This window comes from Silene latifolia, chromosome 2, assembly GCF_048544455.1.
Source record: "Silene latifolia isolate original U9 population chromosome 2, ASM4854445v1, whole genome shotgun sequence".
In the NCBI taxonomy this organism is placed as follows: domain Eukaryota; kingdom Viridiplantae; phylum Streptophyta; class Magnoliopsida; order Caryophyllales; family Caryophyllaceae; genus Silene; species Silene latifolia.
In genome coordinates this window covers 189,737,503-189,809,591 of record NC_133527.1, presented here as the reverse complement: position 1 = coordinate 189,809,591, position 72,089 = coordinate 189,737,503, and the positions used below count along the sequence as shown (strand labels likewise).

General features: G+C 38.7%; 4 long non-coding RNA genes across 6 annotated transcripts; 1 reads left to right on the top strand and 3 right to left on the bottom strand.

Annotated features, from left to right (window-relative positions):
* Nucleotides 1-21,152: 21,152 nt before the first annotated feature.
* LOC141643984 (uncharacterized) lies at nucleotides 21,153-26,126 on the bottom strand. Of its 3 annotated transcripts, none has more exons than XR_012543818.1 (8): nucleotides 25,871-26,126; nucleotides 25,652-25,783; nucleotides 24,314-24,567; nucleotides 23,677-23,849; nucleotides 23,007-23,185; nucleotides 22,003-22,052; nucleotides 21,718-21,802; nucleotides 21,153-21,563 (listed from the first exon to the last, which is right to left on the bottom strand). It is a non-coding gene; the product is annotated as an uncharacterized LOC141643984 (long non-coding RNA). The 3 variants fall into 3 exon arrangements; XR_012543817.1 differs by having other exon boundaries at nucleotides 25,652-25,768; XR_012543816.1 differs by lacking the exon at nucleotides 24,314-24,567 and having other exon boundaries at nucleotides 25,652-25,768.
* Nucleotides 26,127-34,535: 8,409 nt separating this feature from the next.
* LOC141631887 (uncharacterized) lies at nucleotides 34,536-37,023 on the bottom strand. Its single transcript, XR_012537719.1, has 3 exons — nucleotides 36,678-37,023; nucleotides 36,473-36,580; nucleotides 34,536-34,692 (listed from the first exon to the last, which is right to left on the bottom strand). It is a non-coding gene; the product is annotated as an uncharacterized LOC141631887 (long non-coding RNA).
* Nucleotides 37,024-40,786: 3,763 nt separating this feature from the next.
* LOC141631883 (uncharacterized) lies at nucleotides 40,787-43,263 on the bottom strand. Its single transcript, XR_012537718.1, has 3 exons — nucleotides 42,909-43,263; nucleotides 42,704-42,811; nucleotides 40,787-40,922 (listed from the first exon to the last, which is right to left on the bottom strand). It is a non-coding gene; the product is annotated as an uncharacterized LOC141631883 (long non-coding RNA).
* A 23,531-nt stretch (nucleotides 43,264-66,794) lies between these two features.
* On the top strand, nucleotides 66,795-68,504 carry LOC141631879 (uncharacterized). The gene is made up of 3 exons (XR_012537717.1): nucleotides 66,795-67,141; nucleotides 67,250-67,329; nucleotides 68,427-68,504. It is a non-coding gene; the product is annotated as an uncharacterized LOC141631879 (long non-coding RNA).
* The last annotated feature ends 3,585 nt before the right edge of the window (nucleotides 68,505-72,089 follow it).

The window sequence follows — 72,089 nt, the reverse complement described above, 5'->3', positions numbered from 1 at the left end:
AAGGTGGGCATGCACGAACACCAGCGGTTGGGACGGGAGCATCCACCCCGTCCCTTATCTCCTACACATCAACCATCAATAATACTAGAATTAAAATTTAATTATTCACAATCATATTCACCTATTGTCCTATTGTCATAAATTATGGAAAACTCAAGGCAAATTCTTGTTTCAAACGCCCATTTTCCGTCTAAAATAAGACGGACAAATATACAAAATTTTACGATAAAATTTATATATTTTCCGTTACAATATTACCATAAGTTTTTTACGATAAAATTTAAATATTTTCCGTTATAAAATTAATATTTTCTCGTTTTATGTTGAAACCGTCTCAAGGGAGACATATGTACCTGACAAGGTGGGCATGCGCGAACACCAGCACTTGGGTTCAAACAGTGGAGTGTTGAAAAAGCTGCCATATTCACAAAGAGTATACTATTGTTTTGTAAAATGTTTTACTTTTGTAGTGTTTTTAATTAACTTTTTATATACCACATTTCACTAATATCACCCTATTTATAGAGGGTTCGAAAGCTTGTAGAATTCATAAACAAATCTTAATAGAATTCTTGTATTAAGACGTGTTTAATTACAAGAGCAAGCGTCAAGTGATAATCGCCTAGATGTTGGAAATGCATGCAAGTGTTTAGTTTTGAGGGCAAGTGTCGTTTGATCAATCTTAATGCAAGCAATCTACCATTTTTTTATATCCTACTTCGGATCATCCGGATTTGTGCAAACAAAAAAAAAAAAAAATTCTTATAGATTATTTTTATTGTGAAAAAATATTTAAAAATTTAAATGGGAAATCAATATGTTTAAAAAAATTAGTGTTAAGTAGTAAGGAACTACTTAACCTGTTTAATTCTTTTGTTTACGACCTTTAATTTGTTCGTAGTCTTCTTAACCCAAACAAAAGTAAATAATCGTTCGGAGAAATGAATTATCTTCTAAAAGAAAATTGTTCCATCTGTTTTGGTTACAAGTAATAATGAGATAAGATAGCTTGCGCCTTGCGAATACTTGAGCTCAACTCCGATCCATTAAAACACGTTTAAAGCTTCGCTAGTGCGAGCTCAACTTGGAAATAGCTAAACGAGAAGAGTTTAATTAACGTTGGGTCATCTCGAGAAGCTCGCGAGCGGCTTGAACTTACCTGAATAATAATATCATAGTATGAAGAAAAACATTTAAAGCGTCTCAATTACAGATTTACAATAGGTCTTGGTATAGACGGGTGGGGCGAACAGACGGGTAAAGACTTCTAATAAAATGGGTAGGGGGGACAAGGTGGGGCACCCATGTGCTTCCCACTTTATGGCAAATGGGTATTTTGTGAGAGGAAATGGTATCCGTCTATACGTATAGACGGATAGTGTCCGTCTATAATGAGAATTTGTGACAGATTTAATACCCATTCTAAGTTTCTAAACAAACTATTTGGTGAATGGGCCCAATTTATACTTCCTCCATTCAACTCCACTCTACCACTTTCCTTCTTCACGTTTGGCAACGCGTGTTTTCCGCGCTAAATATCGTTAGCTACGTATTTTCAAAAATTATAAAAGTTAGATATTTTTAATGTATTCGTAAAGACAAATAAAATAAGATCTCACATGAATATATTTCCACTTACGTATTAAGAGAAATTCGAAATTGAATACACAATTGTGAATAGTGTACAAAAATGAAATAGTTAGAGTGGAGTTGAATGGAGGAAGTACTTCTCAATCATAGTATGAAGAAAAACATTTCAACTTCATATACTCGGTATTAAATTTATTAACTCATAAAATTGCTCATACTAATTAACTATCAGCTTTTGTATATTTTATACACAAAATCTCATTTGTAACCAACAATATCCGTCACTCTGGAGTGACGGATATCATTTTACCTCACAAAGTACCCACTTTTTCTCTCTCTGCAACACTATTCATGTGGTCCCCTTTCTCCACTAACCCATTTTGTTACCATTTTAACTCACAAAATAACCGCCACAAATGGTGATCCGTCACAAGGGAGACCAATTGTATTTTATAATGCATCTGGAGTTAAATTTACTCGTAGGGATTTTCAAAGTTTTATTATTTAAATCAGCATCATTGACCTTTTTCCTTTGTAAAGCCAACTTTTTTAAAAGTCTATTATACATTTATACACTCTTATGACATATAAGCGTATCGTGTTCTTGTCTTCTTATGTGTCATGAAGCTGGTCACCTTTATGCACTGATCGACTTAGGAAGGACGTATCTATCAGTTGGTTACGACTTTGTTTATCCATCTCTTAACACTCACTAGATGCTAGCTCTTCTTTTCATAATAAGCCAATGTTATCACATTTAGTCGTGTCAAATTATCAAAATATTTAAATCAACACTGATTTTTTTTCTTGGGGTAGCCAACTAATATTTTTTTTTTTGTGTGTGTAAACTGTATAGAAAGTCACAATATATGACGCTGACAAATTTGAACCAAAATTATAAATATTACCCCTCATAACCCCTCATGATTTTAAAGAGCCGAAGTCTATAGTTTTCAACCACAACAGGGCCACTAAAACTCACTTATTTGACCTTATATGATTGTGGCTAAAATGTTTGGCCCCTGGTATTCTAAGAGCATCCGTAAAGGTGAGGCTTTCCATATTTTCTCTTTCATTTTCTTATTCGTCCACCTCATTTTCAATAACTTTTTCATTTACCCTTCCCATTTTATAATTACATCTATGCAACAATAGGGTTCCCCAATTCACACACAAAAATTTGGGAACCTCCCCAAAAATAACACAAATTGCCTTACTTTTTTTTTGGGGGGGCCTCCCCTAAAAACCGTGGAACCTCAAATGTTGGGGAGCTTGATGCAACAATGAGAGCCCCATATGAAAAAAGAGAGTGTATATGGGGAGCTCGATTTCCACCTTTGCGGATGCTCTTACCCCATATTTTATCTCTCATTTTTATCATTCGTCCACCTAATTTTCCACTAACTTTTTCATCTACCCTCCCAATTTCATAGTTACATCTTTGCAATAATGAGGTTCCCCAACAACATAAATTTACATACAATATTGTTGGGGAACCCCATTGTTGCATAGATGTAGATATAAATTGGGGAGGGTAAATGGAAAAGTTAGTGGAAAATGAGGTGGACGAACAAGAATAGGAAAGAGAAAATATGGGGAGTCTCACCTTTGCAGATGCTCTTACTTTTTTTTTTGGGAACCTCCTCTAAAAGTAGAGGAACCCCAACATTTGGGGAGCTTGGTGCAACAATGAGGAGGCCCATTTGAAGAGCGAGAAGGCAAATGAGGAGATAAAATCCCACTTTTGCGGATGCTCTAAGATCGTTTATTGAAGGATACAAGTCACGGCTAATTTTCTAATGTCACATAGGAAAAGGCCATAGATTTAATGGATCGGGTTCACGATATGCAATATGCAATAGTTGAAGTACTCGAGGTTAAATATGTGAATTTTTTTGGTCCACTCCACTAACGCACCAACATCTTTCCCATATATCGAAGGCGTTTTAGTCTAGTGGTTAAGACGGAAGTATCCTGAATGATAGGTCTGAGGTTCTCCCTTCCCCCCACTATTATAATGCAATTAAGTGTGCGAGTTGTTAGATAAAAAAACAAAACATAAAAAAACAAATCAACATCTCCCCAATAAATTACTAGCTGAACATGAGCATTGGAAAATGATTATTCTAATTACATATGTAAATTAATTTCACAATAGGATATCTCTCACTTAAATCGCATTCAATTAGGGTTGGTCAAACATTCGAGCTATGCGAGGTCGGGCTTGGCTAGGCGGATCCAAAACCAGGTCGCGAAAGGGGCGAGACGGTCTGGCCGGGCCGAGTGAAGATGGACATGGAATCGGCCCGAGGTAGGTTCAATGGTGGGCCAGGGTTGAAGGCGTATCAAGGGTAGGCCAGGACATAGGCCCGACCCTTAATTATGGTGGGTGAGGCCGGGATACACACGAACCAAATCCGCATTTGATAACCTCAAAAGTCACCTACTGCATTTGTTATATCAGCAAGAGTCCCTTGTGATGAATATATCCGTCATAAACTTCTGATGGGCCAAATACTATCCACATGGGTAGATAAGACAAAACAGAATGCTAGCTCCTAAACACTTTAATTTGCTTTCTTTTTCATATTTTCTCATGTTAATAATATTTAAACCGTCACAAGTTTGCGATTGATATGTCCGTCATAATTCAAAATTTTAGCGGTAATATTTGTAGTTACATGAAATGAGGCGGCCACATGTTTGATACCCATCTACAACATCTAATTTGTAAACAAGTGTCATAGACGGCAGCAATATACTTTGTACGTACTTACTAATTTTGCAGTAGTCATGCATGGAATTCAGAGAAATGAAAAAAAAGTGTAGTTTGGTGGATGAACTTACCTGAAATTTTGTGCACAGTGGAATCACACATGACATGAAGATGGTGCACCGTTAGAAAGAGGGTGCATTCAAACTAGAAATTGTGTTGCGGTGCGTGACATGCATACTGGAACTGCTAAACGGTGACTCAGATAGCCGCCATTACCACTCTCTCTTTAGATAATCTAAGACAGAACAATATGAATTTCAGGATCCCAAAAAAAATATGAAAAATGAGTTAGTGTTACCGGGTGACATCCAAGCTCAACGTCACCCTCTCTTATGCAAAAAATAAAAATCCCATTAATAATAAGACGTGCATTACATGCAATAAATGAAATCCCCAATAATTAGGGGTATTTGTGAGGAGGTGGCGCTAAAATTGAACGCTAACTTATCATTATCCCTAAAATATTCATTTTTTTTGTTTTTTTTATTAAATTGGTGCAACAAATAATTAAAAACAAAACTTCAACAAGTATATAAATCAATTGCAACACAAGAAAAAAAACGCAATCATATCTTCAAAAACCTATATTTCCCTCTTAAAATCAACATGAAACCCCAAGAAGAAAAGATGAATATATCTCCATTACGTGACGAAAGCGGGCACGACGACGTTGAAACTGGATCACACACTAGGATGAATCAAATATGGTCCTCCCCGACACACCGGCCCAAAAGGCCCTACTCATCTCCTAGTATATTAACTTTGCCGGAGATGACATCGCAGCCTAGCATCTCGGTCAAACTCGAGCTGCTAAGCGATGATCTGTCAGACGAAGACGATTGTTTAACGGAAACTTCTATTCATGATTTCGAGCAGGAACTCACCCAAGTATACTTCTTCTCTTTATCATCTTACTGGTGACTTGATCATTTGCTTACCTTTAAAATTCTTTTTTCTTTAATAAAAAAGTAAACAAACGAATGAGACGAATAATGCATAATTATAGCTTGCGAATTTTGAGCATATAACCTGTTGATTTGTTTTATGACATTAATCTATTCGTAGGGCTTACCGATAAAGCGTTCTGGTTCAGCTGAGCTTCATAGTATAATATCCAAGAGGGTAACCCTTCTTTCCATTTATCTACCTGCCTTTATTATATACTCGTATATCGCAATAACACGTATTTCCTCCATTCAAAAATAATCTTTCTAATCTCCTTTCTAACTAAAAAATATTGGTTTTTTGTGCAACCTTTACCACACTTCACTTTCCTTTTTATTATTTAATTATATAAATTTGTTCCTGTGCATTTTTACAAATATGCAGGTTGGAGTAAGTGAATATTTGTAAAAATGCGCAGAAACCAATTTATATTTATACACGAGTTTGCTTTATTGTATTGTTTTATCTGTCTAAAAAAATCATTTATTTACGTTTGATTAAAATACTCTCGTTGAAAAAGAATATACTCCCTCTCATACAAATTAAAGGTTATATTTGACTTTATGACGCTTGCGGAGTCGCGTTTTGCGACGTGAATCAAACAAGATCTCGCATGACTATGTTTTCTCTTATACATTACTAATAATATGAAAGATCATGAATAGTGCCAAAAAGTTAAACGTAACCTTTGTTTTGGATGAGAGGGAGTATATAAAAGGTAAATAAATGATGAGACAGATGAAGTATAATTTTTTGAAATAAAGTGGAGTGATTATTGTTGAATGAACTTGTTTTGTAACTACTAGAGACGACAAGACCGAATCAACAAGAAGCTTAAAGTCCTACAAGATCTTGTGCCCAATTGTGAAAAGGTTAATTAATCTCAGCTCTGTTTTCCTATTTTTTACCCTTATAATACTTCTGCAAATATTTTAGTATGCATGCAGCCGGTATTTTTTCAGGAAGCATTATGACGTATTGACGTTAATGATACCATTCAAAGTCCAAACTTAATATTTATTGTTGGGTTATTTAATGAAAATACTCCAAACTATTAGGGTGCTTCTATAAATACTCTAAACTCTATTTTAACTACCATTATACTCAACTATTACACCCTCTTTCTTTAAACACAATTGTCTCGTTAGTAACCTATAGCAGCAGGTAATAAAAGCGGGTCCCACATTTATGAACTGCACCCTTCATCTTCTTCCCCAAATTTACATTCACATTCACCATTAGAACACCACAACTCTTCTTTTCCAAATTAAGATCCCCAAACAAGATATACAGATCAAAACCCGGACCATATTCAATTACCTCTGCAAATAACTAAACAAACTTGAACAAACCAATAAAAAGTAAAGCCCTTGCTTTGTCAGCTGTAATAGTTGATTGTAATCCGTGGGAAACATGATTGTCTTCATTAGCATACCACACAATTTGTCCAGCTTGTGAAGAACTTGAATTGGCCACCAATTTGTGATTGTCCAACTTGAAATTCCCCACCAATTTGTGAAGAACTTTAGTGAATGTAAGAGAAAGTAGTGGGTATGATTTGTTTATATTTTTTCATTCCTACTTTTTTTTTTTCACTCAATTTCTTTCAAAGTCTTAATCTTTCTCAGAAAATTCCATATCCCTTAAAGTATTTATTAATGGTCTCACTTAGATCTACCAATTTTATTTTTTTTCTGGGTATGTTTCTAACTTGGGTTTGTGGAATTGTGGCTGTCAAATTGATTATATTTTGCTATTTTTATTTGTATTTTCATTTATTACCTTTTTTCTTTGTGGGTATGTTTTATTTCTCTTCATTGTATGTTCAACAATGGCGAAGCTTCCAACTTTGTAAAGATCCCTTAATGGTAACTTGAACCTCCAGTTTTAAGAGGAGCTTTAATGGCGTCAGAGTAATTTAGAAGAGGAGGGGTTTACATAGTCTCCAGTATGAAAAAAATAAGGGGGAAAAAAAGGCAACCGACTAAACAGGTTGCCCTTCCACCTGTTCTATTAAAAGATAAGAGGTATAATAGTTGGGTATATTGTTAGTTAAATTGAAGTTTAGAGTAATTTGGGAAGGACACTAATAATTTGGAGTATTCCTATTAAATAATCCTTTATTGTTTATGTAAACTATAAAGCGAGTTATACGGGATTTGAATTCAGATCATGACTGCAACTAGACCTGTACTCGGGCTGGTCGGGGACGGGCCGCGCTCTCTGCTCAGGCCCGGGCCAGGCCTGGGGACGGGACGGGCTTGATTGGGCTGGGCTGCGATATGCTTGACCCGGGCTAGGGCCTGAGACGAGGCTTACGTTTTTTTTTGTTAAAATGGCGGGCTGGGCTGGAATTTTAGGATCTGGCCCAGCACGTGCTTATGGCGAGCTCTAACTGCAACTTATTGGTACTACGCATTTTTGTTCTAACATTCAACTAATTTGTCCCGTGCAATCGATGGCTCGACAAGCAGGTTTACAGGCTTCAATTCGTATCGTTCATTGCTTACTATAGTTTTTGTTGTGTTTGCCAAATCTTGATAGAAAGACGAAGTTTCAATCATTGAAGGTGCGATAGACTACACGAAACAATTGGGATCTCAAGTTGAGGTAATTTCGACATGACCATCATTTATTTACTTAACTGCGTGTTCTTCCATTTGACATGGTTTGTTTAAATAGACAATGAATAAGCGCCTACAATGGCTACAAGAGGGTTTTGCACATCAACAAATGTCGTTCTCGACCATGACTCCGTTCTCGCATACAAGACCTTTCATAGGAATGGGAATGTGTTGCTGCTGTTGCGTTCAATACGCACCTTTCTTCCAAATTCAAATGGGTCGCCGTTCCTTTTCGGGCTCTAAGCTTGCTCATCGCAAACTGCCAACCTTTCTACGAGGTTTCAAATGAATTTTATCGGGTAATTAAATAGGCTATAGCGGTTTTGTGACGGATTAGCGAAATAAATTATGCAAACTTGTAATAGACTTAAATTTCGCACTTGTAATAGACTTGTCGAATGGAATATACTCCGTCTATAGTTTATATATAGAACGGAGTAAGTATTTCGCCTATTGTAAAATAAATAAATAAAAATTTGATAAAATCGACTACATAACATCTTTTTTTTTTTTTTGAAATAAACCTCTAAAAGAGGTTAAGAATTAACTATTAAATCGCCTGAAGCAGAAGTTACAATGTTTATAGAAAAACTACTTGACCACTCTCGTCTACCGACTTGCCAGGGTGCCAACCTAGCAAGTTCATGAGCTACCGTATTGGAGTCTCCTAGTAAAGGACCATAACATCTTGATCTTATATTAATGTTTGTTATGATTGGTTTGTTTAGACATATCAAATGCTCTCGTTGATTTGTCGAATATTTGCATAAATTACCTTCGATCCTCAAGTTGTTGAGAAATATCAGGTCGAATTTCAACCATAAATAGTGTGTTCCCGCTCAACCCAAGTTCTCGTGGTCTCGACTCTAAAGCATGATCAAGCACTAGTTGAATAACACCCTATACGACGATTGTAAGCTACCATTAAATTTAGCATCGGTTTTCATAGATGCGCATGGCACAGATGTATATATGATCAGGACTATTGACGCTTTCACGAGCGTAAGAATTTAGAGATTAAGCTAAGCAATTGACAAAACTGTTAAAATAAGCAACACAGAATGCTTCCACAAGCGTAAGAATTTAGAGATTGCCTAAACACATGCTAAACAACATTAAGCCCTATAATAAACTAAATAGGGAAAGATTTACAACATATTCTCATGATAAATGTAATTATAAACTTAGTTTATCAACTAGTGAGAATATCCTATGAATCTTTCCTTATTTGGTTTATTAATGTGTGCCCTAAGGGCACACGTTAGAAAAACCCATTCTATAATCATTAAAGAATCAATGATTTTTTTAAAATATTATAGGGCTTAATGTTGTTTAGCAGCAGGTAATTAGACAATCTCTAAATTCTTACGCTTTTGGAAACGTTGTGTGTTGCTTATTTTGACAATTTTGTCAATTGCTTAGCTTAATCTCTAAATTCTTACGCTTGTGCATGAAAGCGTCAATAGTCCTGATCATATACATTTGCGCCATGCGCATCTATGAAATGCTAAAAGGTAGTTTAGCATCAATGCTCTAGGGTGTTAATCTACTAGTGTTTTATACTTTTATCATGCTTTAGAGTCGAGACCACGAGAACTTGGGTTGAGTGGGAACACACTATTCAACAGAGCTTGCCATGGTAATATTGCTTTTTTATGTCCTAACCACTTATGAATCAAGAGTCTAAAGGACATGAATTGAACTCAATAAAATGCGATAAAACATACGAGGCTAGAAATATAGTTGAAAACATACACACAACTAACATAATCGCCTTTAGATTTTATTAAAGATCTTGAGAAGGTACATGGTTCAACTTAAACTTGAAACATTTACAGACACTAAACAACATAACTTATTGACACAAAGACGATAAAGTAGTGCAACCACCATGCCGTTCTACATAGTATCAAGATCACCTACTTGGCTACACCGGATATACCTAAAGGCGGAACATTTAACTAAGTAGTGTCCGAGTGCATATTACACTGGGACGGATGCATCCGCCCCGTCCTTTGTATCCTGCATGCACACCAACCACCAGTGATAATAGTATTAGAATTTTATTATTCACAATCATATTTACCAATTGTCATAAATTAAAGCTCAAAAAATCAAACATAGGATGATTTACATAAGATCGTTATAAAATAATTCTCTATTGTTTCAAGTCATTTCGATCTTTATGATTGTTCAATTATGTGACACGAAATTTTAAATAATCGTATGAAAATAACAATGATAGAACGGAAGAATTTTTAAACTCAAGAGTATTATAATGAAGCTTAAATAACAATGACAAGAACGGAATAATTTTTAAACTCAAAATATTATAATGAAGCTTAAAATAATAGAAATAAATTCAATTAGATTTTAATTTTAAAACCTAAGAAATTAAAATATAACTCAAAACTTCTAAAAGCTCGATAAAATTGCATATAAGCTCAATTTGATTTGTATTAGTTGTACCATACGCATATACATCTGGATGTATAATCTTATTTGTGTGGCAAGACTCACAACAATGTTAGACATAACCAATTGGATGACAAGAATTTGTGGCAAGACTCACAACAATGTTAGACATAACCAATTGGATGGCAAGTATTAGTCACTCCATCCCAAATCATTTATTTATATCATTAGTTTACTTTTGATTAAAATACTCGCAAATAATATAAACATAAACAAATAATTTCGTCTTAATTGTTTGTTTTAATCATAAAATATGTATCAAAAATAATATAATAGGCAAAAAAGTAAATAAATGAGTGTGAAGGAAAAAAAATTAAACAAATAATTGGAACACATGAAGTTTTAAATAATATTACATCCATCTCGCCATTTGTTTATATTTGCTTTTGATAAGACTAAAGAAAAAGAAGAACACCATTAAAATTAGGTTATGATTTTTTGTCAAAAACTACCTAACATTTACCTTATTTTTATAAATACTACCTAAAGTTTTTAATTTTGCGAAAAAATACCTAATAATTTTTTACTTTTGTCGAAAAGTACCAAATCGAAATTAATGAGCAAATTCGACAATTAAATAATATAAACATAAACAAATAATTTCGTCTTAATTGTTTGTTTTAATCATAAAATATGTATCAAAAATAATATAATAGGCAAAAAAGTAAATAAATGAGTGTGAAGGAAAAAAAATTAAACAAATAATTGGAACACATGAAGTTTTAAATAATATTACATCCATCTCGCCATTTGTTTATATTTGCTTTTGATAAGACTAAAGAAAAAGAAGAACACCATTAAAATTAGGTTATGATTTTTTGTCAAAAACTACCTAACATTTACCTTATTTTTATAAATACTACCTAAAGTTTTTAATTTTGCGAAAAAATACCTAATAATTTTTTACTTTTGTCGAAAAGTACCAAATCGAAATTAATGAGCAAATTCGACAATTAAATAATATAAACATAAACAAATAATTTCGTCTTAATTGTTTGTTTTAATCATAAAATATGTATCAAAAATAATATAATAGGCAAAAAAGTAAATAAATGAGTGTGAAGGAAAAAAAATTAAACAAATAATTGGAACACATGAAGTTTTAAATAATATTACATCCATCTCGCCATTTGTTTATATTTGCTTTTGATAAGACTAAAGAAAAAGAAGAACACCATTAAAATTAGGTTATGATTTTTTGTCAAAAACTACCTAACATTTACCTTATTTTTATAAATACTACCTAAAGTTTTTAATTTTGCGAAAAAATACCTAATAATTTTTTACTTTTGTCGAAAAGTACCAAATCGAAATTAATGAGCAAATTCGACAATTTTTTTTCCAAATTAACTAAAATTCCGACAAATAAGTCAAAATGCCAATCAAATTAATCATAATTTTGTCCAAATTAGCCACAATCTCGGCCAAACTAGTCAAAATTGTAGTAAAAAAATTGAAATAAATGTGTTAGTAGAGCTAATCAAAACAGTTGGCGGTGGTTAATTACAGTAAATAATGTATGTTCAATGCCAAAAATAATGTTTTCAAGTTAGAATTTTGTCTAATTTGATCGGATTTTCCAATCTGGTAGTGTCCGACAAAAGTCAAGAAAATTTAGGTAGTTTCTCGCAAAATTAAAAACTTTAGGTAGTATTTATGAAAATGAGGTAAATATTAGGTAGTTTTTGACCACTGGGTTGTATTTAAGCAACTAAAGGAGGAAATAAATAGTTAATATATGCATTAATTGCATTGATTTATGTGTAATTTAATCTCTAATTTTTAAATTAATGCCAAATATAGAAGGGTAATAAATGCTTAAATACAAGCCAGTGAGTTGTATTTATCATTTCCCTTAAAATTATTTATGATATAGAAAGGTACAAAAATGAATAAGGCACCTAAATATATAAAATAGGTAAATAAATGAACAAACAAAGGGATTATAATTAAAGTTAAAATATAAACAAATAATTGAGACAAAAAAATATTATTATTATTATATGTAGACGTACCTGACAAGGTGGGCATGCACGAACACCAGCAGCTGGGACGGGAGCGTCCACCCCGTCCCTTATCTCCTACACATCAACCACCAATAATACTAGAATTAGAATTTAACTATTCACAATCATAGTCACCTATTGTCATAAATTATGGAAAACTCAAAACATCAAACATAGGATGATATAAATAAAATCGTTATAAAATAATTCTCCATCTTTTCAAGTCATTTCGATCTTTATGAATATTCAATTATGTGAGATGAATTTTTAAATAAATTTATGAAAATAACATTGACTAGGAACAAAAGATTACATCGCAAGGATCACAAGGATGTTAGACAAAACCGATAGAATGACAAATATAAAGGCGAATTCTTGTTTCAGACGCACCTTTTCCGTTCGTCTAAAATTAGACGGACAAATATACGACCATTTTACGATAAAATGTAAATATTTTCTATTACAATATTACCACAAGTTTTTTTTAAAGGTGATAACTTTAATTATAAAATTATAAAATTGATATTTTATCGTTTTATGTTGAGAACGTCTTAAGAGAGACCTACGTACCTGACAAGGTGGGCATGCGCGAACACCAGCACTTGGGTTCAAATAGTGTCTCGAAAAAGCTGCCATTTTCACAAAGAGTATATTGTTTTGTAAGATGTTTTACTTTTCTTGTGTTTTTGCATATTACAATTCACTTATACCAACCTATTTATAGAGAGTTAGCAAACTTGTAGAATTCATAAACAAATCTTAATGAATTCTTGTATTAAGACGTGTTAAATTCCAAGAGCAAGCGTCAAGTTAGAATCGCCTAGATGTTGGAAAACCATGCAAGTATTTAGTTTAGAGGGCAAGTGTCATTTGATCAATCTTAAATGCATGCAATCTACATTTTAATTCCCAAAATATCCCGCATTTCGGCTCATCCGGATGGAGTCTGAATCCTCTGTCACACTTTCGCGTCGCGTTTAATAATCCACCGTTTTAATCTTCTAACATCTAATCATTTTATGATATCTAAATATATATATATTTCTATTTTTAATGCTTATGTGCCAACGGAAAGATGATGAAAGACAAGATAAAATACGAAAATGGGACAGAAAATTCAGACCCCCGAACATACAAGAATTCATATAGATTATTTTTATTTGGAGAAAATTTCTTAAATTATTTTAAATGAGAAATCAATAAAGTACTTAACCTGTTTAATTCTTTTGTTTAACTCTGTTCGTAGTTTTCTTCACCCAAACAAAGGTAACTAATTATTGGGAGTATTGAATTATCTTGTAAATAAATTGTTCCATTTGCTTTGGTTAATTACAAGTAATAATGAGACAAGATAGTTATGAATTCGAGATCAACTCGGTCGAAACTAGTTTAAAGAACTTGTTTGAAGCTTGGTTAGTGCGAGCTCGACTCCAGGACTCCAGTTCAAGCTCGACTCGGAAATAACTAAACGAGACAAGTTGAGTTAACGCTGGGTCGTCTCTAGATTTGGCGAAGCTGACCCGACCCGATAAGACTGACCCAGACCCGATGACCCGAACTTGCTTGACCCGAATATGACCCGAAACCCGAATTGACCCGAGCCGACCCATACCCAACCCGAATGTTGATTGACCCAATGTTGACCCGACCCGAGATTACCCGACCCGAAAAGACCCGACCCATGTAAGTGATCCGATTCAAAATTAATCGAAACGACAAGTAATAAGTCATGTTAATATTATATGCATCAATATAGAGTTTCATTGATTACAACCATTCCTAATAAATAGTTAAATTTGCAAAATAATATTTCTTAATCAATATAGTACTAATTAAAGTGTTTTATCACTAACCCGAAAACGACCCGACTCAAAATGACCCATACCCGAAAGTGACCCGACAACAGGTCACCTGAAATTGACCCGAAACCTGAAATGATCCGATCCAACCCGGCCCGAAATGTACGACATACCCGAAATGACCCGACCCAAACAGACCCGATCGATACCCGAGAAGATTGACCCATTTGCCACCTCTAGACTCGTCTCTAGAAGCTTGTGAGCGGCTTGAACTTGCCTGATTAAATAATCTCATGTATATTATACATATTTTTTTTGACTAGTTTGTTTCGACATATCGAATGTTCTCGTTGATTTGCCGAATATTTGTATATATTACCTTCGAATATCGAGTTATTGAAAAATATCAAAAGAAAAAACGAAAATTTTACAATCTATATATATACATAAAAGAGTGTTTTTTCGAGCGATTATAGAGCGTCCACATCATCAAAAATTAATTTAGGAAAGTTTTATAAATAATATTTTCACATAAAAAATAAAGTGGAGAATCTTTTAATTATTATAATATCTATATTTCCTATTTTATATTCATCAGAAGTTTCTAATTTTTATATAAGAACTTTGACATTGCATTTGGCAAAAAAATGTTGTTATAAAAATTATGAAGATAATATAATTAGATTCGTGGTAAAAAATGCTTTCATTAGAGTATAGATTTCATATGATTTGCACATACGAGTATTAAAGATGGTGTACTTCTTTTAATATGTTACTAGGTTTGGTGCCCGGCTTCGCCCGGGCTACCTCTATTTACCGTTAAATTTTATTTCAAGGAAATAAACTATATTGGAGTTGTCTAACTCACACATTTAATATCTGTAATATATTTTTCTACAGCATATCTTGTAATTATGATGAAATGTAAAATTTATTTACAAATTATGAGACACGTTCACTACCCCGCTATTAATATTATTACTTTCACGACATTCTTTCTTAATATCATTACGTCCACTACTCCCGTGGTTACTATTGTTTCTTTTACTAATTCCTCTATTTTTTTCTGTTAAATTCATTATTCCCGTTAATTTTATCCGGCCTATATTTAAATAAATAAAATATTTCCTTGAGTCGATTGGTTATTTAATTGTTCATACTTTTTCTCATTGTTACCACTGTTACTTTTACTACATTCGTAGTTACTTTCACTACTCCCACTGTCATTATTATAACTGTCACTACTCCCACATTAGTGTTAGTTTTATTAATCTCGTTGCTGCTACTATTAATTTTACTATATTTAATTTAATGTATAATTCTATGATGATACTAATTAATTCCATAAGTGGACATGTTAATTTTAAGGAAAATCACTATATTCTTGTGTTTTATAAATTTAATTACTTTAATTTAATGTAAATTCCATAAATATTCTTCATCAAGGCATTTTTATATTATACTTTTAACCAAAACTATATAATATTTACATTGAGGTCCCTTTATCAGGTCTATCACACGGTGCTATCGATTTAAAACTATATAGTATGATTAATTTGTATAGATTTATTTAATTACATTGAAGTCCCTTGGTTTCTGGAATTAATATATAGTATTGATATGTCCTACATTGAAAACAATGTTAGTGTGGTGATTATAATACGTATTAATTACATAATTGTCCCACATCGAAAGATTAACATAAGGTGGGTGATCCTATGATTATAAATAGGAGTCATCATTGGAACATATATACCAACCAAAAACTTGTTGAGTCTCTTAAGTATTGTTTTAAAGAGCTCTTAAGAGTTTATATCATTATCTTAGTATGATATATACATATTTTTTTATATATTATGTATTATATTCAAGTGATGTTTATAATCTTTATATATAAAAACTTTTACATCTCATTTGCCAAAAAAGTATTATAAAAATACGTACGAATATTAATAAATAATACTCCCTCCATTCAAGACCAAATACAACATTTTCATATACACATTTGCCAAGACACAAATTACAACGTAAATATCTTTAAGTTTACATTATAAAAAATTTAAAAAATTTAAAAATTTAAACATTTGATATCCTACATGACCATATTTTGTCTTACATATTGCAACAAATCGTAAAGATTCTATTTGTTCATGAATAGTGTAAAAAAGGAATGTTGTATTTGCGCTTGAATCGAGGGAGTATAGTATTTGCTCATTATTATTAACCCGGGGTAAATGTCGAATTATGTGCGAAAAAGATGGTGTATGTTATTTATCCCACATTGAAAAATATGTTGGTGTGATGCATATATATTACGTATAAATAATAGAATTGTCTCACATCAAAAGTTTAGCATAAGGTGGATGATCATATGATTATAAATAGAAGACATCCTTAGAACCTAAATATCAACCTAAAACCTTCCGAGTCTTAAGTATTGTCTTGGACAGCGCTTAAGAGTTTATATCATTACCTCCACGATATGATATATATTTTTTATATTATGTCCAAGTGATATTTATAATTTTTATATAAAAACTTATACATCTCATTTAGCAAAAAAGTAACATAATTGTTTTTGAAAAATTAAATAATTAGATTCGTGGTAAATAAATTCTAGCATTAGAATATAGTATCATATTATTTGCACATATTTTAATTACGATAAGAAGTTAAAAAAATGTACTATATGAACACTAATAAATAGTATAGTATTTGCTTAATATTATTAACCTGAGTTAGATGTCGAATTAGGTGCGAAAAAGATGGTGTATTTCTAAGTATATTGTTTGTCCCACATTGAAAAATAATGTAGGTGTGGTAAATATACTACATATAAATAGTTGAATTGTCCCACATTAGAATAGTATCATGAGTTGAGGTATCACATGATTATAAATACATATTTGAAACTTAGGGGTATCAACCTAAAATATTTTAAATCGCTTAAAAATTATCTTTGAGAGTTCTTATAAGAGTTTGTATTAATGGCAAATCTTAGTTACAACAATACCATACAAATATTAATCACGTAGATATTTATAAAAGCGATTATATATTACTATATTAGTGATATTATAATGTTTATTTTCAGACAATCGATGTATAATAACTTTATTTAAGACAAAATCATAATTAAAAAATAAAATGGGTATTAAAATACATAAATTGGTTATTAATGTGTCATATAATGATAATCTCTGCATTAAAATAGAAAATTTATGAATTATAATACAATCAAGTGTTGCATAAAAAGATCTTGAATCCACAGACAAATTAATAATAAGCTTTTTTACTTTGATAAATAGTAGAATTATTATGCCTCATTACATTTGATTAACTAAAACACATCATAATTTTTAACCATTAATCAAAATCGCACCAAAAAAGAAAATATTTTGCATTTGTTTATACATTTTATTGCTCCATCAATTACATCTTAAAAGTCGTGTTAGGAAAAAAATGTAATTTATTATTTATATCATATCATTTGTACATATTTTAATTATGACAAAAAATGGAAAAAAAAAAAAGAAAATGTACGAATATAAATAGATACTATAATATTTTCTCATTATTAAATCGTGTTGGATATCGAAATAGGTGCAAAAAAGATGGTGTACTTTTTCGTGTGTTATTTGTCCCACATTGAAAAATAATGTAGGTGTGACAAATATACTACATATAAATAGTTGAATTGTCCACATCATAAAATTATCATAAGGTGGGGTAATCTTAAAAATTAATTTAGGAAAGTATCATAAATAATATTTTTTGATGTAAAAAATAAAGTGGAGAATCTTTTAGTGATGTTTCTAATAATTTGTACATATATAATATAGGAAATAAATATGAAAATTATATAAAAATTAGAATAAAAATTATGAAAATAACATAATTTGATTCGTGGTAAAAATGATATCGTTAGCGTATAAGTTTCATATAATTTGTACATATATAAAATTGTATATTTCTTAGTATGTTATATGTCCCACATTGAAAAATAATGTAGGATTATATAAAAATAATAGAATTGTCCCACATCGAAAGATTAACATAAGATTTAGTGGTCTTATGATTATAAATATGAGGCATCTTTGGAGTTGGAACTTAGGTATCAACCTAAAATCTTTTGCGTCTCTTAAATAAGATGTTTTGACTTTTGATCATAGTAAATAAATGATTAGACATAAGATGTAAATGTTAAGACCTTATAACCATTTTTTTTACTAAGTTAATTACCCCGTTGCAACGCACGGGCATCCAAACTAGTTATATATAAGCTCAAGTCAAGCTCGAACTCGTGTTTAAGCTCGCAAGCTTGATAATGAGGTTAATTTTCTAAGTTCGAGCTAGTGAGTTTGAGGTCGGTTCGAGCTCGAGTTTTGCTTCATGAGAAAATGTTCTCATTGATTTGTCGATATTTGTATATGTAACCTTCAAACCGCTAGTTATTGAAAAATATCAAAGGAAAAAAACAAAATCTTACAATTATATAAAGACTCGAGTTAAGCTCGCACGTAAGCCTGATAATAATCTCAATTTTTTGAAATTCGGGTGAGCCCAAGAGAAGCTTAAGCTCGTGTTTTGCATATGAGTACAAAGCCAAGAACTATCATGATTTGATACGTAGTTATAAATAGATGTTATAGATCAAAATACATGTCTATGATTCAGAAAACATTTTCAAAATAGGAAAATAATCTGAACCACCCAAAAGTATGTAAAATGATATGCCCTCTATTTTCCTTTCTGTTATTTGTTTATCTAGTTTATTTTGGGTGTCTCAGTCAATTGTTTATCTTTCTATTTTATAAATGCAATTGATGAACAATTTGATTTTTTGTCATCTAATAATAATTAACTCCTCTTTCTTTGGTCTTTGTGTGAAAACGAAAGGTAAATAAATAACCGAGACGAAAAGAATAAACAAACAATCGAGAGAGCAATATATCCAAAAACAGTAGTATTGGTCAATATAATATTTTAATATGTCATTTACAAAACAGATGAAATTAGGAGATTAATTGGTCAATTTGTTGTTTAGGCCGAATTCAACTAATTTTTACCTAATAGGCTAATACCCTATTTATTAAACAAGGTCTAAATCTCACATGTTACACTTAAAATGAAGTGAATTAAATTTGGGCAAAGTTTATAAACTAAAACAAACCCAAATGAAATTACGTGAACTATGCCCTCCATTTAGATTTTATTACGTGAAGGTAGTAATTTGCTATCTTAACTTTGTCCAATAGTAAAATTAGATCCCAAAAATTTCAGTTGTATCAATTAAACCTTTTAATCTTTTAGAAAAAGTTTCTTCTTTTTTTATGTTTACGTGGGCGATTTCATAAACTTTTTAATAATATAGTTTCAGATTATTTAAAACAAAATTCAAAAACTTTATTAAAACATATACACGCATACACAACCGCCTTTAGATTTTATTAAAGATCTTAATAAGGTACATGGTTCAACATAAAATTCGAGACTAACTGAAAAACATATAACATTTTATTGACACTAAACAACATAACTTACGACTCCAGACGATAAAGTATAGTATCAAAATCATCTATACATGCCTGCCTACACAGGTTGTACATAAAGGCGGAACGAACATTATTTAACTGAGAGCCTCGAGCGTCCGAGTGCATGTTACACTGTAACGGAAACGTCCGCCCCGTCCCTTGTCTCCTGTACACCAGCCATCGATAATAATACTCGTATTAGAATTTAATTATTCACAATCACAATCACTAATTCTCGTAAATTAAAGAACAACCAGCCATACATTGGAATATATAAGATGATATACATAAGTTCGTTATAAACTAATACTCTTATCGTTTCAAGTCATTTCGATATTTATGTTTGTTCACTTATGTACGTGATACAATTCAGTGGCGGAGCTAGGATTTAAATCTAATGGGCGAAAATTTCAACGAAGGCAAACTAACGTGTAATGGTATAAGGTAAACTTAAAAAAAAAGTTCAAAAATATATACACCTAGGGGGGGCCTACCTAGAAACAAAGGGTAGTAACCCTAAATTTCCAAAAAATGTTAAAGATCATCTATTTTTACTACTTTTTTTTTGGTGCTAAAGAGGGGCAAAATCCCCGATATAATTCGAAATTAGCTACGGAGTACTAACTAAACGAGGAATAGCTACACCGAGGTTCGAAGACTGTCAGGGGGTTGCTCGATTTTTGCTACTTTAAAATTCTAAAATATACTCCGTAGAGCTTAACACAAATATAAAGCAACATTAAAAAAAATTCGCTATCCTAAAATTTTATTTCTAGGTTCACGAGTGTATATAACTAAAAACTTCGAAATTTCTCTCCCCGGCTAGTCCTCCCCAAGCTCCGCCACTTGACAATACAATGTTAGACAAATCCGACGGGAGGACAAATATTACTATATGTACCTGACAAGGTTTGCATGAAAGAAAGCCAAGATTAGGCCTTATATTGTTTAGTGTTGAAACAGCTGCCATTTTCACAAAGTGTGTATTTGTATTATACTAGTTGTTGCTCCGCGCGCGATGCGCGCGGAGTCCCAAGACCCATATCCGTCTTTAATCAAATTACCAACCTTCGAGCACAATGCAGAAGTATCTGTTTACGTTGCAGTCATTGGGTCAACACTTCCCAAACATTTAAATCAACCATGAGCAATATTCGAAACGCAATGTTTAGGTTGGAGTCATTGGGTTGCTAACGATTAGTAAAGAGAAAACGCAAGCACAATAAGACAATCGATCCACAAATCAGAGTAAAATACTAAAACACAACAAATTAGAAAGTAGTCCCGAACTTCTACAAAGACCTAAAAACACAGCCTCTGACGCAAGCAAGAACTCGGAAATTATAGAGTACCCGACATCAAATAGTCATATTAGAGATTGAAACTTCACAAAAAATAAATGCGATCCAGGAATACCCATCATCAAATAGTTATTAAAAAGATTGAAACTTTGCAAGAAATAAGTGAAACTATAGCATACCCATTGTCCTAAAAAGAACTAAAAAGATATTAAATTTTGCTACGAACTAAACGAAACATGGATACTATAGATACAAATCATCAAATACACTTTGGCCGAAAAATTTGAGACTTGGCTAGAATAATTTGAGTCTTTGCAACAAACTAAACTGAAACTCGGTTAGATCAGGTTTTTCAAGCTCCGTATACCTCCTAATAACGGAAGACATGCTATCATGGGTAACACCAGAGCAGCACTTCCTCAGGCTAAGTTCCCATAATAGGCGTAGTCCCCAATAGTTTGAAGGCTTAAACATGTTTAGCTTAAAGACTGTACTCCGGTCAGCCTTGGCAATCTACAAGCAAGATCAACAATGAACTGAAAACAGTGGCATGATCGGTAAGACCGGCAATTTTGAAACTATTTGAAATTTGACCACCTGAGATGACCTGGTGTCGTAGTTATCAATAAAGGTAATCGTACGAGAACATAATTACTAAGATACTCACTTCTCTCTAGCGCCTAGGAGGAAAAATTTACTATCATAAGCACAAGCTCTACTCATATCGAGCCTAGACCTCCTCAACTGCAATTCTGCAAATGAAAGTGGCAGGGCAGCAAAGATCAGTACTTGTTTTCTAGGATTAAAACAGAAAAGTGATGGTCTTTTCTCTACCGACAACGAGGAGTTTGAAGGTGGTGAGTTTCATTTGCTGCTTATTGGTTTTATTAGAAATGGAAAAAAAAAAAAGCAACAAATATAGAAGTGAATTTTTTAGTCTTTAGCTTCTCACCATAATAGCTACAAATATATCGTTTGTTGGCCGTGGTCAAATATGTGCTCCTGTAAATAAAAAACAAGTATTCATTAGAATGTGATGTCAATCTGGCAGTTCTCCGGTGGAGTATTACCCTAGAAGCATAACTATAGGCTTAACATCTAATTTATTAATTGTCGCAAAGAGCAAACAATCTAATAAAAAGATAAGATCATGGGTTTAAAATTGTAATGGTAGAGACGTAAAGAGTGAAAGTTTGGGACTCAATATTAATGGGACACCATGCATAATAACGACAAATTCATGAAAATGATAGGTCGGCTATAAGTGAAGGAGATGATTGAATCTGAAATATATATACAATGAAATATCTGAAGTAGTCACATAAAATATTCTAAGCTCTTTACCAAGTATTAACAAATATAGCAAGGAGATGAAATTTGGACGTAAAAACTAATGAACAAGCAATCCTAAGTTGCACAAACTTGGAGCAAAGCTAGTTTCTCTTTTTAGATTCTGATCTCCCAAAAAAAGGAGACTATTTCAGCAGCAAGAATTACTGCTCAAATATACAACTTGAGCACAAATATAAACGTGAACATACGATTAGGAAAAAAGGATTAGTTACTTACAAAGTCACAACTATTACCTCATCTTGGCCTATACGGTTCTTCAAATAAGAAAAAGAAACATATAATGTTGAATATCTTAGGACGACTCAGACTGTCAATAATATTACCACTGCACTAATTAAGGGTTGATTAATATAAATTGCCTCACAATGCAGCCTATGAAAGTAGCATTTCTTAAAATATGTTTTCCTCTCCTAACTCCTTAAATACGTACTTAAGATACCATTATAACACCATTTCTTGTTTAACATCGTCTTAACTACTTATGACGGTTCACACTCAATTAATAGATAGAGGTGGAAATAAAAGAAGGTTGTAAGAGGTCTTGAGTTAAGATGGTTTTAACCAAGACCTGTTACCATTATAAAAGAACTATAGATAACAAACCTGTAATCTTGCTAGAGGGATGCATGAGGAAGTGGACCATAGATGCCGGAAAAGACTAAGCTAAGAACTCTTAAAACTCGTTAATGTTGAGAGAGTTACAATAAAGGACTCCCTGCACCAGCAGTACCCTGGAACCACCTCTTTCCGGCCTCCCCAGGAGTTTGAGTTGCAGCCAAAACCTATGTAAAATCACTTAAAAATCATTTCTTGCTGCTTGATCCATGCATACTTATATAGAGTATTAATTTTCAAAGGGGTTTACACCATCCAGTTTGGTTCGGCTTCGAGCTACGTAGGACCACAAGGGCGGAAAAGTTCTCCCCCTGAAATTTTGACACTACTGCATTCCCTATGAACCGAAACCAGACCCTATGTTAACCTAGATTAACTTACAGCCTAATTAGCTTTAATGAAAACATAGCAATTCACAATTATCTAGTTTGTTGCTGATCATTTTCTTTACACTGGCTACTGTAAAATTAATTATAATTGGCCGATCTACTTAATCGTACTACGAGAGAAATTAAACTGAACCAATCAATTAATCACAACTTGCTTGCAACATGCACAAGGCGGCTCCACAGTCTGCCCACCCATGAAACAAACTCCAAACACCTAAACATGCATTATTACAGGAAAAAGTCTCCAAATGCTAGTCTCGGTTACTTACCTCCACAAACCCGTCACCAAGATTCACAGCATCTCCAATATTATAAGTTCTGGCAAGGTGACGATTGAGTGAAAACGACTTGAACTGGGTAAGAATGAACATCTTTCGTGTTCCACTATTGATACAGTTGCTCAAAGGAACATCAGTAGCCTATAACATCCTCCTACTGGAAACTGCAAACCATAGTTATCTACGTCACCCATTTTGAACATAGTTATCACTCAAAACTTGTAATGAACATAGCATCACGAATTGCATAGAAAGAGTGTCAATCCGCAACTAAAAAAACAGTCAGTTGAGTTAGTCGTTTGCTTATCACTAATATAAATCATAGACCGAAAACAAATGAGTTCCAGCACCTCCCCCCAATATAATTGAGTAACATTTTGGAATCTGCCTTAGCAGATTCAAATAATGTAGGCTCAAGCTTCTGCAATTCAATAAACCATCAAAAACACATGTACCTTTATATCCTAAGTACCCCAAAAGAAACCAAAAGTAACACACATGCATAGTTTTAAATATCAGCAGCTATGATCTCGCCTTTTACACCTTAAAAGGCGATATTCGGCCGTGATAACCGATATCGCGACAGAAACGGAGATTTAATACTATGCACACATGTATTAGAACTTACCATAGAATCTTTAACATTTTGATTAAAATCTGAAGTGAGAATAGAGAAAGCAAGTCTGGATTTATTGATCTTTCTTCAATTATTATTATTAGAACCCCCAAATTCTTGGAATAAAAGCTCGAAGATTTGCTTTTGATCAAACTTTGGCTAATTTTCTCCCATAAAAAGCTCTTCTTTCCTGCTTCTCTTATACAAGCACTATGGTTTTAGGCTGCCGCACTTGACTCCATTGTTTAACCTTTTACAATAATTTCCTGCAGAAATCAATAAACAATGTCAGAAAGCTAAATATCTCAACTTTACCAAATAAACAAGTCATAGAATAAGACCGTCTCACACAATAATTACTGTATCAAGTATAAAACAAAAATGAACCAACTTTATTGTAAAAGTGTGTTTTTTCTGACCCAATATATATATCAACCATTAAAGAGCAAAACAAGAACAACCCAGATCATAAAATGGCTAATAATTAATAGCAAATGTATGAAAATAAGCTCTAATTATTAAAGATTTTAAGTATTTATAAACTACAAAAATTCTAAGAGGCACTTGCTTAAGTTTCTGTTGCATGCTTCTAGATAGAGTAACGCATTTTTAACTGAACTGACTGGCTTGTTGTAGCTACACAAATTTGGATCGCAAGGAAGGACAGGAACAGTTAAAAGAAATCAAAAACTGATCAATAAACCTGATAAGCACGACATTTACATGTTTATTTTAAAACCACAACCAAAATAGTGAACAAAAAAGTCGGTTCATATGCAAAAATGCAGTTGAGATGTTTGTGCATGTGAGGCTGTGACCTTTGAAGTTGTAATTGATTTTTCCTATTGGGCTACTGTTTTACACGATGAAGTTATTTACTTGCCTATCTCTTTTGCTGTTCTTCCATCGATTTCTCTCCTGAATACATATTGCCTTCAACAAATACCATTACATTTATCTAGAACAACTCTTATTGCTCTGGGTTGAACCACATGACGGCTGACTCAGGGCATGTCATTTTGTTTGATTCATTCTGATATGCTTGTAAATAGTTTAATAAACCAAAACAAAAAGCAAAAAGCAAAATAAGCTTAAATGCGTGATCTAAAAATGTATAGAAGGATCAAGCTAAAAGAAAAAGAAAATGAGCTGGAGATGGACATGGACGTGCCTGGTAGAGGTGAATGGATAAGCCTATGAGATTGAAACCAAAAGGCATCTCAACACAGAATTCAAACTAAAATCCCTAAAATTCAACACGCAACATGATGATTGACTAATAATCAAAGCAAAACTCTAATTAAATTATTAGGTCTGAGAAAGTGTCAAGCATGAAAAGTGACAAATTACCGGAGTTCGAATCATCAAAAATCATCATGGTTGTCTCCGTCGCCGTCGTCATCACAAGCATCGGAGCAGGAGACAGATCTCATATGCAACCTCTATCTGAACGCCTATATGGATACTCTGAAAGATGAGATCCTTATGAAATCAAACAAACCTATCAAAAATCCAATTAAAACCCTAAACTTTACACACAAAATTTACAAAAGAAAAACAAAATCAAACCTTGCACGCCCATCATCAAGGATGTGGAAAAGGGCTAATGAGTGATGGAGAGTAAAAGAGGAAAAATGAGTGGATGAAACTGGAGAAGAAAATTGAAGGGCAAAACAGAATGACAAAAAAGAATAAAGAAATGGAGAAACGAAGGAAGAGGAAAGAGGAAAGTAAGAAACACTGTATGGCACATGACCCGCACGAAAAACACTGCCCTACTGTTCATTCCCCAATGTTTTCCAATGTTTACACATTTAGAAGGGTCTTAGATAAGATGTTTTTACTTTTCTTGTGTTTTTTGTAGCAACACATTTCACTTCTATCACCCTATTTATAGAGGATTAGGTAGCATGTAGGTAGCCATGCAGAATTCATTCATAAACAAATCCTCTCTTGTCCCGATTATTTAACTATCCTATTTTATTTTAAGGTTTCTCAGTCAATTGTTGTATTTTTTATTTTAGAATTGTATTTGATGGGCAATTAGATTTTTTACAATCAAATTGGTCCATTTGTCATTTTATAATTGACCACCTCTCTTTTTTGGTCTTTATATCAAAATCAAAGGATAATAATTGACGACCGAATAAGAAGAGTATTATAAAACTCATGCATTAAGACGTGTTAAATATTTAACAGTTGGTCTTTTTTGTGACAGGCACTATTTGTCACAAGCTGAAGACGGATAGTGTCCCTTTCACAATTAGGTAAGTGAGGGTAAATGGAGCACCCTATTAATAATGACACTTGCATATTATGAAAGGGATACTATTCGTCTTCAGCTTGTGACAAATAATGCCCGTTTTAATGAGATTTTGGGAATACTTAAATTCCAAGAGCACAAGCGTCAGGTTAGAATCGCCTAGATATTGGAAAAGCAAGCAAGTGTTCAGTTTGAAAACAAGTGTCATATGATCAAATGCATGCAATCTACGTTTTATTTTATCCAAAAATATTTCATTTATCCACAGGGTCATGTTTAATGGTTAAAACTTTGATGTAAGTATAGATTTTATATAGACAAATTATTAATTCGGTAATATTTGTATTTATGCGCTATTTATTAAGTTGCGCCCAAATATACAGTGATCTACTACGGTATATAAAATATGAGTTTATTTACGACTTAAAAAGTATGGATCTGTGTCTATTATCTCAGTGTAGATACCATTAGGTTTATAATGCATGACGAGCGCATTAGACTATAGAGATTATATAGTCACTTTGATTATAGTCTCTACTAGAACACAATAACTTAATCTCCCCACCTTCTATCAGTAAAAAGATCATATTAGTATGCATGTCTACTAGAAAACCTAATCGCGAATATCATGCCTTCACGTGGTTCATCCCAACCTTTCGTCATAAATTAAGATACACTTCCGCACTACTGTTTACTGAATAATTTAGTATGAAGTTTATGGCCATTAATCGGATAATTAAATCTAACACTCTAATCGAACCTTGATTATTGTATTGATGATGTTATTGTAGACGTAAATTGTTGATGTTATTTCAGTGAATAATTTACATTTGTTTATTTTGTGATGGGAAAATAAAGTATAAATTATTGATCGGGGACGAAGAGAGTTCTTGATATATACCTGACATGGTGACCACGTGTCAAGACCACTACGACTTGGGTGTAAATTGTTGAGTGTTGAAATAGCTGCCATTTTCACAAAGAAAAGAGTGTATTGTTTTTGAAAGATCAATGTTAAGTGTTTTACTTGTGTTATGTTTTTGTACTAAACACATCTCCTTCTTCAGTCTATTTATAGGAGGTTAGCGAAGCTTGTAGAATTAGACAGCAAACAAAGTGCTATTATTTTAAATAATAATAAATATACTAAAGAATATACCGAAAATTCACGTGGTATTTTTGAGATTTGGCTCGTAAAGATTTGGGATATGTCAATATGTGTACTAGTCGTGTCATGCATTTAGATGGCCGGTGTTAAAAGAATACAAATTAAATTTTTTGTAAAACGGTTCTACCATAAAACATTATAAAACTATGTATTAAAAGGATTTAGATGTCCTTTTCATGAAAAGTAGTATAGATCTCGCGCAAATGCGCGGTTTTAAATAGAGATATTTGAGAATTTAACGATTTTACCATTGTAATAACTCCATTTGAAATTTAATTATGAAATTTACTTTTAGATCGAAATATTAGAGAATTTAAAAATTTTACCACTATGATAACTCTATTTGAAATTTAATTAAGAAATATATTATTACGAGGTAGAAGAGAGGACTCAGGAAGTTCAACACTTATACTCAGCCTAAGATTAACTTTACTTTAAAACATATTGTTACTGTTCCGGGTGTAATTCCAGAGCAGATATTCGTTACCACTCGTAGCTTGTAGAATGTCGTCTTTGGTTGAATCCTTCTTTCCTTAATTGTTCCTCTCGGCCTCTCCTGCAACAATGAACGAACTGAGGGCTTGGCTTTGTGCCAAGCGTACTCACTCCGACGCTCAAGTCAGTAAACTTAAGGGATAAGTTGTTACTTGGCTGAATGTATATTGTAGAGAGATAAGGAAGATAATACCAGATGAATAGTGTTTCTTAGGTTAAGTTGTCGATGTTTTCCTCAATGAAGGTTGAGGAGTATTTATACACTTTCACCTTTTGTCACGTAGTGGCCAAGTGGCCAAGTGGCTAACAGGTGGAAAGACTGATCTACCCCTCGGCCGAGGGACCTATGGCAGGCCGGCGGGCCCTGTTGACTCACCGCCGAGGGGTCTTGGATATGAGTACGCGGGTATGTGCCCCGGCTGGCAAGTTACCATGCCGAGACCAGTGACCGACAGCCGATGGGGCTGCATCGACTAGGCTTGTCTAAGCCGTTGACTTGTTTGTGGATATCTTTGACCTTGCTCAATATGTTGACTTGGTCGGCGGTGCGAAATATGCCCCATCAATTTGCCCCCAGCGTAGTCTATGCCGTGGTATGGGCTCCGATGTACGTTTGAGCGTATATTCTGCGCAAGTAATTTGTAAAAAATTAAAATGGACGCTTCGATGGTCTCTCTTACTGAGGATGAGAAGCGGGCGATGCAGCTGTTTGATGCTGAGAAGGGATGGCTGCCCCCGACTCAGATTATTCTTCGAGGATGAGCCGCTCTGCCATGTCGGCCTCATACCGGCCCTCGGCCCGGGGTGAGTGGGGTCGGTGTGAGGCCCATCTTTGCCTGTCATGCTTTTGTTTCAGAGCTTTGTTTTACCCCTTTTATGTGACCTTTGTTTGTTTTCTTGCGGACCGGTTTGGCCAGGATTTGTCCGAGAGGACCTTGCGAGGGTTAGGGCTTGACAAGGACGGAAGGTCGTTAAACAAAGATCCTACGGGCCGACTTGCGTGATCGTAGACCGTCTCCCAACGAACTCATGGATAAGCGGTGAAGTCACCGGATCCGGCGGCGGCCTGCAAGGGTTCTCGGAGGCGTGCCAAAGAGAACAAAGAAGGCGTCCGGGTTGGCGGCGGCGTCATGCCTCTCCTCTTCGACCCCGGCGGTTCGAGCTGTGGAGGTCATCGAAATCACTGATGGGGCGGTGACCGTTGCTAAGGCCCTCTCTCCTCCGAAGAAGAGAAAAGAGCCTCCGTCTGCTTCCATCGTTGCGGGAGAAGATCGACTCACCCCCCTCGAACGAAGAGGGTCCGGACTGGTACGGATCTAACTTGTGGTTGGATTTAGGCTGGTTCGTTGGACATCCCGGATGACCGGCTTTCTGATGTGTCAATGCATGGTGACATGGACGCTCTGTGTAAATTTTTGTAGATCCTCCTTCGGCGGCCGCCGTTCTCACCGAACGGCAATTAGGGAAGCGACTGAGAAGGCTATTGAGAAGGCGGGTGACACAAATGTCATCGTTGACTCCTCGGCTCAGAAGATTCCTCCCTCCGAGCTTGTGGCAGAGGGTGTGAAATTATATAAGAGGTTGGCCAAGTGGACCCAACAAGCCGGCTCCTACATCTTGGAGCGGGAGAAGACCATGGGCCAAGCTGCGCCACGATCGCAAAGCTTAAACTTGATCTCTCTCGCCGCAAAGGGGGAAGCCGGAAGGCTAAATGGATCTCCTTGCCCAAGAAGCGCGTGGAGGAAACCGAGAAGCTGCTAGGGGCCGAGAGGGCCAAAGTTGAGGAAGGCGATGCCGCCACGCCAAGATGATGGAGGAGCGGGACAGGTACAAGGGTGCTTATGACGCCGTGGTTGCCAAGGGGGAAAAGTGGAAGGATCTGTTCCACAACCAGGCGGAGGCGCTCAGGGACGCGCAGTCGCCCTTGCTCAAAAGGAGAAGGATATTGAAATGCTTCAAGATGATCTTCTCCCTAAAATGTGCGCCACAATCCGGGACCGGGCCGAGGAGGCGACCAGGGAGGCAATAAAAAGACTCGTCCCCGAGGGCTCTTTCCGTGGGATAAATTTGACCAGCTTTCGGACGAGATGGCGATCTTTGCGGAGGCGGCGGCGGCTGCAGAAAGACGGAGGCGGCGAAGGCGCTCGATATAGGCGAGGCCAAAGCGACCTATGATGCAAAGGTGAAGGAGGCTGAGGGGCTAAAGGCACTTGAAAACGTCGAGCCCTCTTCTGAGCCGGCCACCGAAGATGCTGCTGCTACTGACGGAGGGCAGCAACAGGCATAGGGAGACGGGCGGTCGTCACCAGACTCACCCGGCGTCTCGGATAGCTTTAGCTGTTCGGGGGCCAATTATTGAGCCTTCTCTCCCTGCCATCTTTTGGCGCTTCAAATCCCAAGTCTGTAACCTTTTGTTTTTTTGTTTCCTCGCTTTTTGTAAAGCTTTGGTAGGTAGAGTTTAGGCTATCCTTATGGGGACGGCCGTCGTCTGTACTCTCCTTGCAATCATTTTCAATAGAGTTTTATCTTTTTGGTCCTCGGCTTGGCCGGGACTTTGATCACGATCCTTTACTTATCTTCTTGTGTTATTAATTGAGTGCCTTCGTTTTTACCGTCAGCATGGCCGAGTCAGTTAGAATGCATATCTCAACTGCGTAACGTCTTTAGCATTTCTTCTAGCGTATCGGTCATTGTGTCCCCGTCGCTCTCGGCTAAGGCCGAGGTAATCGGGGTTATGGCTCGATAGCAGTTCTTCTAGCGTATCGGTCATTGTATCCCCGTCGCTCTCGGCTAAGGCCGAGGTAATCGGGGTTATGGCTCGATAGCAGTTCTTCTAGCGTATCGGTCATTGTATCCCCGTCGCTCTCGGCTAAGGCCGAGGTAATCGGGGTTATGGCTCGATAGCAGTTCTTCTATTTGAGTGCCCGCCTGGTGGCAATTTGTGGAGGGGACAAACACTTCGATGGAAAACTTGGGTGATTCATTTGTTTGTTATGATCGTGCGTTGGGGTGTCCGCAATGGGTTTGGACACCTCCGCCGCTATACAAAGTATTTTCTTAAGTTATCGGTGTTCCAATGGCTCATCAAAGGCACACCTCCCATGTCTGTCAGCCGGTATGTACCCGGCCTCATCTCTTCGACCACTTTGTAGGGACCCTCCCAGTTGGCCGTCAGTTTACCATGAATATTTCCTTTGTTGGTGGCAGCCGACTTCCTTAGGACTAGGTCTCCCACTTTTAAGTCCCTTTTGTGGACTCTTCGGTTGTAGGCTCTTTTCATCCGGTTTTGATACACGGCCAAGTTGAGGCGTGCTGTATCTCGGCTTTCTTCGACCAGGTCTAGGGAGGCTTTCAGGCCTTCCTCGTTTTCAACTGGGTTAAAGGTAGTCGTTCTGAATGTTGGCACCGTTACTTCAATTGGTAGGATCGCTTCGAACCGTAGACTAGGTGGAAGGGGTGTACCCGTTGCTTCTTTCTCCGTGGTCCGAAGGGACCACGGGACGCCGGGTAGTTCATCGGCCCACCTTCCCTTAAGGTCTTCAACTGTCTTCATCAAACCGTTGAGGATTGTTTTGTTGGCCGCCTCACCGCCCGTTGCTCTGTGGGTGGCAGACGGAGGAGTACGCAAACTTGATGCCAAGCTCTTCTAACCAGTTCATTATCAGGTCGCTCCTAAACTCTCGGCCGTGGTCAAATACCATAACTTGGGGTAATCCGAAGCGAGTTATAACATTTTCCCAGATTACCTTTCGACGGCGCCGTGGTCTTCGCCGATCTTGCTACGACTTCAACCCATTTGGTGAAGTAATCAACGGCGACGATCAAGAACTTCCTTCCTCCGGAGGCCGTTGGGAACGGCCCTAGCATGTCCATCCCCCACTGTGCGAAAGGAAGGGGGCTAAGCACCGGTTGTAGGTCCCTGGAGGGAGCGTGTATCACCGGGGCATGCATCGACGATTCGTGCACTTCTTGGTCTTTGTTCGGAATCTTGAAGCATGGTGGGCCGGAAGTAGCCGGCTCGGAGAGCTTTGTGGGCTAGCGTTCTTGCCCCCATGTGGTGTCCACGAGATGCCTTCGTGAATCTCTGTCGATGCTCGATTCTGCGTCGGTGGACCGACACACTTCAAGAGTGGTCTTATTACGGATCTTCTGTACAGTTCCCCTTCGAACACCGAGTACCTGGCGGCGATCCTTTTTATTTTGGCCGAGGGATTGCGGTCCTCCGGCAATTCACCTGTAAGTTTGTATTTCATTATCGGAGTCATCCACGTTGTCTCGGTCTCTATGTTGCCCACCATGCCGACGGTCTCAGTGATGCTCTTCGCATTCCTGATATCTACCAAAGACGGTTCGGCTGACATTCTTGATGGTTGAGCTGGCAAGTTTGGAGAGAGCGTCGGCCCGGTTGTTCTCGGATCTGGGAACGCATTGGATTTGGAAAGATTTCAATTTCGCTATGTCGGCCTTTACCCTCTCTAGGTACCTTACCATTCCGTCGTCCCGAGCCTCAAACTCCCCTCGATTTGGTTAGTAACCAACGGTGAGTCCATCTTCAACACAATGTGTTCTGCTCCGCACCCTAGCTAGCTCGACTCCGGTTATCACCGCCTCGTATTCGGATTCGTTGTTCGAGGCCGAGAAGGTGAATTTCAAGGCGTACTCAAACTCGTCCCCGTTTGGGCTGATGATAAGGATGCCGGCTCCTGAGCTGTTCGTCGTGGAGGAGCCGTCGGTGTAAACCTCCCATATGCCTGGGTTTGGCTCTTCTTGATATGTGCATTCGGCCAGGAAATCTGCAAGTGCTTGCCCCTTTATCGAAGGCCTTGGTTTGTACTGAATGCCGAAACCAGAGAGTTCCACTGCCCATTTGATGAGCCTGCCGGATTGTTCGAATTTTTCCAAAGCTTTCTCCAATGGCTGATCGGTTAGGACCGTCACGGGGTGTGCGTCGAAGTAGGGTTTTAACTTCCTCGTGGCAACGACGACGGCGAAGGCTGCTTTTTCAATTAGTGGGTAATTTCTCTCGGCGGGCAACAGTGTATGGCTGACAAAGTAGATTGGGTGTTGCTGTTTGTCTTCTTCCCTGATGATCACGGCGCTGACCGTGGCCGAGGTAATCGCTACTATGTATAGGTATAGCGTCTCCCCGATGATCGGCACAGACGAGTTGGGAGAGTCTGAAGATGAGCTTTCAGTTGCTTGAAAGCCGTGCTCTGTTCCTCCCCCCAGCTGAAGTCTTTATTCCCTTTCAACACTTTGAAGAATGGGGTGCTCTTGTCGGCTGACCGAGAGATGAAACGGGCGAGAGCCGCCATTCTCCCAAGATCATAACCTCTTTTCGATTCCTTGGTTCGCGGTCTAGGATTGCTTGGATTTTGTCTGGATTTGCATCGATGCCTCGCACCGACAAGTACACCGAGGAATTTACCCGCCCGGACACCGAAGTTGCATTTCATTGGGTTGAGCTTCATCTTGTATTTCCTTAGTGAACAAAATGTTTCGTGTAAATCGGCCGTGCTCATTTGTCGGACTTGCTTTTCACAATAGCATCGTCGACGTAAGCCTCAATGTTTCTCCCTTTTTGATTTTGGAACACTTTGTCCACCAGTCTTGTATACGTTGCGCCGGCGTTTTTCAAACCAAACGGCATCATTTTGTACATGTATGTGCCGTTAGCGGTGATGAATGCGCATTTAGGCATGTCTTCCTCAACCATGAATACCTGGTGATACCCCGAGAAGGCGTCTAGCAGGCTCGATGGTGTAGCTGCCCGTGGCGTCGATTAAGCTATCTATTCGAGGCAAAGGATAACAATCTTTGGGGCATGCTTTATTAAGATTGGTAAAATCTACACACATTCTCCATGCTCCCGATGATTTCCTTACCATCACAACATTGGCTAGCCACTCAGGATAAGTGCAAGGCATAATAAAACCCGCCGTAAGTAGTTTATCTACCTCGGCTTTGATGGCCTCATCTTTCTCGACTGAGGAGTTCCTCATCCTTTGCTTGACGGGGCGAGCGGTAGGAAGTAAGTTTAACTTGTGAGTAATTACCTCCCGACTCACACCCGGCATCTCGGCCGCTGAGTAGGTGTGACACCCTTAAATCTAGCCTTGATTAAATACGTAAATTCTACAGGAAAACTGGTAGGATATGTTTGTAAATGGTTCAACTAGTCCAAAAACCTGCAATTTCAAAAAATTTTCTAACTAAACCATTCACAACCAATTCCAACTCAAGAAGAGTGTCAAAAACCCTGCAACAACTGATAAACTAATTTACATATATAACTAAAGACACGGAAATATAAGGATACAAACCAATAATAAAAAGGGAGACATATGTCCCTTCAAATTATATACAAACCAAAAGTATAAAAGGTTTACTAATAGAATAGCCAAAACTAGGTCCAAGGTTCCTTGCTCACTAGCCGTCTGTGACCCCCAACAAAGCATCAACAACCTGTCAATCGCATTTTATACAAACACGAAAGCCACAATTCAGTGGGGAGTAATTTCGAGTCCTCCCAGCCACGAATCGTCAAAATTAATGTACATGTAGTAAAACATGTAAACAAGATGATAAAGAATTCAATTATCAATTATTTTAACATATGAGTCCTAAACTGACCAAACTAAACTAACATGTGAAACATTTAACAAATTGTAATCCAAACTCTATCAACCATAGCCGGCTTGCATCTCACCTTCTATGATTCATAGAATCATCAAACAAGAAAGGGCAATATATCAAAGACAGGCATAAGTTCTTAGTCCCGTCAATAGTCACTTTGTAACTCAAGTCTATACCACGAGGTAGGGAAGGTAATCGAACCGGTATCTTGGCTCAGCGGTTACTATTAAGAAAACATGGCCAAGAGACAACACAACCCTAGCCTAAAATCTGCGCAGACCTAGACATGCGGATACACACCACCGCACCCAAGACTCACAACTTTTTTTAAAACAAAGTGAAGTGAGTACCCTAAGGACACCACCGAAGGGTCGGCTAGTACTTAAGCTGACCCCATACTATCAAAATTAGTACCTGAGGTCATGCACCAACTTGGATAAACATCCACTAGTCAGGAACACAAAGGCTATCAAGCAGTGAACATATACTCGTCAAAGAATATAAAGACCTATCTATGATGGAGGCCGAAATACTCACCTAGGACCTAGTCACAGCTAGTCCCAGCTTGAATACTTTAGCCCACACCACTCAAGACTCACCACACAAGTCAAGTAAGACACCCACTTAACCTTAAGAGGGCAAAAAGTCCTACTTACCAACATAAAATCTAATATTCTATCATGTGAAAGGTTATATAAATGTCTATTTACAGCATACAATCCCAACAGTTCCTCAATAAGTATTAAATACTAATTTCCAATCCTAGCAATTATAACAATATAAAAGGCTTTAGGGGAAACTAGGGCCATTTCTACAAAATAAGAAGCTATTAAAATTCAACTAACTAAATAAGAAGCTATTTAAATTCAATTAACTACACATGTGAAATAGAGATATAATAAATGGCCTAAAACAAGAAAAAAGCCGATTATCTAATTCATTCAACCGAATTTTTACCCGCAACCCCAGCCCTGCGACAGGTACGGGTCAAATTGCGGCTGACCAATCACTCAATTAACTGACATCGCATCAGTCAAAGGGACTAAGGCTCAGTTTTCGGCACAATCAACAAAACATTACAATTATAGCTATAAAATTCATTTTGAGCCTATTAATTACAAATTTCCTTTTGTAAATTATCCTAACATGTGATAATTGTCAATATAACATAATTTTTCTACCCTTAGCATAACTTTTAGCTACTTTTATGATTCTCTTAACAAATTTAACCATGTATACTCATTCTAATTATATCCATGATGAACCTAAAATGACGGACAAAGCATGGAAAACCGCGAAACAAGCAACGGACCGACCCGGGCCAACCCCAAGACCGGCCGGGGCTGCCGTGGGCCTGCCGGCTGCTGCCGGGCCCGCTGCCGTACCATTTCTTTTTTTTTTTTCATTTTTATACATTATAAGACCGTCTGAAAATTAATTAATCGTCCCCAATTCAACTTTGATAATTTAAACTACCAAAAGGCACAAATTAAGCTTGCATGCAACTAAGTTTAACATGTGAAAATTACTACCCAAACAAAAATTCACCAAACATACAAAAATCAAAAACATGTGACGATCTTTCGTCGAGTAACTCGAAATATGTTACCTTAAGCTAGAAAATGAGCAATTAGTCCTCAAAACCGAAACCCTAACCACAACTAACCGTTATCCTCTACAATATACGAGTCCCCGAACTCGTCTTCCAATCCTTCACCTAAATAAACAATTAAAACACAATAATTAAGCAAAAATACCGAATTTCCGAAAATTGGTCTTAAAATAACTTAATGAAAACTGAAATTAGAACATACTAAGTCGTAGATCGCGGCGAGGGGATTCCGGAAAGGTAAATTATGCGAAAAACGGACAAGAAACGAAGATTTTATGGCGATTTTAAGCTTGATTTTATGTTAATGGTGTTTTGGTGTTTTTGTAATATGTTGAGGATGATGATGAACAAAATCAGAAAAAGAAAGAATAGGGGGGAGGGGATGCCGCGCGTGAGAGAAGAAAGGAGGAAAAAGTACGTGCGGGATTTTTAGTCGGGATTTTTAACGAGTCGGTTTTGACTCGTTTCAATAATAATTAAATCCGTAAGTCAAATGCAAATTCCGTCAAGTCCAAAGTCTTTAAACACGAGATTACAATAAAATTGAGTATTCATACGACCCATTTCCAAATTCGTTTACCCAACGTTCAAACGAATTGTCATTTTCCCCCCGATACGCCCTTATTTCGAAATAAAAGATTTTACACGATTTAAACTATTTTTAAATATATCCAAACTATCAAAATAAATACTTTTCTTCAAAATATAATAAAATTATATTTCTTTGAATTATTTTTACTTTAAATACATTATTGTCAAATTTTACTTGATTAATTAATTATTTTCGAAATATATTAACGGTCCAAAAATTTACGGGCGTTACAATCACCCCTCCTTTCAAAAAGTTTCGCCCTCGAAACTTAGAAGGAGAAATTATAGTTATAAGAAAATATAGGTATCTTTTCAATGAAACGGTGATACTCTTGTTGATCAGACAAGAACATCCATATTCATATCAAGATATAAAAATATTTCTACACCAATAAATGAGAAAATCCATTATTGGGACGTGTCCAACAACGAGATTTAACATTCACTAATGTTAAAACCATTGAAAATCATAAAAGCCTTTTCAACCTTTTAGTTTAAAATTCTATAGTAAGAATACTATCTTTACTAAATATGATTATACAAGGCTTAGAAACTCGGAACAAAAGTAAGAAAAAGGAATACCTTACGGAAATAAATCAAAATTTCATTTTCAAATCCTTAAAAATAGGTTAGGTTTGCAGAAGTGACATAAACTTTCAAGAATGAATCGAAACTGGTAGCTTGAAATATTTAGAAATTCCCCGAAGTGAAAAGTAATTTAGACCTCATAGGAGTAGGTATGCTAAAAGGATTCAAGCTTAACTAATCAAAAAAAAACTATGATGAATTTTATGGGGTAAGAATTGAAGTCATAATTACAAGGATGTCAAAGATAGAGTTTCATAGGTTACCAACATCAAACTTACGAGAGGAGTATGATGATGTAAGGAAGAGAGATATGAGCGGTAACGCTCATGATCAAGGAAGAAGGGAGATTAGACACCAAGGAAACGCCAGACACTCATATCTCCAATAACAACATCACTCCCAAGAGTCTCCTCAATTGCTTATGTTACTTCTTCCTAACATATTCCCTGGAACAAGATATTTCACTATAAGTGTGATCTCAACGCTCCAAATTCTCAAACATCCCGAAACGACTTTCACAAGCCTAAGGTCAAGACTTCCAACAAAGCTGTATTTGTATCCCACTAGTGTCAACTATGGGTTCCTCAAAAAGTAAACCTTCAATCAAGAGTCCCAATACCATGCTCTAAACTCCAAGAGAAGGTTCCTCAAAAATTCCACAAGGTTCTCATTTCAAAACAAGGTAGTAACATACCAACCTCAAATTATGAAAAATCAATAGGATCTCAAGTTTCTCTATCCTTTTACTTATTAAGGATTCTCAAAAGCAGAACTACACCCAGCTCCAACATTGTCTCATCATCTCAAGCACTCAATGCGACCTCAAGGTCTATAAAACTATAGGATTAACAAATTCTTCTCAACACTAAGTCTCTCTAAACTCAAGAACTCTCAAGAGTCAACTAGAATGCCAAATCACATCACCAAACCATTCTGGTCATCAACATCCCCAAGGAGTATTCTTTCAAATTTGATATCCTAAACTTACTTACCATCAAATTCTCAAGGTACAAGGTCATAATTGTAACAACACTTTATCACCTCAGAGTTTCTAAAACCATAAATTGAAATTAGGTTCCTTAGCCTAACAATTGGTGTCATCCATACCATTACCCTTTCTAGTTACCAAAACAAGTGCTAAGACTTCCCAACAATGTAGCTTACTCTCACTCTCATAACATACTTCAAGTAGTAATCAATATCACCCTCTAAAACCAACAAATAATCCCACATTTAACATTTCCCACATGATAACATATACACTATCAAACCCTCATATCCAAAATGATTATGGAAGCCCAACCCAAACTCGGCTACTTAGTCAAACCTATATCCTCAAATCACATCTTACAAACTCTGTAAACATGGTCAACAGGGTACCAACTATACTAAGGAGGTAAGGAGTGATAACGGAATAGAGTAACAGTAAAACATTTCTGAAGGGTGTATGCATCTGACAAGTTAGGAAACTAAGGAGTCATACCGTAAAGACAACGGTTGACAAAAATAAGAGGTATTCGAGTTAAGAAGATATCTCGGGAAAGAAGAAGATACGTAAAATTTAGCATAAAGACAAGGTTCAACGATCGTTAAAGAGAAGGAAAGGAGAATAGAAGCGGCACAATGAAAGGGTTACCGCTTACTAAACACTCATCAAAGCTTATGATCGATATGATAAGGTTACTTCACTAAGGTGCTCAACAAAGCCCTAAATGTCTACTACATCGTAGGACTAACAAGGATTCCACAATGGTAAGTATTCCTCAACTCAATTGATTCTAAGAGCCAAAATCAATTCACCACACAAATTCATTTGTTACCATCCATGTCCCAAAGTATCTCCTTTACAATTCTCGTCATTGAACTTCACTTACTATGTCATCTCCAAGTACCTTGGCTTGTTTACTCCATCATCTCACCACTTAATACTTCTAGTTTCCGATACCATAAATTGGAATCACATCCTTGAACTCACGAACTATATCGAACAACATTCCACCAAAATTCCCAAATTCAGATATGTTTTATAAGGTCAACAAGGGCTACTCTATACTAGATTTGGTCAACTTAAAAGGTTTAACAAACTAACTAATTCCGAAGTACAATACCAATCCATTAATCAACATCAATGTCCTATTGTATTCCTTTCAAGGCCCACAAGGATTAGGGCTAACTATCATACCTTTAATTCTCCACAAGAAATATCGAGACTCTCAAATGGAGTAGCTTAGGTTCATTCCATCCTATGTTCTAAGTTAGTACCCATACTGAATCATCTATAACAAACAAGCTCTCTATAGACATAAATCCCAAGGTATTTTCTCAACTCACTAAACTCTCACATTAAGCACAACTAACAAGATTAACCAAAGGATCCCAAGTTATATTCTCCTATACCACACAAACCTTAACCAATCAATTTCTCAACTCGTTCACGCCCTCCAAAGTTACATTCTCTCAAAACTGGGTTCTCTTGGACAAGGGAACTATCCTGCGGTATAAAAGGAACGTGTCCACGTGGACTTTATTATAAGAAGAAGACGAACCTAAGATGAAACGGGAGAAAGAATTGAAAGGTAGTTACCTAGGCGAGATAAGAGGAATTTGAAAGACGAATGACCAACGAAAATGGAAGATTAAGGTAAGATACACTGAATACGAAAAGAAACATCAAGAAAGTGGAAGCATTCTACATTTGGCATAACCAACCTTTAGTGGCACCAAAACTAATAACTAACAATCAACAAACCTAACAATTAGCAATCACAAACAGACTACCACATAAAATCTTAATTCTACCCATCCTACCCTTCTCTCAAGTTTATTATTTTAAGGTCAAGTGATTTCTAAGTGGGGTGCACAAACGTGCATCGGGAGCAATAGGCTCTGATACCAACTGTGACACCCTTAAATCTAGCCTTGATTAAATACGTAAATTCTACAGAAAAACTGGTAGGATATGTTTGTAAATGGTTCAACTAGTCCAAAAACCTGCAATTTCAAAAAAATTTCTAACTAAACCATTCACAACCAATTCCAACTCAAGAAGAGTGTCAAAAACCCTGCAACAACTGATAAACTAATTTACATATATAACTAAAGACACGGAAATATAAGGATACAAACCAATAATAGAAAGGGAGACATATGTCCCTTCAAATTATATACAAACCAAAAGTATAAAAGGTTTACTAATAGAATAGCCAAAACTAGGTCCAAGGTTCCTTGCTCACTAGCCGTCTGTGACCCCCAACAAAGCATCAACAACCTGTCAATCGCATTTTATACAAACACGAAAGCCACAATTCAGTGGGGAGTAACTTCGAGTCCTCCCAGCCACGAATCGTCAAAATTAATGTACATGTAGTAAAACATGTAAACAAGATGATAAAGAATTCAATTATCAATTATTTTAACATATGAGTCCTAAACTGACCAAACTAAACTAACATGTGAAACATTTAACAAATTGTAATCCAAACTCTATCAACCATAGCCGGCTTGCATCTCACCTTCTATGATTCATAGAATCATCAAACAAGAAAGGGCAATATATCAAAGACAGGCATAAGTTCTTAGTCCTGTCAATAGTCACTTTGTAACTCAAGTCTATACCACGAGGTAGGGAAGGTAATCGAACCGGTATCTTGGCTCAGCGGTTACTATTAAGAAAACATGGCCAAGAGACAACACAACCCTAGCCTAAAATCTGCAGAGACCTAGACATGCGGATACACACCACCGCACCCAAGACTCACAACTTTTTTTAAAACAAAGTGAAGTGAGTACCCTAAGGACACCACCGAAGGGTCGGCTAGTACTTAAGTGACCCCATACTATCAAAATTAGTACCCGAGGTCATGCACCAACTTGGATAAACATCCACTAGTCAGGAACACAAAGGCTATCAAGCAGTGAACATATACTCGTCAAAGACTATAAAGACCTATCTATGATGGAGGCCGAAATACTCACCTAGGACCTAGTCACAGCTAGTCCCAGCTTGAATACTTTAGCCCACACCACTCAAGACTCACCACACAAGTCAAGTAAGACACCCACTTAACCTTAAGAGGGCAAAAAGTCCTACTTACCAACATAAAATCTAATATTCTATCATGTGAAAGGTTATATAAATGTCTATTTACAAAGATACAATCCCAACAGTTCCTCAATAAGTATTAAATACTAATTTCCAATCCTAGCAATTATAACAATATAAAAGGCTTTAGGGGAAACTAGGGCCATTTCTACAAAATAAGAAGCTATTAAAATTCAACTAACTAAATAAGAAGCTATTTAAATTCAATTAACTACACATGTGAAATAGAGATATAATAAATGACCTAAAACAAGAAAAAGGCCGATTATCTAATTCATTCAACCGAATTTTTACCCGCAACCCCAGCCCTGCGACAGTGCACGGTCAAATTGCGGTGACCAATCACTCAATTAATCGACATCGCATCAGTCAAAGGGACTAAGGCTCAGTTTTCGGCACAATCAACAAAACATTACAATTATAGCTATAAAATTCATTTTGAGCCTATTAATTACAAATTTCCTTTTGTAAATTATCCTAACATGTGATAATTGTCAATATAACATAATTTTTCTACCCTTAGCATAACTTTTAGCTACTTTTATGATTCTCTTAACAAATTTAACCATGTATACTCATTCTAATTATATCCATGATGAACCTAAAATGACGGACAAAGCATGGAAAACCGCGAAATAAGCAACGGACCGACCCGGGCCAACCCCAAGACCGGCCGGGGCTGCCGTGGGCCTGCCACTGCCATGCCGCTGCCGCCGTTCCATTACCATTTTTTTTTTTTTTCATTTTTATACATTATAAGACCGTCTGAAAATTAATTAATCGTCCCCAATTCAACTTTGATAATTTAAACTACCAAAAGGCACAAATTAAGCTTGCATGCAACTAAGTTTAACATGTGAAAATTACTACCCAAACAAAAATTCACCAAACATACAAAAATCAAAAACATGTGACGATCTTTCGTCGAGTAACTCGAAATATGTTACCTTAAGCTAGAAAATGAGCAATTAGTCCTCAAAACCGAAACCCTAACCACAACTAACCGCTATCCTCTACAATATACGAGTCCCCGAACTCGTCTTCCAATCCTTCACCTAAATAAACAATTAAAACACAATAATTAAGCAAAAATACCGAATTTCCGAAAATTGGTCTTAAAATAACTTAATGAAAACTGAAATTAGAACATACTAAGTCGTAGATCGCGGCGAGGGGATTCCGGAAAGGTAAATTATGCGAAAAACGGACAAGAAACGAAGATTTTATGGCGATTTTAAGCTTGATTTTATGTTAATGGTGTTTTGGTGTTTTTGTAATATGTTGAGGATGATGATGAACAAAATCAGAAAAAGAAAGAATAGGGGGGAGGGGATGCCGCGCGTGAGAGAAGAAAGGAGGAAAAAGTACGTGCGGGATTTTTAGTCGGGATTTTTAACGAGTCGGTTTTGACTCGTTTCAATAATAATTAAATCCGTAAGTCAAATGCAAATTCCGTCAAGTCCAAAGTCTTTAAACACGAGATTACAATAAAATTGAGTATTCATACGACCCATTTCCAAATTCGTTTACCCAACGTTCAAACGAATTGTCATTTTCCCCCCGATACGCCCTTATTTCGAAATAAAAGATTTTACACGGTTTAAACTATTTTTAAATATATCCAAACTATCAAAATAAATACTTTTCTTCAAAATATAATAAAATTATATTTCTTTGAATTATTTTTACTTTAAATACATTATTGTCAAATTTTACTTGATTAATTAATTATTTTCGAAATATATTAACGGTCCGAAATTTACGGGGCGTTACAGTAGGCGAAGACGTCTTTATTTTCCCTCAGCAGGTCTAGGAGGTCGGCCCTGAATTTTGGTTCCAGGTTGACACCGACGGTTACTGTGCGGCCTGGATCAATCTCCACCTCCTCGGTCTCTGCTCCTTCAACCATGCTGATGGTTCGGTCGTTCTCGGACCTGGGAATGTGCTGTATCTGGAAGGATTTTAATTTTGAAGCGCCGGCTCTCACCCTCTCTAGATACCTTGTCGTCCTATAGTCCCGAGCTTCGTACTCTCCTCTGATCTGGTTGGTTACTAGGAGTGAATCTGTTTTCACCACGACATGTTCCGCCCCGGCGGTTCTGGCTAGCTTGACTCCGGTTATCACTGCCTCGTACTTGGATTCGTTGATTGAGGCCGAGGAGGTAAGCTTCAAGGCGTGCTCAAACACGTCCCCGTTCGGGCTGAAAATAACGATGCTGGCCTTCGAGCTATCCGCCGTGGAAGGGCCGTTAGTGTGTATCTCCCATACGCCGGGATCCTTCTCGTTCTTCGAGACGAGCTTATGTGCCTCCCCCTGGTCCGAGACGTATATCAATGTCAGGGCCCGGATGGATATTACAGCGTCGACTTCGCTCAAAGTGACCCGACCTATGAGAACGTTGTAGGCAGACGTGCCGTCGATGACTACGAATTCAGACATAACACTCTTGACTGCGCCTCCCTCGCCGAACCTCACCGGCAATCTGACTGACCCCAGGGGTACCAGACCGGCTCCAGAAAAGCTGTACAACGGGTTGTGGTGCAGGGGCTCAAGTCTTCAATCCTCAGACCGAGGCTGAGAAAGCATTCTCTGTACATAATGTTCGTGTAGGCGCCTGTGTCAATCAGGCACCTCTTTACCAAGTGGTTGGCTGTCCAGGTGGACTGTAAGTGGGTCGCTGTGAAGGGCGATGACTCCCTCGTAGTCCTCCTTCCCAATGGTCATATCGGGGATGTTGGGAGCGGGGGTGGCTATGTTGGGCACAAAGTTGATGGCCTGATATGGTTCATTCAGGTGCCGTTTGTGCCCATGAGCGGACCCACCGTTCCCGTTGCTCCTGATGACAACATGGATTACTCCTATCCGTTCAAAGACGGACTTACTATTTGACCCGCCGGCATCTGGTTTTTGGCCTCCGGCAACATATTTGTCGAGGCTCCCCTTCCGGATCAGTTCTTCAATGGCATTCTTCAGATGTCGGCAGTCGTTGGTTAAGTGTCCGGTGTGGCCGTGGTACTCACAGTACTGGCTCGTGTCACCGTCACTCCTCGGCCTAGGGGGTCTTTCCCACTTCTGGCCCTCGTTCTTGCTCAAAGCGAAGACCTCGGCGGCCGATACGACTAGGGGGGGTGTGATCATCGTACCGTTTTTTGTAGTACGTTCCCGAGCTCCCCGGCATCCGCCGAGTTACATTTCTGGCGAGACTTGTCCGACCGTGACCTATTATTCTCACGGCGTCTTTCATCAGACCGTGACCCGTTATTGTCACGGCGTCTTTCATCCGGGTTGTCCTCCCGGCGCTCTTCTTTTACGAGTGCTCGGCCTCGGCTGGGCCTACCCAGGTCTTGTGATAGTCTTCTACCTTGATGGCTTGGTCGGCCATCTTCCCGGCGGCATCAAGCCCGGGCCTCCGCACTTGATGAGCTCATTTTTAAGTCTCCCCTTGGGAGGCCTTTCATCGTCGAAAGCCGCCAATTCGGGATTAATTTCTCGAATCTGCTGGACCTTGCCGTCGAACCTCTTCACATAGCTTCGTAGAGACTCGCCCCCCTCCTGTTTGATAGTTAGGAGGTCCGACGTCTCCACGGCCCTTCTTTTGTTGCAAGAGTACTGGGCTAGAAAGGCGTCCCTTAGGTCGGCGTAATAGTATACCGAGCCGTCGGGAAGCCCCTTGTACCAACTTTGAGCCATCCCATGCAAAGTTGTTGGGAAAACTCGGAACCAGACCTCATCGGGCTGCTCTCATACCGACATGTAAGACTCGAAAGCCTCGGCGTGGTCGGCTGGATCACTATCTCCTTTGTATGATAGAGGTGGCAACTTGAGCTTAGTTGGCACCTGGACTTCTTGGACGTAGGCGGCCGAGGGGTCTGTCGACCACGTGTCGAACGACACGCGGCGATCGGCTCCTCGCATTCCTAATCCGGCTCCTCCCCTCGTAGCGGGAAGGACTCCGTCTTCGACTCGGACTTCTCCTCCAACTCTGCTGAGTCGGACTCCTCTGGCTCCTTTGGGGTAAGCCTCGTTCGTGCTGCGGGGACGCTGTCCTCCCATGAGTGCGGGAAGGACTTAGGTCTACCACAACCACTTTGGGCTCCCCCGGCTCCCTCCTAGTGCTCCGTTCAAATTTTTCGGAGTCACGTTTTGGGCCCTGGTCTCCTGGACGGTTTCCGCCGCTCTTGTCGGCGTGACAGTGTGAGCAGGCGTATTACCAATTAGGTCCAGGAGCATTTTCAGTTTTGCTACGTCAACCACATGTCCCATGATGGTGACCTGGTTGGCGGGTAGCGGCGTGTCTGGTATTGTTGGCATCCCGAACTCCGGTTGGATTACTCCGCCGGTGGAGGGCTGCACGACTCCAGAATTGTTGAAGGTATCATCTTGGTAGAGTGCGGTTTCGTCGGTCACGACTGCGTCTTGTTGTTTCGACATCTTCTTTGCTTTTTGGGTGGGTTTTTGTTGTTTTTTTATTTGTTTGGGAATGAATGTGACTAGCTTCTAGTAGCGATTCCCCACAGACGGCGCCAATTGTTCCGGGTGTAATTTCAGAGCAGATATTCGTTACCACTCGTAGCTTGTAGAATGTCGTCTTTGGTTGAATCCTTCTTTCCTTAATTGTTCCTCTCGGCCTCTCCTGCAACAATGAACGAACTGAGGGCTTGGCTTTGTGCCAAGCGTACTCACTCCGACGCTCAAGTCAGTAAACTTAAGGGATAAGTTGTTACTTGGCTGAATGTATATTGTAGAGAGATAAGGAAGATAATACCAGATGAATAGTGTTTCTTAGGTTAACTTGTCGATGTTTTCCTCAATGAAGGTTGAGGAGTATTTATAGACTTTCACCTTTTGTCACGTAGTGGCCAAGTGGCCAAGTGGCTAGCAGGTGGAAAGACTGATCTACCCCTCGGCCGAGGGACCTATGGCAGGCCGGCGGGCCCTGTTGACTCACCGCCGAGGGGTCTTGGATATGAGTACGCGGGTATGTGCCCCGGCTGGAAAGTTACCATGCCGAGACCCAGGCTGACAGGCCGATGGGCTGCATCGGCTAGGCTGTCTAAGCCGTTGACTTGCTGTGGATATCTTTGACCTTGCTCAATATGTTGACTTGGTCAGCGGTGCAGAATATGCCCCATCAATTACTTTAAAAAATATGTTCACTAAAGACGTAATATAAACGTGAAAGAATGACATTGAAAATACAATCAGATAAAGAATAAAAAAAATATTTTACATCATAGATCGGGTGTTGGTTTTTCTTTTTAAGGGCTTCTTCAGAAAACCAGAGTTAGCCAAGTAGCTCGAGCAGGAGTGTTTATGAAAAGTTTAAAAATAGAAGGATATGTGTTGTAATAAATATGTTTATGTATATGTTTAATTAAAAAATTTAAAAAATTAATCAAAGTTTAAATGTTCACATAGTATAGAGCAAAGATAGATATTTAGTTATGTTCCGGGTGTAATTCCGGAGCAGGATTGTGACCACTTAAGCTTGTAGAATGATGTCGTTGCTTGTCTCTTCCTCTCACTCTCTTCCTGTAAAGATGAACAAACTGAGGGCTCGGCTTGGGGCCGAACGTACTCACTCCGACGCTCAAGTCAGTAAACTTAGAGGGATAAGTTGTGTGTTAACTTGGCAAAATATATTGTAGAGAGATAAGGGAGTTTATACCAGATTTCGGATCGTTTTCTCAATGAGAGATGATGAGTATTTATAGACTTTCACCTTTTGTCACGTAGTGGCCAAGTGGCCAAGTGGTCGTAGCAGGTGGAAAGATTGTCTTACCCTCGGCCGAAGGACCCATGGCAGGCCGGCAGGCCTGGTTGACTCCATGCCGAGGGGACCGGATGTGAGTACGCGGATATGCCTCTCGGTCGGCTAGTTGCCGAGCCGAGACTCAAGTGACAGGCCGACAGGCTGCGTCGGTTAGGCTGTTCTTCTGTTGACTTGTTGTCTTTTGGCTTTGACCTTGGTCAATATGTTGACTCGGTCAGCGGGTGCAGAATATGCCCCATCAATTTTCCCCCAGCGTAGTCTATGCCGTGGTATGGACCTTCGATGCGTTCTGAGCGTATTCTGCGCATGTCAAACTTCTTCCCCGGCTTCTTCTTCCTCGGCTTCTTCTTCCTCGGCTTGGTTCTGTTCAGGCCGTACCATATCCCCCCTCCACATGGTTGTGTAATGGACATCGAATGTGGAAAAGAGAATGGCGCTAGCCGAGACCAAGGTTGGGAGTGTCGTTTGCTTTTGATTGCCCCCGGCCGGTGCTGCCAAGCTTGGTTGATCAGCTGGCCGTTGGCAAGTAGGTACCAAGGAGCGTGTCGAAGAAGATTGGTACTGTATGTCGATTGACATTCCGTGGCTGCATGCTTGACACGTGGCTTGGCATTGATTGGTGGACGTTTTATGGGCTTTGCTCTGATTGGTCCGCTTCATGGGCTTTGCTCTATAAATAGAGCAGTGTGCCCCTCAATTTTCCGCACAATCTTCTTTTTCTTAAAAAAATTTCTCTCTCTAGTTTTCGAAGAGCTTTCTTTCTCTATCTTTCGAAGCGTTACTCGGCATAACATTTTCTTCCAAGGTAAACAAAAAAAATTTTCCCAACTTTTATTTGTTAAGTATTTGTTGTCACCATGTCTGCTGCTGATGCTCAACCCAGTACCTCTGCGCCGGGGGGCGAACCGTCGCGTCCTGATGAACAGGAGCCACTGGTTGTCACCCCGATAGGGTTCGGGGGTCGCAAGTCGCCTTCTCCTGAGATTGATGAGAAATTTTTGGAGGATTTCGATGATGAGGAGGAAGAGACCCCATCCGTCTCAGGGAGGCCGTATTACTCGTGGCACAGTGAAGCCTGTTCGATTAGGCCTGATACCGTGTGGACGAACAAGTTCACCTGTGTCTCTGGGCCTGAACTTTTTGAAGACCATTATAGCTTCGAGAGGGGGTATAGAATCATTGTCGTTGTGGGTGATCAGGCCGTCTGTTGCCCTCCCGAGAGTTGTATCGGCGTGTACATCAGACATCTGGAGTATGGGCTCCGATTTCCTCTTAATGAACACGTCGCGGCCATAATCAAGGCCATGAATGTCGCCGTGGCGCAACTGCATCTGTTGGCCATTAGGACGATTATTGGCTTCGTCTGGTTTTGTCTCTTTAAGGGGGAGACTCCGACGGTGAACCTCTTCCGCCGGCTCCACCACCTTCGGTAGACTACCCTAGGCGGCACGGGGTGGTACAGTATACAGACCGAGCCGGGTTATGTGACCGTCTCTAAGCTGACATCTTGCAAAGACTGGAAGGGGCGGTGGGTATATGTCGAGGTTCCGGAGGACTATCCACTGCCCCGATCCTTCCAGAGCCGCGTCAATTTGCGGTGTGAGAGTCAGGGGGAGCATGAAAGATATGTCTGCCGTAATAAGATTAAGATGGACGCCAAGAAGGTCTATCTTAAGGAGGACAAAATGCGGGCAATGAGCATGTTCGAGGCTGAGAAGGATGGCACGCCGAAGGGATGGATGCCTCCGACGCAGATCGTCTTTCAAGACGAGCCGCTTTGCCACGTCGGCCTCATACCGGCCCTCGGCCAGGGTGAGTGGGGTCGGTATGAGGCCCACCTTTGCTTTTATGCTTCTGTATTTGAGCCTCAGTTTACTTCTTTTGCTTAACTCTTGCTTTGTTTCTTGCAGATCGATTTGGCCGGGATCTCTCTGTCTCCATCCTTCGCAAGTTAGGACTTGACCAGGACAGGAGAGTTGTCGAGTTGCACCCTAAAGCCGCATCGCGTGATCGCAGGCCAGCCCCGCACGAGCTCATGGAGCAGGCGTTGAAGGAAATGGATGTGGGGGCGACTCAGGCAGAGATTGGCGGTAACGTGCCGCGCCGAAAACCAAAAGCAATGTCTTCGGCGGCTACGACGTCAACTCCAACGCCGTCTCAAATCCCCACAGTCCAAGAAGATAAGGAGGTCGTCAATGTTGACGAGGACGTCACCGTTCTGGAGGGTCCTCCTCCTTCAAATAAGAGAAAAGAGGCAACGCCTGCCGCTGCTGCTGTTACCGAGGCCGGGAAAGAAAAGGGGTCAGCCGGCCCTCAATCCAAGAAGGCCAAGACTGGTACGGATCTAACCCATGGCTCGGATTTAGCAGGTTCATTAGGCATTCCTGATGACAGGCTGGCTTTCTGATATGTCGATGAATGTTGACATGAACGCTTTGTCTGGGTTTTTTATAGATCAGCCGTCGCCAGCTGTTGTTCTCACCGAACGGCAATTGGAGAAGCAGCCTGTGCAGACGGGCGATAAAGATGCCGCCGCCGACTCCTTATCTCAGAAGGTTTCCTCCGTTCAGCTCAGGGCGGACGGCGTAAGGTTGGCCAAAAGGCTGGTGAAGTGGGCTGAAGCTGCCGGCAATCAGGTTATTGAGCAAGAAAAGCTCATGGCTCAAACTGCTCCTACGCTCAAACGGCTTAGGCTTGATCTTGCCGCTTCTAGGGAGGAGGCCGAGAAGGCGAAGAAGGACTTCATGGCCACCATGCAGGACTTCCTCGCTGAGCGAAAGCTTAAGGAGGATGCTGCGAAGGTGGCTCTGGCTGAGAGAGCTAAGGCTGAGTCTGCGTTGGCCGATGCCGCTAAGCTGCGGGAGGAGCGGAACAAATTTGAGGGCGGCTATAAGGCCGTGGTTGAGCAGAAGGAGAGATGGAAGACCCTTCATTCGGCGGAGGCGAAAGAACATAAGGGGACAAAGGCCATTCTTGCTCAAAGGGAGAAGGACATTGAGATGCTGAAGACCGTCATCATCCCTGAAATGTGTGCCCGGTACCGGGACCAAGCTGAAGATGCTACCAGGGATGCGATTAAGGAGCTCCTTCCTGAAGGCACCTTTCCTTGCCAAGATTTTGACAGGCTTCTGGATGAGAAGGCGGCTGCTCAGGAAGCCAAGGCCGCGACAGAGGCGAAGGCGGCGAAGGCTGCTCAGGAAGCTGAGGCCAAGGCGACCCATGATGCCAAGGTGAAGGAGGCCAGAGAGGAGGCTGAGAGGGCAAGGGCACGTGAAGCTGCCAAGTCTTCTTCTGGGCCGCCCACCAAAGATGATGTTCTTCTTTGCCGGTGGCGGCGAGCAACAATAGCATAGGGAGACGGGCGGTCGTCACCAGACTCACCTGGCCCTTCGGATAGCTTCAGCTGTTCGGGGGCCAACTTTTGAGCCTTCTCTCCCTGTCATCCTTTTGGCGCTTCATTGTCTCAATGTTATAATTTTTTGTTGTTTCTTCTTCTTTTTTTGTTAAACTTTGGTAGGTTGAGTTTAGGCTATCCTTATGTGGACGGCCGTCGACTTTATTTTGTCTCACTTGTAAACATTTTTATTAAAGTCTGTTTATTTGCCCTCGGCTTGGCCGAGGCTTTGATCTCAATCCTCCATTCAATTGTCTTCTTACGTTTTTAAACATATTGAGCGCTTTTTTCGTTTTTACCTTCGGTTTGGCCGAGGCAGTTAGACTGCGTATCTCAACTGTACTTAAACGTTTTTAGCAACATGTTGGCATGTCGGTCGCTTCCTCCTCCACTCTCGGTCTGGCCGAGGCGGTCAGATTTGCGCTTCCCAACTGCTGTTGTGAACATGTTAGTATATCGGTCGTTTCCCCGTCACTCTCGGCTTTGGCCGAGGCAATCGAAGTCACGACTCGACTGCATTCGTATCTGTAGACATATTGATCGCTTCCTCTGCCACTCCCGGATTGGCCGAGGCGGTCAGATTTGCGTTTCTCAACTGTATTTATACGTTCCTAAGCATGTTGGTCGGTTTCGCGAGTATCAACTGCATTTGTAGTGACTGCCCGGCTTTGGCCGTGGCGTCTACTTTGGTACGACTACGGAGGGGACAATCATTTCGATGGAAAACTTGGATCACTCTTCATAAGATGTAATCACGCGTTGGGGTGCCCACAACGGTCTCGGACACCTCCGCCGCTATACGAAATATTTACTAAGGTTGTCTGTGTTCCAGTGGCTCATTAGAGGCACACCCTCCATGTCTGTCAGCCGGTATGTCCCCGGCCTCATTTCTTCAACCACCCTGTAGGGTCCTTCCCAGTTGGCCATCATTTTACCATGGATGTTTCCTTTGTTGGTTGCGGCCGACTTTCTTAGGACTAGATCTCCTACTCTTAAGTCCCTTTTGTGGAACCTACGGTTGTATGCTCTTCTCATTCGGTTTTGATACACTGCCAAGTTGAGCCGTGCCGTATCTCGGCTTTCTTCGACCAGGTCTAGGGAGGCTCTCAGACCTTTTTCATTTTTGACTGGGTTAAAGGTTTGTGTTCTGAATGTCGGCACCGTTGCTTCAATTGGCAGGACGGCCTCAGACCCATAGACTAGGTGGAATGGACTGTACCTTGTTGCTTCTTTCTCCGTGGTTCGAAGGGACCACAGGACGCCGGGTAGTTCATCAGCCCATCTTCCCTTTAGATCTTCAACCTTCTTCTTCAACCTGTTCAGTATTGTTTTGTTGGCTGCCTCCGCCTGCCCGTTGCTCTGAGGGTGGCAGACGGAGGAGTATGCAAATTTGATGTCGAGTTCTTCCAACCAATTCATCACCATGTCGCTCCAAAACTCTCGGCCGTGGTCAAATACCATGACTTGGGATAACCCAAAACGAGTTATGACGTTCTCCCAGATTACCTTTCTTACGGCCGCCGTGGTCTTGGCAGGTACCGCGACAGCCTCGACCCATTTGGTGAAGTAGTCAACGGCGACAATCACGTACTTCCTTCCTCCGGAGGCCGTCGGAAATGGTCCTAGTAAATCCATCCCCCACTGTGCAAATGGTAGGGGGCTAAGTACTGGTTGCAGGTCTCGGGAAGGTGCATGTATTACCAGAGCATGCATCTGACAATTCTTGCACTTCTTGGTTTTTGCTCTGGAATCTTTCAGCATGGTAGGCCAGAAGTAGCCAGCTCGGAGAGCTTTGTGGGCTAGCGTTCTCTCCCCCATGTGGTGTCCACAGATGCCTTCGTGAATCTCTGTCAGTATTAGCTCCGCGTCGGCTGGGCCGACACATTTCAAGAGTGGTCTTATTACGGACCTTCTGTACAATTCTCCTTCGAACACTAAGTACCTTGCGGCGATCCTTCTTATCTTCTGAGAGAGACTGCGGTCCTCCGGCAACTCTTTTGTCAGCTTGTATTTCATTATCGGATCCATCCACGTCGTCTCGGCTTCGATGTCGCCCACCATGCCGACGGTCTCAGTGATGCTTTTAGCATTTCTGATATCCACCAGCACGGTTCGACTGAAATTCTTGATGCTTGAACTGGCAAGTTTTGAGAGAGCGTCGGCTCGGTTGTTCTCAGACCTGGGGATGCACTGTATTTGGAAAGATTTCAATTTTGAGGTGTCAGCTTTTACCCATTCCAGGTACCTTACCATCCCATCGTCTCGAGTCTCATACTCTCCTCGGATTTGATTAGTCACAAGGAGCGAGTCTGTTTTCAACACAATATGTTCCGCCCCGGCAGCTCTAGCTAACTCGACTCCAGTTATCACCGCCTCATATTCGGATTCGTTATTTGAGGCCGAGAAGGTAAACTTCAAGGCGTACTCAAACTCGTCTCCGTCAGGGCTGGTGATAAGGATGCCGGCTCCTGAGCTGTTCGCCGTGGAGGACCCGTCGGTGTACACTTCCCACACGCCGGGATGTGATTCTTCTTGATATGTGCACTCGGTCAGGAAGTCTACAAGCGCCTGCCCCTTTATCGAAGGTCTCGGCTTGTACTGAATGCCAAAGCTGGAGAGCTTCACTGCCCATTTGATACGTCTGCCGGATTTCTTGAAGTTTTCTAATGCTTTCTCCAATGGCTGGTCGGTTAAGACCGTCACGGGATGTGCGTCGAAGTAAGGTTTCAGCTTCCTCGCGGCAACGACGACGGCGTGGGCTGCCTTTTCGATTAGTGGGTAGTTTCTTTCGGCGGCCAGCAGTGTATGGCTGATAAAGTAAATTGGGTGTTGCTGCTTGTTTTCTTCCCTGACGATTACGGCACTGACCGTGGCCGAGGTAACTGCTAATTATAGATATAGCGTCTCCCCCAGCCTGGACAGGGTCGGGAGTGTTAGAAGGTGGGCTTTCAGTTGTTTGAAAGCCGTGCTCTGTTCCTCCCCCCAGCTAAAGTCTTTATTCCCCTTTAGCACTTTAAGGAATGGGGTGCTCTTGTAGGCCGACCGAGAGATGAAGCGGGCGAGAGCCGCCATCCTCCCGGTCAGCATCATAACCTCTTTTCGATTTCTCGGCTCCGGCAGGTCCAGGATTGCTTGGACTTTCTTTGGATTGGCATCAATTCTTCTGGCGCTGACAAGCACGCCGAGGAACAGAGCATTTGATGAGCCTGCCGGATTGCTCAAACTTTTCCAGTGCTTTCTCCAATGGCTGGTCGGTTAAGACCGTCACGGGATGTGCGTCGAAGTAAGGTTTCAGTTTTCTTGCGGCGACGACAACAGCAAAGGCTGCTTTTTCAATCAGCGGGTAATTTCTTTCGGCGGGCAACAATGTATGGCTGACAAAGTAGATTGGGTGTTGCTGCTTGTCTTCTTCTCTGACGATTACGGCACTGACCGTGGCCGAGGTAATCGCTATGTATAGGTATAGCGTCTCCCCCAAAGATCGGCCCGACGGGGTTGGGAGAGTCTGAAGATGAGCTTTCAGTTGCTTGAAAGCTGTGCTCTGTTCCTCCCCCCAGCTGAAGTCTTTATTCCCCTTCAACACTTTGAAGAACGGGGTGCTTTTGTCGGCTGACCGAGAGATAAAACGGGCTAGAGCCGCCATCCTCCCAGTCAACATCATAACCTCTTTTCGATTCCTCGGCTCCGGAAGGTCCAGGATTGCTTGGACTTTCTCTGGATTGGCATCAATTCCCCTGGCGCTGACAAGCACGCCGAGGAACTTGCCTGCCCGGACACCGAAGTTGCATTTCTTTGGGTTAAGCTTCATTTTATATTTCCTTAGTGAACAAAATGTCTCGCTCAAATCGGCCAAGTGCTCGCTGTCAGACTTGCTTTTTACAATAGCATCGTCGACGTAAGCCTCGATGTTTCGCCCTTTTTGATTTTGGAACACTTTGTCCACCAGCCTAGTGTAAGTTGCGCCAGCGTTCTTCAAACCGAACGGCATCATTTTATACATGTATGTGCCGTGAATGGTGATGAATGCGCACTTAGGCATGTCTTCCTCGACCATGAATACCTGATGATACCCTGAGAAGGCGTCTAGCAGGCTCAGCATAGTGTAGCCTACCGTGGCGTCAATTAAACTATCTATTCGAGGCAAGGGATAGCAATCTTTAGGGCACGCTTTATTAATATTGGTAAAATCAACACACATCCTCCACGCCCCTGACGACTTCCTCACCATTACAACATTTGCTAGCCACTCAGGGTAAGTACAAGGCATGATAAAGCCCGCCGCTAACAATTTGTCTACTTCAGCTTTGATGGCCTCATCCTTCTCGGCCGAGGAGTTCCTCATCTTCTGCTTGACAGGCCGAGCGGTGGAGAGTACGTTCAGCTTGTGAACGATCACCTCCCGGCTCACGCCTGGCATCTCGGCTGCTGAGTATGCGAAGACATCTTTGTTCTTCCTCAGCAGGTCTAGGAGATCAGCTCTGAATTTTGGCTCCAGGTCGGCACCGATAGTTACGGTGCGCTCTGGGTCAATTTCCACTTCTTCGGTCTCGGCTCCTTCGACCATGCCGACACTAGTGTTCATCGGTTCGCCCTCCTGCTGCAAGGATGGGCTCTTCCCTTTCTCTGATTTCTTCGCCACTTTGAGGGATTTCATGTTGCACCCCCTGGCAGATACTTGGATATTGACTATTTCGTCTCTCTCGTCCTTTGAGACGAGATTTTGTGCTTCCCCCCGGTCCGAGACATACATCAATGTCAGGGCCCGGATGGACATCACAGCATCGGCCTCGCTCAAAGTGACCCGGCCTATGAGAACATTGTAGGCAGACGAACCATCGATAACCACGAACTGAGATAAAACATTTTTGGCCGCATCCGCTTGGCCGAACATCACCGGCAGTCTGATTGACCCCAGGGGTACCAGGCCGGCCCCAGAGAAGCTGTATAAAGGGTTGGTGCAGGGGCTCAGGTCTCCAATATTCAGACCGAGATTAAGAAAGCACTCCCTGAACATGATGTTCGTGTAGGCGCCTGTGTCAATCAGGCACCTTTTGACCAAGTGGTTGGCTATATCTAGGTGGACTACGAGCGGGTCGCTGTGCGGGGCGACGACTCCTTCGTAGTCCTTCTTTCCGATGGTTATATCGGGGACGATGGAAGCGGGGATCGCTATTTTGGGCACAAATTTGATGGCTTGGTATAATTCATTTAGGTGCCGTTTGTGCCCATTAGCTGACCCACCGTTCTCGTTTCCTCCGATGATAACCTGGATCACTCCCATCCATTGGAATACTGATTTTCTGCTCGCCCAGTCGGCGCTTGTTTCTGGGCCTCCAGCTACATACTTGCTGAGGGCCCCCTTTCAGATCAGCTTCTCGATGGCATTCCTTAGGTGTCGATAGTTGTCAGTTTTATGGCTGGTGTGGCCGTGGTATTCGCAAAACTGGCTAGTGTCACCGTCCCCCCTCGCCTTGGGGGGCCTTGCCCACTTCTGCCCTTCGTTCTTGTTTAGGGTAAAGACCTCGGCTGGGGATTTGACCAGGGGGGTGAGACTACTGTACCGCTTCTGGGTGTATGGTCCCGAACTCCCCCCGGCGCCCGCCGAGTGCTGTTTCCTATTAAATCTCTCAGGCCATGACCTATTCCCGTCACGACGTCCTTCATCTACGTTGTCCCGGCGGCTCCTCCTCTTTGGGTGTCCAGCTTCACTGTGGCCTACCCAGGTTTTGTGATAGTCCTCCACCTTTACGGCTCGGTCGGCCATCTTTCTGGCGGAGTCTAAGTTGAGGTCCTCGCACTTGATCAGCTCGTTTTTGAACTCGCCTTTCGGGAGGCCTTTCATCAGTGCGAAGGCCGCCAGTTCGGTGTTCAGCTCACGGATCTGCTGAACCTTAGCGTCGAACCTCTTCACATAGCTTCGGAGGGACTCGTCCTCCCCCTGTCGGATAGTTAGGAGATCCGAGGTCTCCACGGCCCTTCTCTTGTTGCAAGCATACTGGGCTATGAAGTTGTCTCTCAGGTCGGCATAACAATATACCGAGCCATTAGGTAGCCCCTTGTACCAACTCTGAGCTATCCCATAAAGGGTCGTTGGGAAGACTCGGCACCACACCTCATCGGGCTGCTCCCACACCGACATGTACGACTCGAAAGCCTCGGCATGGTCGGTCGGGTCGCTATCCCTTTTGTATGATAAGGGCGGCAACTACAGCTTGGTCGGCACAGGGATTTCTAGGACATAGGCACTGAGGGGCTGTCTGACCACGTGTCGAGTGACACGCGGCGATCGGCTCCTCGCAACCTTAGTCCGACTTCTCTCCCTGTGGCGGGAAGGGCTTCTTGTCCGACTTTGGTGAGTCAGACTTCTTTCATTTCTTCGGGGTAGGCCTCGTTGTTGCCGCGGCGACACCGTCCTCCCGCGTGTGGGGGAAGGACTTAGGTCTGCCACTGGCACCATGGGCTCTGCCGGCGTCCTAGCATGCCCAGCTCCTTGTATCGCTCCGGACAAGTTGTTCAGAGTCACTTTATGGGCCCTGGTCACCTGTGGAGGCGCTGCCGCCCCTGTCGCCGTGACAGGGGTAACCGACGTACCACCCATCAGGTCCAGGAATAGCTTGAATTTGGCCGCATCGACCACATGTCCCATGACAGTGACTTGGCCGGTCGGCAGCGGTGTTTCTGGCTCTCTCGGCATCCCGAACATCACCGGCTCAGTGACTCGGCCGGTGGGGGAATGCCCGATCTCAGAATTAGGGAACGTGTCATCCTGGTAGAATGCAGTTCCTACGCTCACAGTTTCTGGTTGTTTTGACATCTTCTTAGCTCGCTGAATGGTTTTTTGTTTTTTTTTTATAAGGTAGGTGATTAGATTTTAGTATGGATTCCTACAGACGGCGCCAATTGTTCCGGGTGTAATTCCGGAGCAGGATTGTGACCACTTAAGCTTTTAGAATGATGTCGTTGCTTGTCTCTTCCTCTCACTCTCTTCCTGTAAAGATGAACAAACTGAGGGCTCGGCTTGGGGCCGAACGTACTCACTCCGACGCTCAAGTCAGTAAACTTAGAGGGATAAGTTGTGTGTTAACTTGGCAAAGTATATTGTAGAGAGATAAGGGAGTTTATACCAGATTTCGGATCGTTTTCTCAATGAGAGATGATGAGTATTTATAGACTTTCACCTTTTGTCACGTAGTGGCCAAGTGGCCAAGCGGTCGTAGCAGGTGGAAAGACTGTCTTACCCTCGGTCGAAGGACCCATGGCAGGCCGGCAGGCCTGGTTAACTCCATGCCGAGGGGACCGGATGTGAGTACGCGGATATGCCTCTCGGTCGGCTAGTTGCCGAGACCCAAGTGACAGGCCGACAGGCTGCGTCGGTTAGGCTGTTCTTCTGTTGACTTGTTGTCTTTTGAACCTAACTTTATCATCTTTTTTACTCAATTACTTTGTAGGTTAGTTACACCAATAAAGGTTTTAAAGATAACAAAATTAGTGGAAAGCATTAATCATGCATTACAAATAAACCTGTTAAAATTTAACCCGACCCTTCCTTAAACCCGAACGTTTGATTCGTTTTACGCTCAAATCCCCTAAATTATGACATGCAATCCGAACGATCCACAATTCTTAATGACCCGTTATTTATGGGTCAAACCTGACACGTTCGACCTAATGTATTGAAATTAAATTTATGAGTTTGTTAAATATCACTAAAATATTAATAATTAATTTTATATATTTTTATGAAAATAGTTAATTTCTATGTATAAAAAATGCAATAATAAATACTCGTAATAACCATACTAAAACATAAACATGATTAGAAAATAATTATTAAAAGAAACTTCGTTATTATAATTTTTCAATGTAGGAACTATGACTTCATTTAGAAATGAATATGATTAAAATAGTGATATCAACTACTGTAATGACGAGGTTAAAAAAAAAGGTGTTAGAATGTTTTGACTCATATTTTAACTTTGGTTGGGCCTCTAACCCATATAACATGACACGTATTATGGCCCTGTTCTTTTGGACTGAAATTGTCCAATCAATCAATCAATCAATCGAATCGAATCGAATCAATCTTAATCTTAATGGAGCTGAAATGAATCAACTGAACTTAATGAACTTAATGAAGTCTGAATCAATCGAATCAATCAATCAATCGAATCAATCGAATAAATAATAATAAAAAGATTATATTAATAATAATAATAATAATAATAAATATTATAATAAAAATAATACCAATAATAATAATAAATATTATTATAATATTATTCATTAATAATAATAATATATTAATATAATCTAATAATAATAATCTAATAAGATATATAAAAAATAAAATATTAATATAATAATAAATAAAGTAATAATAATATATTAGTAATATAAATGATAACATTATTAATAATAATATAATATATTAATAATAATAACTAAAAAATAAATTATATAATAATAATAATAACAGGTCTAATATAATAACTTATTAACATAATAATATTAAATATAATAATAATAATAAATATGTGATTAATAATATTAATAATGAGTATATTAATAAAATAATAAATATTAAATAATAACTTATTAATATAATAATATTAAATATAATAATAATAAATATGTTATGAATAATATTAATAATAATAAATATATTAATAAAATAATAAATATATTAATAAAATAATAAATATAATATAATAATAATAATAATAATAATAATAATGATAATAATAATAATAATAATAATAATAATAATAAATGTATTAAATATATATATAATAATATAAACAATACAAATTAATTATTAATAAATATAATAGTAATATAATAAATATAAAAATAATAATATAATAATAATAATAATAATAATAATAATAATAATAACAATAGTAAATACATTAATATAAAAATAATAATAAGAATATCAATAAGAATAATAATAGTAATAGTAATGTTGAAATAAACTGAACTGAACTGAACTGAACTGATCTGAACTGAACTGAACTGAACTGAACTGAATGGAGCTGAACTGAACTGAATGGAGCTGAACTAAACTGATTAGAACTGAAATTAAGTCCAAAAGAACAGAGCCTATGACTCGTCAAATATATTAAAATTGTTAATTAATGTCCTTTTAGATAGTGGTAAGTATTTATTATATGTATTTAACAATTTTACATTTATCGTCTTAAAATAAGACTAAATAAAAAAAATAGCTTTTCGTTTTCACAAAACCTCGTTTGATGACACGAACAAAGGCCAATTTGCTCGTACACCCATGATCATTTGACAAAAAAAAAATCATGTATATTTTTAAAATAATTTCATGTATATGTTACGATAAACATAATTCCCATTATGATACTTATTGTTGAATTATTTTTCTTACCGCATCGTACATATAACTATGTAAGGTTATATAATACATATTGAACATCAAAAGCAAGCAATAGTCGCAAGATAGACATAACTCGGAAAACAAAAATTAAATAACTCCCTCCCTCCATCATCTCTGAAGTTTTTGTGTGTTTTTAGCCTGTAAGTCTCAAGCACAAGTTATAAACTTAAAATTACCTTTTAACCTTCATTTAAAAAATTTATTATATAAATTATGTTTCAAAATAATATAAAATAAACTCGTGAATTTTCACGGGGTTACACTAGTTCATAATAAAATCTAATACTATCTCTATCTTGCATCCGATTTTTTATGTCCTAATTAATCCCACTTCGATCATCCGGATATGTTCAAGCTATGTTGGAGTATAAAATTAATTTTGGAACTTCAATTGTTGGCTTAAGCTTTTGGTTAGAATATCAAGATCGATTTTATACTCTAACACGCCTTTCACACGAATATAATATAATTGCCCTTCCTTTTTATATTCTCTACATATATCAAAGCTATGTGACTTAAAGGTCAGGGTGTCAAATCTCACAGCTCCTATTTCTAAAGTGTAATATTAAGCTCCAGGTATAAGAGCGCGAGGCCTGTAGTTGCATCCACACTTCAAGCCCAACGACATTCGTCTGAGGAGGCGTGTTACGTTAGAGTATAAAATCGATCTTGGTATTACAACCATCGGCTTAAACACTTTTGCTTGAGTTGGTTTAATTTCTTGACATCTTATAAAAGAAAAGAAAAATAAAAAAAGATCTAGTGTTTTTAAAACACTGTCTATTAAGTTCTCGTTATATATTTATATACCGTTCCTTTTTTTTGAAGGAAAAGATCAATTCATTAATAAAACACCAAACGACACTTACAAAAGATAGGTATAATCGAAAACAATTCTAATAGAAACCAAAGGACAAATTTCTCCTGTAAAACGACGGATCTCAAAACATGATATGACAATTCGACTCGTCCTTGTATCGCTCTCTTCATGTAGCTTTTAAGAGGATCATTCGTTTGATTCATTGATGGAGAAAGTTTACCTGCTACTAGCACCATAGATCGCAGAAAAATAACACCTATCCATTGTAGAGTCGTATGATGAATCATCAACAAACCGTTCCTTTTTTTTTAATTAAACACCAACGTTTTTTTAGTATGTGGTTAGCCAAATTTTTAGAAGTATTTTTAGTTACTAAAAACTTAAATTTGGCCAAACATACATTTTAAGTTTAAAACTATTTTTAAAAAGCATATTATCATTTTTTAGCCCTCGAAAGTAGTATCAATTTGCTTCTTTTAATTTTTATTTCTATTTTTATGATATATTTAATACGTAAATGACAAAGTTATATGAGGTAACATTTTAATTGTTATAACAGAAGCAAGAAAGAACTGATAAAAGAACAATAAAGAGACAAACGCACAGATTTACGTGGTTCACTAACGGTGTGTTAGCTACGTTCACAGGGCAGAAGGGAGGGAGTTTTATTGATATGTGAGGAGTTTTCAGATTACAGATTCAGACGGTATGACTGCTAGGTAGAGGCTTAGAGAGTTTATATAATACTCTCTAAGACTTAATGCAGAATGACCTATTAAAGGCCCAAGACAGACCTAGCCCAATAACAGATACGGATACCATTCAAGTTTCGGGGGCGTTGCCCCCAAACCCTAATCGGGGACCACATTGCATCCCTAAACCCCTAAACCAGGGCGCTTCGCCCCTGGACCCAGACTCGCTGGTGATAGTCGTTCGAAGCGGCGGTTAACAGAATCAAGGCACAAACCCAACATTAATAAAATAAAAAATATATTTTTATTAAAAAAAATTTTAATTCTTTACAAAACAGAGATCCATGGTGATATACTTTTTAACAATAATTTGTTCCATTTTCATTCGTTTTTTTTTAAATAATAAAAAAATCCTTATTGAGTAAAATCTTTTTGTGACAAGCCAGAAGAGTATGTAATAGTATGTATGAAAACTATTTTGACAAATCAAATGATAGGAAGTTTTTCGTGCCTACAGATACATCAGAAAAATAAACAGTAATAATACATTAATTAACAATCGATCAAAGCATCATTCGCGACATTGACTCCATTATTGCTCGTTGTCGACTTGTCGTCCATGGCATCTCGGTCGTAGAAGTTGGTTGAATATTCGCACCACCAAACATTATGAACTTTGTTGCGACTGATTTATGCGATGATAATTAAACCCGTTTCTGGGTTCTTTCAAAAAAAAAGGTGTTTTTAGATAAATTATACTCCTCTATTCAGACATTCAATATTATGGTTCCATGTTACGTTTTATTATTTTTAAAGTACTACAAGCGTACAAGTATTGTAGCATACCGGTCGATCCTAGGGAGGTGAATAACTAAGTACTAGCCAATTTGTAATTATGAGTTATCTACTTCAGATGAATCCTTACTCTTATAAACACTCTTATAAACATGGGAAGTTCATTGAACGGTAGCAATGAATAGTTCTGCCCAAAACCCCCTTCTGTCGTTGGATTTCCACTCTTAATTTCCACCTTCCAAACTCTGCTATATACTCTCATCTACAAATTTAGGTCATCCAAAAGTATCATCCGCTTATTTCCATCCATCTCCCTCTAAAAAACCCTTTTCAATCCTTTTACTCCATAGCCCCATCTCAATGTTCCGTTCCCCTTCAACACCATCACAGTCAATCACGATGATGAACTGGCATGATGACGATGCAGTGATGCTGATGATGACGACGATTGGTTTGTTTTCTGGGTTTATTGATTTTCTTATTCTGTGGTTAATTAGTTTACTCTTTGTTTTCTATTTGTGCCCTGTTAAATCGTGCCCACAACTTCTTGTTTATCTGTGCACTATGAAATAACCATTTATGAAATCGTGCCCATTTCTGAAATGGTTATTCTGTGGGGTTAGAGGTGTGTAAACTCTGAAATGGTTATCTGTATTTATTGCGCCGATTCAGAAATGAACAAGCTTGTTCGTCTGTTCATCTGTTCACTCTTTGTTCATATGTTCATTTGTCTATTTAGGCCCTGTTCTTTTGTACTAAAACTTATCTGATCTGAACTGAACTGAACTTATAGGATCTGAACTGAACTTAACTTAACTTATAGGATCTGAACTGAACTTATTGGATCTGAATCGAATCAACTTATAGGATCTCGAATCGAATCGAATCGAACTTATAGGATCGAATCAACTTATAAGATCTCGAATCAATCGAACTTATAGGATCTCGAATCGAATCGAACTTATAGAATCTGAACTGAACTTATAGAATCTGAACTGAACTGAACTTAACTTATAGGATCTGAAGTGAACTTATATTAAGTGACTTGAAGTCCAAAAGAACAGGGCCTTATTGCGCCAATTTCTGAAATGGTTATTTTGTGGGACTAGAGTTGTGGGCACGAGCTTGGACCTGGAGATGTGTTTAGTTCTCCTAAAAGGTTAGTGATTTAGCGGCCATGTATTGTTTTTGTTAATGTGGATTTTGTGATTTTGATATTTCTGATCTCTTTGTTTGGTTGTTAAATGCGGTTATAATTAGTGTTATGGATATTGTTGCTGATGTTTGCAGATTCTCTTTTTGGGATTGGCATTTTTTATGCTGGCTTTCCTTATAGATACTCTTATTTGTAAGCTTGTTACTTAGTTACGCTGATGAATAGCATTTTAGTCACTTTTTACCCCGCATTTATATCTTATTACGACTCAATTTTGCGTGCTTAATTGTCTAATTAACTCATTTATTTACTAATTTATAATAATTAGTCCTTGTAGTTATATTTAATATTTAGTCGGGTTTTATACAATATTAGTATTATTCTATCATTATATTAATTATTTTATTAATTATGATTTGTAGGTGAGGCGAACAAACGATGAGGCGAGTCAAATGGTAAAAGAGATGAGGGTGGAGTCATAAAGACAAGTGATGTTGTCATGTTGACCAAATAATCGACAAGTTTGATGAAGTCACCAACTCACTTCTTTGTCTTTTCCATTCTACTGCAAACTCCATCAACAACCACCTGAAATTAACCAACTCCACCATTTCCACCATTAATCAAAAATTCAACATTCAATCACCATTCACACGACATCATTTACCCGACATCACCATACTCCAAACCCGTCTTCACCTTCACCATTCATTCACCAGTCATCATCGTCATTCATACTCCCAACCCCATCTGCGACATCTCAGCAGCAACGGCTTCAATCACCATGGCTGCCACCAGTCCAGAAGCTCGACATCACCATTTGCCCATTCATTCACTAATCAAACTCCATCACCACAACAATCAGTCACCAGTGAATTCATCAATTTCGACCTCAGATTCGAACTCGGGATCCAAACTGAGCTTTTATGAAGCTATGTTGCTCCGTGCCGGTGCCCCGGCAGTCGACTTCCTCAACCGGCAGAACACACACTTTTTTCCTCCTTTTTGTGAAGGTCTCGCTACCGGTCATGGCCCCGGCAGCCGGCCTACCGGCACAACGCACCCACACCTTCATCTCGCATTAACCAATTGCACTCTCTACCGGTAGACCTTCTGCCGGTCAACCGGCACACAACAACAAACATTTAATTCTCCTCCTTTGCTCCATGGTCTCGCTACCGGTGAGTCCATCGGCAGCCGGCTGCCCGGCCCTTGACCCCTGCTGATACAACTGGTACGGAATTACGGATGAAGACAAGAAAATATGAAAAGACAAATCTGCCCCTTGTTATAATTGAAATGAATGCTGCGTTTTGTGTATGAAGGCAGGTCGTTTCATTAGCTTTTGGTGGATTATTATTAGGATTAATATTATTATTATTATTAGATTATTGTTTTATTATTATTATTATTATTATTACTAGTAATTAGTAGATTAGTAGAAGTGGTATATAAAGACCACAACACTTACTCATTACATTGGACATTACATTACCCATTACTTTACTTTAGAAATTAGACTAGTTCACCTTATTCTCTCTCAATATTGTAAAACCCTCATATTTCCTCTATTATTTTCATTCAATAAAAAGTTGTTATCTTTCTTTAATTATTAGTTTAATTCTTCTTTTGTTCATTCAAGTTCTTCCCTTTTCATTAGTTTACAATTAGTAATTTTGGGTTGTATTTGGAGAATTGAAGAATCCTTCCATATTTCAATCCAAGTTCCTTTCTTTGCTATTGAGTGGGTATAATTTCTCTTCCTAATTTCATTTGTTTACATTTGTTTTTTCTTTCAAGTTTAATCTTAATTGTTTATGTTAGATTGTTGTTATTCTCTCTCTTGTTCATCTTTTCTCTTCTCACCATTGTTGTTTACAAGATTGAATCTTTGATTTCTCATGTTAAAGATTGAGTCTTTGTGTTTATTGAGTTAAAGTTTGTGCCTTTAGTTTAATCTTCATTGTTTCTTGAATTAAATTGTCTTTCCTTATAATTTAAGTTGGATTGTTGCATGATTAGTAATAGAATTTGTACTTCCATCATGATTATGCATAAAGTTTCCATCTTTGTTGTTTCTCTTGCAATTAGGAACATGATTAGTGAGTAGTCTTCCACTAGGACTCGGTTTGACCCGACATGAGTAATTTCACTAATTGAATCTCATAAAGGCTAATTATTTGGGGAAATTGGTGAGGGTAGTTTAGAGAAATTACATGGTTTATGGATCGATTTTGGGTAGTGTCGACTTGTAACCCTTGTCCACCAACGAGAGTTGGTTAGGTTGTAAATTGGATACCCGGAATTTGACCTTGTCACCAACCAAGGTTGAGACCGAAAGGGAGAACCGAGGGAGGGTGCCTCTAGACTAGCGTTTGAAATCGACCCTTGAGAGAGGGAGTGGGATGACCCGGATTATGATGAGTACTTAATGACCTTGACCGATTTCTTGACCTCCTTGGAAAAGTGCACATTTTTGGGGTTGTTGAGTGTTGAGTTAAGGATTCCGACCTTCGAACCCGAGAGGGGGATTGGTGGGTAGTGCTAGTGTCCTACTTCGAACCCGAGAGGGGGGTCTTAGGCGAATTAGAGCCATCTCCCCCTTGCTTGTCTACCCGAGTGATTAGCCTAGGGAATTAGTATGTGGAATTACAAATTGTTGTGGGAGAACCGAGTTCTAGGCCTTTTATTCATTTGATTTACAACTTTATTCCTCTCTTACTCATTTATCATCTTTAGTTAATTTGCATTTTATTTCATTTATGTTAGTTGTTTAGTTTAACAATCTCATCTTATATTGCCGACTTAGCTAAGCACGAGAATTTAGACAATTAGTAATCACCCATGCTCCCTGTGGATTCGACCTCGACTACCCTACTACATTAGTTGAGTTATTTGTTTGATCGGGGGAGTGCGACAAACCCCGCTGTCATACGCCTTTTAGCCTCCCTGACGATTTTTGTGTTGGTATATTCAATCATAAATCTGTCAGTTCAGTTATCAATTCCTCATATATGTTGTTGGAGATGTGTGTTTTGACTATTTTATTTGATTTACTGAGTTTTAATTTTGTTTCTTTATGAAGTCTTTCCTTATACTCGCAGCTTTATGAGGTCTTTTCCTATGGTTCTAGACATTGCAGCTATCAACCCGGCCAAGGTGGTCTTTCCTTATACTCGCTGATTGTCTTAATTTGTTTACATATGCTTGTCTACTTGAAATATCTTAAGCCCGAGCTTCGACTTGTGATGTTTTTAGTTGTTTTTGTTGTAGGTTGATGTGGCTCCTTTTGCTAATATCAAATCTGTGAAGAGAAGTAGCTTTGGATAATTTTTACTGTTTTTGGTAATGTTGCTTTAATTTAATTTGTTAATGTGCTTTAATTTTTTATTAACCGATTTTATTGTGATTGAACTTTGTGAAGCGGACTGTTAATGCGTCCTTTGTTTCAAGTGGCAATGCAGGAATAATGACTGTCCCTTTCATGGTCTCTAAAGACAGTATGAAGCTCCAATTTGCGACAACCTACTTAGGTATGGCGATACGAGGAAGTCAATTGAATGATTTGTTGTATAGTTTGATTTTCACATCGAACTTTTGTTGAACTCATCATGTCTCTCTTCCATATTGCTTCCTTATCTTTTGCCCTTTCTGTTACTAATCCTATGGCTTATGTAGTAAATATATTTTAATTGTGGAGGGATATCGGGGTGTTGATGGAGTTTGCTTGGCCTTGAGGGATGATAAGACAACGTTTGGTGTCGCTGAATATTAGTTTGGGGATCGGGAGGGGGCGTGCTTGAAGAGCTCTCGATGGGTGGGAGGGTTATTGGGTCTTTGGGGGCGGCACTAAAACTCCTGATGCGGTGATTACTATTGGTGTTTCTGACATGTTCAAGGATAAGCCGCTTTAATGTGTATCTAAAACACATATACTATGATATTATTTTTAAAACTAGGGATAGGAATAAGCCGTTAATCAGCGACTTGCTACTGCTGATGGCCTAAAATTCTCTTGACACTATAATTTTTTTGGGTCAAAATTGTCTTCAAGCCGTTAATCAGCGACTTGCTACTGCTGATGAAGTCGGTGTTGGTTTATACTTTTGCGCCTGGTTTACAGTCAGTTGTTAAGTTTTCCCTTCTTCGTGATGAATATTATTTCGATATAGTTCTCTCGGTTTGAATTTAGAGGTGCCGAGCATTCCTGTTTCGGTGCAGCTATAGGGCTGGCCATGATTTGAGCTTGGCGCCATTTTGAGGTTCACAATCGCAGTTGCACTAGCATTGCCTGAAAAATTGGTGCTGATTTCATTAGCCTAATTTAGACTGGTTTGTTCAGGTGCCTTTATAATTGGATTGTTATTTCCATTGACGCCTTTCTTCTATTCCTGCGACAACATCCTGTTAATTTGCGGACATAGGCCAACAGTATTTCCAGTCCCCTGGTTTCCATTGTGGCATCTTTGCCCTCTGTTACTCTCACACTCCCACTCACACCTTTGCAACAATCTTTGCAACAACCTTTGCAAAATGGAGTCATTGTCAGATTGCATTTCAGTACCTAGAAGCATTTTTTATTATGCACTTAAAAGACCATTTTACTAACCCTGCCTAATCAACCCACCAGCTAAGCTTGAGAAGAGGGAGCATCAACTCAAACACCTTGTTAACAAAGCTAGCAACTCTAATGAAAAATCTCTCGAAGGTATTTATTAAAAGCGATTTTGATGTCCATTCTTGTTTATTCAGTTTGATAACTTTATTGTTTGGGTATTATACTGGTATTTCACTTTGATAGCTAAGCTTGAGAAGAGGGAGCATAAGCTCAAACACCTTATTATGGACAAAGCTAGCAACTCTAATGAAAATCTCTCGAAGGTATTTTCTCCTTTTTATTAAAAGCGATTTTGATTTTCATTATTGTTTATTCAGTTTGATATCTTATTTTTTTGGGTATTATACTGATATTCCAGTTTGATTTTGTTGTTTATTCATTTCGTTGTTACGCATGGTTAATTAGTTGCGTCTAATGCTAATTATGAAATTTGGTTTCGTCGTTTATTCAGCCCCCCAATTTTGTTGATTTCATTATTTTCGCGTTTAACTCCACAAACACGCGCAGACAAGCGGTTTGTAATTCTTCTCTTAGGAGGGAATTTTTTATCTTCGGTTGTTCGATAGAGTAGGCTTGATGACTTGAGCAGACCAGCTATATCTATTTCTTGATTTACTTCTTGTTATTTTACATAGGAGTTGTTGTGATGGCTATGGCAAAGACGACTACGGCGACAGTCATGTATTCAGTACGCCATCTTAATTTTGTTTTCCTTTGTGTTTTTTTGCACTCACTTTACTCATGCTGAATTACCGCTGCTAATTATTGTTTGAGTCCCGTTTTAGAACCCATCCCCCATGTCAGCAATGGCCCAGTCGCATACCAAGCTAATTTAAAGGTCCCTAAAGTTTGCTCTCTTGTTTAGTGTTGCCTTTAACAACAACAGGACTCCCTTTACATTAAACTTTACTTTTCCACTAACAGTGTTGTCTCATTAACCAAAGACACCAACAAGGGCATCTCACCTGTCACAAATTAGGATGACATAAGGAGCAATTTTAGCTGCATAATGATGCATAATGATTTTTAAGGCTTCTTATTCGCAACTTAATTTGTTTCAAATGTTTCGGAGACATCGTATCTTGAATTTGTTTGTTCTATGTCCTGAATTCTTTGTTGTATCTCATTTCTTTTATATTCTTTTCTGAGTTCCCTCCCTAGATTTATTCCACCTTATACTCACCTCCACCCATTTGATTCCTTATCACTTATTGTACTGCCGTTAAAAAAAAACCATAGGTGTTTCCAGGCTACCCCACAAGTAGACTATTGCTACTTTTAGTAGACTATCAAAATTGTGATCATCTTCAGGGATTTTACAAGTAGGTTGGTATTGTTTCCAGGCTACCCCACAAGTTCTGGTCAATTTCTGTCAGTTTAGCGGATCGTAAGTATACTTTGCAGGAACTTTTAACAGAATTTTTGAATGCTTAAGATTTGATGTAGTCATCCTCAGAAATGCTTAACAATGATCCACAGTCAACCAGTCTTAATAAATGCCCAAACACTATAATGTTGGTTGTCAAGTATATAATCATATAGTGAACGTCCCATTCAGTCAATGTCATGATCACATTTCAATTACCATCATAACCTTCCTACCACGTATATGATGTTTAAAAACATCACTATATGATTATATACTCGACATCAATGTCAAATTTATTTTGGATATTTGGATAGCTGTCAAAATTTAATTTCTTTCAAACTATATGGTTCTCTATCATTGATATGAAAAACATATTTTTCCGCAAATGAATTATTATTTAGTTTGTGCAACAAACTATATGGTTCTCTATCAATGATAATTTTGATTATGTAATATGTGCTTGGGCAATCTGATTTTGAATTGCAGCAAACTATTGTTGTTCAAAGATATGGTAAAGAACATTTTCTCTCAATTGTGATCAGGCCTCTTGCTTTGCTGCAATTATTTACATAGTACAAATTGGTCTTATTCCTACAAGATAGCAATTACATTACATGATCTTTGTAACATTTAGTATGATCTTATATATTCATGGTTTGTATACTCTTGTTTTCTGAGCAATTTACACCTTCATACAAGTATCAATGCTCTGTTGGTGAACCTTCATTCTACATTAATTCAGTTTTTACTGGTTGTTATTTTTCCTACGTGCATGGAGCGAGCCTTGATGAATTCGAGTTTAGGTACAGATTAGAGCTACAAAGTTAACTTCCGAGAGTTATAATTTCGCTAGATTAGTTTGTATGATATCCGAATATAACTTTAAGATTGGTTGATTTTTAAAGTTGATGGATGATGTAATTTGATAATCGTAATATTATAATAATTGTAATTTTTGATTAAAATTATGGAAGTCGTTCCTTTCTCGAATTGTAATTTTTTTTAAATAGAATTTAAGAAGCCGGTTTTTGTCCACAACTGGTTTCAAAGATAGGATCAAAGAAACCGGTTTTGGCCAATAATTGGTCTATGATCAAAGAAACCAGTTTTTGGTGACGACCGGTTTCGTTGATATTACCAAAGAAACCGTTTTAAATAACCGGTCTCTTAGACTAAGACACTTGTGAGTTAGAGACCACTTATAAACCAGTTTCTTAGGCCTTTTATGTAGTAATGTGAGTATGTAAATCTTTTTTTATTTGGTTATATACATTTCTGTCTAGATGTGTATATTTCAGCAATCGACAATGTATTTGTTTTAGATTCCGTGAGTGCTCAAATTGTCCAAAGAGTGGCAGATCTCACACATCCTTTTCCTAGATCATTTGCTTTTAACCATAACATGCACTACGCAAGCTTCAATCGCAATGACAATTTTCTCCGTGATATCTGCTTTTAGGGTCATATAAATTCTTAACCCAAATGAAAGACCGGTCTAGGAACTATTTAACACTCGGTTTACATGGGGTATGTTGTACACAAGTGTTATCCTGTTTGCCGCACAAATTAGTGTGAATGTTAACCATAATTATCCCATTTGCTCTACGGTATTACCCAGTGGGCAAACCAACAATCTCGACCAAATTGGGGCACTGCGCCCTATCGGGCGCAGAGCAACAACTAGTACTATAAAACGGGAAAGCTCTAGGCCAAGGGCAAAGATATTACCGTTAACATGGATCGGTCAACACATATAACAATTAAAGAACTACCTTGTCAAATCATTACCATGGGTGAGACTAACATTACTATTATATAGTACTAATAACTCATTCTCAGGGTTTAAATAGCCTACCAGACAAATTATAAGTCATATTCTCATGGCTCAAATAACAAATCGGGTGCATTAAATTCATTACTAATTTGTCTCAATTGATTGCACAACCTATTCTCATGGATTGCACTAATCAAATTTAGGGGACTCTAAAACATGATTTATCATGTTGGGTCAGGTTTGGGTCGGCTCATTATCAGGTCCATTTGCTTTATCACATTATTTCAATTTTTAACCTTTAAATTTAGTTTGTTAACCATTTTTTTGTTTAATCTATAAATATTATTAAAAGGCTAGACATTAAACGCCACGTAGACAAATGTGACATGACAACAATTAATTGTGACGTGGCAAAATATAGTCCACGTGGAAATACTAGCATAGTAGTACACATGAAAAAAAATTATCAATTCCACATTGAAAAGTTACTCTTATAATTAATGGTAAAAAACTAAATTTAGATAATTTTAAT